At 41.4% G+C, this 72,089-nt stretch overlaps 2 protein-coding genes across 2 annotated transcripts in view; both read right to left on the bottom strand.

Annotated features, from left to right (window-relative positions):
* Positions 1–774, bottom strand: part of LOC141562588 (growth/differentiation factor 15-like) — a 2,409-nt gene extending 1,635 nt beyond the window's left edge. The window contains exon 1 of the mRNA XM_074302595.1: positions 407–774. Coding sequence (XP_074158696.1) covers positions 407–746 — 340 coding nt within the window. The 5' untranslated portion in view covers positions 747–774. The remainder of the gene's footprint in view (positions 1–406) is intronic.
* Positions 775–29,137: 28,363 nt separating this feature from the next.
* On the bottom strand, positions 29,138–61,755 carry PGPEP1 (pyroglutamyl-peptidase I). Its single transcript, XM_074302584.1, has 5 exons — positions 61,606–61,755; positions 57,827–57,879; positions 35,372–35,488; positions 33,405–33,637; positions 29,138–32,367 (listed from the first exon to the last, which is right to left on the bottom strand). Exons 1-5 carry the CDS (start codon positions 61,637–61,639, stop codon positions 32,175–32,177), a joined length of 630 nt encoding a protein of 209 aa, XP_074158685.1. The 5' UTR covers positions 61,640–61,755; the 3' UTR covers positions 29,138–32,174.
* Positions 61,756–72,089: the final 10,334 nt, after the last annotated feature.

The following is a 72,089-nucleotide window of genomic DNA, read 5'->3' as shown; positions in this document are numbered from 1 at the left end:
TGTGGCTTTATTCGGTGAGCCTGGGGTCTCAGAGGCATCTGGGCGGGTAGCATTTATCCGGTCTCTGATCGCTTCTCCTTACTCGGGCCCCGGTGCCCTCGTGCCATTGGCACTCTGAGCTTCCCTATGGTGCCCAGGAGCTGGGAGCAGAGATGCGACGGCACTAACCGCGGAAGTTAGGAGCCCTGGCTTCTAGTGCAGGCTTTGATGCTAACTAGCGGAAGGCGGGCAATCTCCTTCCCTCTTTGTCCTCATAAAAATTAAACAAAGACTACCTGTCATTCAAGGGCTTTAAGCTCTCTCCCAGTGTAGTGCTTCTGCGTTCTACCTCATAAACTCCCGGTTCTACCCTTTCGTGCGCTTTCTAGTCTAGACTCGGTAAGTTCGGGACCGGCAGGTTGCTTACATTTAGGCATCAGGATCCGGACCTTGGGGACTCTAGGGGAACTCGAGCTCCGGCCCGAGCTTGCAGCCTCCAGGCTCTGGTTCGTCCGCAGCTGGCTCAGTGCCTCCTCATATCGGCGCTGCAGCCTCCGGACCTCCGCGGAGCTGAGAAGCTGCGGGCGCACGTCCGGGGGCGCGGAGAGCCGGAGCCGGCTCAGGATGGCGCTGCGGACGGCTTCTAACTGCTCGCTGCCCTCCCGGTCCCCGGGCTCAGCTGCCCCGGACGGAGGCGGCAGCAGCAGCAGCGGGAGCAGCAGAAGCAGCGACAGCAGCCCGCGGGGGCGCAGAGAGAGCCTGAGCATGGCGGAGACCGGACAGCTGCGGGGCAGAATGAATGAACCTGACCCGGCTTGTCCTTATATTGGGCTGGACTTTGACGCCCCCGCGCCCAGGTCAGGTTCTCCGCCCCCGCCTCTGCTGGAGAGTAAACAAAACAGTTTTCCGGCTTTGTCCGGAGAGAAAGGGGGGCGGGGGAGTGGCAAGGAAGCTGGTCTGGGGGAAGACAAAGTGGCCCGAAACGTTCTAGTGACTTCCCTTTGGACTCTTGCCCCCTCCTTACATCTCTCCTCCCACTTACCTGCTCCCTTCCCTTCTCTCCCAGATGTCGCAAGAGGCTGAATCTTGAAGACCGTTAGAACACAGGATGCAAGGACTTGAGCCCCGAGGATCCCATCACCGAGACCTTCTCTTTATGTTACAGTGAAGAGACTTTCCCGAATTAGGCAGTCAGTGGGTTGGTTTCTTTTGGGGAGGAGGGGAGGGAAGCGGGACACAGGCCCTAGGTAGCAGAAAGAAAGGTACACGAGACAGCACAGGGGTCCTTAGAATCACAAATTTAAAGTTGAAGGGAGACCCCAGAGGCCCACTAGGCCAAAGCTTTCATTTTATGGATGAGGAAACTGAGATCCAAGAGATTTGCCCAAAGTCCCACAATTAGTTAAATATAAACCGTTAAATTTGTTTGTAGGATCACAGATTTAGAATTTGAAAAGTTCTCAAAAGTTCTCTGCCCATTCTACAAAAGAGAGAATCGAGGCCCAGGAAGACTGAACAACTCTCCCAGTAGAATGCATCAGAAGCAGGATTTGAATCCAGATTCTCTGACTTCTGGGCCAATGTTCTTTCCACAGCACCACTGGGAACATTCACACTTTGGCCAAGAGAAAACAAATGGTTGGCACAGATCAAGGGGGAAAGGAGGGCTCATGGGCATGTTTTTCTTCCAAGGTCACAGTGGGTCAGAATCTGTAGTCTCTCAGCCCTGCATTCCCTGACCCTTCTCCACTGTTAGTCTCTTTTCCTGCTAAAGGGCAATTTCTCCCAGTTTTATTGGGAAATGACTTGGTGGGTTTTGGATAGGGAACCTCCATCTGGCTTGTTCTGAGAAAGGGTGAAGTGGAGAAAAGGAGTGGAGAAAGAGAGGAAGGAGTAGAGAAAAGAGCAATGTATTTGTGCACATCTGATAAGGGACCTCAGACGCAGAGCATTGGAGCTGGAAGGAAATCTGGAATATGAAATGCTTGAGTAGGAAATAACTTTGTAACATGGAATATTAGAGGAAAGGAGGAACCTTCTCAGAATATATTAATGTCTGAGTTAGAAGAGATCACAGATCACAGCCTGGCAGAGCTGGAAAGAACCCTGAGACACTGAACGTCAAAGCAGGAAGGAACTTTAAAATCTAAATGGGATATCTGAGCTAGAAATGACCTTATTACAAAGATTTAAGGATGTCAGGGCCGAAAGGGACCTTAGAACACAGGATGACAGAGTTGGGAGGATCCTTAGAACATAGGACGTCAAGGTTTGGAAGGGGGTATATAGGATTTCATGTGAGATGAGGAAGGGACCTTAGATCATGGAATGTTAAGACTCAACTTGCCTGGGTAGCTGAGGTACACAGAACAGAGTGCATTTATTGATGCAGTACAGCAACTGTTCTGTTATTTAGATACCTAGAAAATTACCTGTGGGTACTGAGAGGTTAAGTCACTGGGCTAGAGTCACCTAGCCAGGACTAGTTGGAGCCAAACCTTTCTGATTTGGGATAGCCTTCTATGTATAATATTCTGACTTCTTAAACTGTGTTTCACAACCTTATATAAGGTCTCATAATTAAACGTGGGGATTGTGAAATTGTGATTTGTTATCAGTAAATGTTTGATTTGTCTTTCTATTTTATATCCCTATGTACCCAGAGTTGTACAAAAATTTCTTGGGCAAAAAGTGGTCTTGAGTGGAAAAAGTTTAAGAAGCCTTGCATGATACCATATTAAAACTAAAAGAACCCTTCAAACATAGAATCTGGGATGTCAGAGCTGGGAAGGATATTACCATCATAGCTGGGATATTGAATTCTATATGGAACATAGAATTTCAGAATTAGAAAAGCTTAAAACACAAAATTTCAAAGCTAGAAAACCCTATAGTTTAATATTTCAGGACTGCAGAGGCTCTTATAGCATAGAATATCAGAATAGAACATGGAACATGAAATGGCAAGGTGGAAAAGGATTGAATTCTCACAATGCCAGCAGAAAGGAATATTAGAACATGGAATGGCAGCTAGAAGGAATCTTCAAACCTAGAACATCAGACCTAAAAGGGACCAGGTGACCATGAAATTGAAGGCGGTGGGACCAGAATAGAGGTGATCAATGAGAAATCAACTGGCCCAAGATTATGTAGAGTGAGAAATGTAAATGTTTTTGTTGACCCCTCCAGCCCCTTCATGTCAACTTTAGGCACTTTGTCTCTAGAGACTGACAGGTTGGCTTTTGTCTCTATGCCTCATACCAGACATAGTGTCTGGCACATAATAGGTAACTTATAAAAAATCATTGAATTGAATTGAATTCTCTTCCTTGGGTCCCTTCCCGGTGCTGTGCTGCTGCATACTAAGTCAGGACAAATGCTTATTGCTTGATTAAGTTAATTAACCATGAGGGAACATGAGTAAAGCGGAGACCACATGTTTTTGGAGGATAGAAAATGCTGAGTAATACTGACTTTGTGATAATCTAGGCAGCCCTTCCCCCATTTAAAATGGAAGCACCTCAGACTGGTCCTAGACTCCCCCCCCCCTTAATAAAAATAATTATAATAATAATAACTGGCATTTACAATTATAGCCCTTTGAAGGTTATCAAAGCATTTACATGTATATCATATCTCACTTTAAAAAAGTTTCCCTCATTTGGGGCTATGAATAGAGTACCAACCCTGATGGAGAGAACTGAGTTCAAAACTGGCCTCAGATACTTACTAGCACTTAACCTTGTCTGCTTCAGTTGCGCATCTATAAAATGACCCGAAAAATCAATGGCAAATCTCTCCAGTATCTCTTCCCAAAAACTCCATAAAAAGTCAGACATGACTGAAGTGACTGAACAACAATACAATATGCCTCAAATCTGGGCATTTCCAAGATAAAGAATTTACTACAAGGTTGACTTTGATACTTTTTAAAATTCTTGTTGAAAGCATCTGACAATACTGAGGAAAACATGCTAAAAAAAAAAAATGTGGAGTCCATTGGAATCATTCAAACAGAAGGTCTTCAAACAGTTGTCAGGTGATTACTTCAAGCACAAAGTTAGATGCTCTGAAGACTTCTTCAACATTGAAATTCTTCTAGTTCTAGGAAGTGTCTTCTTCTAGAAGATGGCAGGTGTGTAGTGTAAGAAGAGACAGATTTGAGACTGATGAAAATGAAACATAATACAGAGTGCTGTTTTGATTTCAGGCTTATCCTCTATCTCTAAGTCAAACATTTACATTTAATAAAAGCTATAGCCCCAAGGAAAGACAGGAGATTCAGTCAACAGATTAGAGGCTTCTCTATGTTTACTGCTGATCTGAAGGGAAAGTTGAATCAGCACATAATTAGCAACAATGGAACAGAAAAGGAGTGGGCAGCCTTCAGAGACTGGCTGTTATGGCACCAAATTAGTTCATGTGGGCCAGAACATTTGCAAACATTGGGGCTGGTTTGACAAAAATGATGGGGAAATTCAGAAGCTGCTAAATAAAAAATGAGAGCTCCACAAGGCTTACCAGCATGACAATTTGTCCATCTCTAAGAAAGCAGCGTTTAATCCATCAAAAGTAAAGGAAAGATGCAGGATTCTTGGTTCAATAAGAATGCAGATGAGATTCAGTTTTATGCCAAAAACATCAATCCAAAGCACTTATATGATAGCTTGAAGACTATTTATGGGCCAAAAATGTATGGTGTATTTCAACTACTACGGCTGATGGAGCCTTACTGATTATTGATAATGCCGTGATCCTGAAGAGATGGACTGAACACTTCTGCTGTGTTCTCCATAGACCTTCATCAATCAATGCTAAAGCCATTGACTGTTTACCTCAGGTTGAAGTTGTTCACTTTCTAGCTGAACTTCAAACTAAAGAAGAGTCCTGAGTGCCATTAGGCTCATCAGCAAAGTGCTGATTTTATGTCAGGGGAGATCTACAAAGATCTACTGCTCATACAGAAGCCAACTGAAGTCTTCTGAGGTAAAATGGCAAAGAGTTCAAGTTGATAGAGGAAAAGGAATTAGCTGTCCTGGGATAATCATAGGGGCAAGGAGGACAGTCTCTTTCTTAATCATTGCCACCAAGATTCTTGCCACAGTCCTCCTTAATAGGCTGATCCTTTAGCTAAAAGATGGTCATCTTTGTGGGCCTTAAGAAAAGACTAAAATCCTAAGGTCAATATGGTGTTCACTGCTCAACAACTGCAGGAGAAATGCCAGAACACAACAGAGGTCTATATGCAAACATCAAGGTGAATCTTGTGATAAATCATTTATCTCGGAAAGACTATGAGCCAAGACTAAAGTGGAGGGAGAGTTGGTCTGAAATTTTTGTTTGCAGATGATTGTGCATTCAAAATACATCTTCTGAGGTTGAGATGCAATAGAACATGGGTCGATTTTCTGCCACCTGCACTAATTTTGAATTGACAATCAACACCAAGAAAATAAAGGTATTCCACCAGCCAGCACCACAACCATCCAAACATAGTGACAACAAATAGAAAAAATTGTGAATGCTGTGGATAAATTCACTGGTATACTTTCCAGGGATGTACACATTGATAATGAAGTTGACACAAATGTTGCCAGAGCTAGCTCATTTTTGGGGAGGCTCCAAAGGAAAGTGTGGGAGACAGGAGGTGTTAGGCTGCCAGTCAAACTGAAAGTCTACAGAACTGTTATATTGACTTTATTGTTGTATGCTTATGAAACCTAGAAAGTCTATCCAAGGCCATGCCAGAAAACCAAACTGCTTCCACTTGAATTGTTTTTGGAAGATACTGAAGGTCTTTGGCAAAATAAGGTCTTTCTTGAGTTGAGTTGTCAAGCATTCAAACTCTAGTGCAGAGAGCACAATTCAAAGGGGATGGCCACACTGAATGCCAAATATATATTTATCTAAAAGTATGGAGAATTCACATAAGGTAAACACTTACAGGGAGATTAGAAGAAGCGGAAAAAGTACACTCTTAAGGTCTTTCTTTTGGAATCAATTATGAGAGATAGGAAACACTAGCACAGAATCACCCAGCATGACATGCAAGAATAAAAGAAGGTATTGTGCAATGTGAGGAAAACAGGATTGCAGTAGCTCAGAAAAAAGGTAGATGCAGAAATGTAAAGACATCTCCACTCCAAATGTTCATAATCCTAACCCTAACCCTAAGCCTATACTTAACCCTAAGCCTAACCTTAACCCTAAATGTGCTTGACCTGTGGCCTTCCAAGCCTATGCTGGACTGATCAGCCACAGTCTAGCGCACCCCAAAATAATGATGTCATTGATCCTCTTCAAGTATAAAGGATGAATAACAATACTCTGTCAGACATTGTGCTAAGTTCTTTGCAATTATTATCTTATAATATGATATGATATAATATAATAAATATAATATAATAAATATATAATAATATAATATAATATAATATAATATAAATATCTTATTTGATCCTCAAAACAACTCTGGGAGGTAGGTGATATTGTAGTCCCCATTTTACAGATTGGATTGGCAGATTACCATTGTGTAAAATAAATCGAGATGTTGGCTAGACCATAATACAATTAGATGGATTTGGAACTTGCTGACCCAAAGAGCAATTATTAGTCTTGGTGGGATGTCAAACACTCCAGATGATCTAAGCTTCTTAGCACCTTCTACTGATGACTTGAATAGGTAGGGTGATAATTAAATTTTCATCTAACACAAGTAACACACTACCTGTGGCAACTGGGACCCAAAAAGGTCTTGACATGCTAGAACACCAATAAGCTACTGAACGTTCATTGGAAAGGCCATGAAATCATTCTAATCATTCTTTACAAAAATTGGTTGAAATTGTGGGGAATATAGAGAGGACATGAAAGCAATTCTACCACCAATTCCACCACTCCTACTATCACGACTACTACTGCTACTGAAGCAGTCTGAAATATGAAAAATTCACAAAAGGCATTTTCAGAGTCACGAGGGTTCTTAAATATTGTGAAAGATTTCACAGGCAAAATCAAAATGATTAAGCAACTGGCTTCAAGTGAAAGGGGCTTTTTAAAGGTCAGAAGGGGAAGGAAAATAAGGGTAGAGTCTAGAAAGTTATGGAGGAGTTAAAAAGCATTCTAGTTGGGAACAGATTCATATGTGCATTATGAGCACTACATGATGAGATAGTTGAGTTTGCCTTAGATACAGTCACAAGACAGGAATCTGTCCTTCCTTTGCTTGACAATGGAGACAGGATGAACTCAGAGTTCATAAAATTCCTGACAATGAAGAAGGGACGGACTGGATTAGAGTTCACATCATTGCCACCACTGCCTAGCGTTCATAGAGCACTTTATAATTTCCCAACCACTATAATGTTATCTTGTTTGATCTTCACAGTATTATTACCCCCATTTTATAGATGAGGAAACTGAGGGTAAGAGAGTTTAAATGACAAAGTCACAATAAGTGTTTGAGGCAGAATTTGAACTCAGGTCTTTATGCACTTCAAGTTTAGTAGGCAAATCACTGTGGCACCTTAGCTACCACAAGAATTTGACTTTGCTTTGTTTGATAGAACTAGGACCATTGGGTACAGAAAAGGAAGGACATCACAGAGAAGCAGATTTAGGTTAGATGTTAGAAAAAATGTCCTCACAATTAAAGCTGTTCCAAAATAAACTGGTCTGCTCTGGAGGGTGGTGGGCTCTGTTCACTGGAGGTCTTCAATCAAAGGTCAGGTACCTGGGGGTCCCTGTGCAACTAGAGATAGAACTCAGTGAGCTGAGGTTCCCTCTCCTTTTCCCTCTGACACCCAGGCAGAGGCCCCCAACTTAAAAGAAACTTTCCTGTTCTAGCCCAAAAGAAAGAGGAGAGGGAAGAATGAAAGTCTAGCTGGGACGGCCCTTAAAACACAGGATGTCAGATCTAGGAGGGCCTTTAGAATACAAAATGTCAGAATTGTGATGGCCCTTAGAACAACGAATGTTGGGGGTAGGGGGACCCCTGGGACACAAGAAGTCAGAGCTGGGAGGGCCCTCAAAACCCAAGATGTCAGACTGAGAGAGAGAAAGCTTAGAATAGACTTTCAAGAGTTGGGAGGAAGTTTCAAGTGTCAGATTGAGAAGGATCTTAGAAAATAGTATCAGAACTAGAAAAAAAGCAAAAAACTTTAGAACATAAAATACCAGAGATGGAAATGTTGCGGTTCAAAGGGAGACCCCAAAGGGAGACCAGCAAACTGGTGTCATGAGGCTCCAACTCATCTCCAAGTCAAAAGGCAAAATTTATAACAATTGTAATGCCAACTGAAGTAGGCTAAGTTCCAAAAGAATTTAGCAAAGCACTGGAGGCAAGAAGATAAATTTGTAGGAAAAAGTTTGAGAGACTAGAATTTCATGTTACTTATTTGCTAATTTTATGGTTTACCGGTACCTTTGAAGTGGTTTATTCGTTATTGTCTCAGAAACTTTGTTACCACTGAGCAACAGATTGTTTACCTGAGAGTCAGCAATGTTTGCAGGACTCTAATGCTACTAAAGTGGGGGGACATTAGAGGAGTTGACACTCCGAGGCTGGACCTTAGGATTATTGACAAACAGATGGTTTGTCTGACAGTCAGCAATGTTTGTCCTAAGGTCAGGGGAACACAGGGTTATAGTGACATTTCCCTAGACCTAGGAGAAGAAATATATAACTATAGTACAATAGCATCCCTCGGGTCAGAGGACCCCAGAGTTATTGTGACATTTCCCTAGAAGTTGCACGCCATCAAAAAAGACCTCAGAACACATAATGTCAGAGTTGGGAGAGATCTTATTATGGGAAAATGGGGAAATGAGGCGCAGAGAAGTGAAAGTATTTGCCCACAGTCACCCATCAAGTTAGGGATAGAGTTAAAGTCACCCCACTCAAGTGTCTAGTGTTTGTGTGACCCAGAGTGAACACCCCTGGCTTGTTGGGTGTGTGTGTGTGTGTGTGTGTGTGTGTGTGTGTGTGTGTGTGTGAGTGTGAGTATGTTCTGGGAAGGGTCAGTTGCTGGTTTACTTTGGTGGTCTGAGAATTTGGAGGCTTTAGCCCACAGCTTCCCTTCCTAAAACAAGTCTGGGCAAGACTTGCTAACAAGGCTTAATGGAGTCCAAAGTCTCAGCCCGTCCCCCAACACACCCTCCCAAATGTTGGAATTCCAGCAAATATTTTTATTGCCCAGATTAGGAAATCGAGGCCCAGAGAGAAGAAGTAGTTGGACCAAGGTCTCTCAGGTTCACACGAGGGGTCACCTGCAGAACCTCGGTTCTGATCCCAGTCCTTGGCTCCTTAAGGCTGGCTATAGGAAGGTTACCATTGGCCAGCCAGGTTTCTGGGGCTGGGGGCCTTCGGGGGCATCCCAGGCAGAGTCCTGACCCCCTCCTGAGCCCGTCCCCAGGCAGAGTCCCAGCTCACTGGGCTCCCCTTCCCGGTCCTGCTCTGGCTTGAGGCTCCACTTATATTAGCCAGATGATCTCACCCTCCTGGTCTCGTGGCAGTGTTTGCACAACTGCCGGGGCAGGGGTGGCCTGGATGGCGTGTGCAGCAGGAACTGAGGTCATCCCTGTCAGAGCCTTGGTATGCTGCTCTCCCCACTTCTGTTCCCCAACAGCCCATTTCTAGTGATTGCAGGTGGTGAAGGGATCTGGAGAGCCGGGAGGAGTCCCCCTCTCCCCCCCTTTCTGTATTGCTCCTGTTTTTTCTGGTCTTGTCCCTTGCCACAGTTTCACAGAATCTCAGAATATCTCTCAGAGCTGAAGGTCCCTTTCTAAATGGGGGCTTCAGCTTCTGGATTCTACCTGAGGATCTTCAGGAACAGGGGCCTTGCTCCCTGCTGCCACAGCACATTGTACTTTTGGACAATTCTGATTGTTAGCAAATGTTAAAGGAGGGCTGCACTTAGCATTGGGACAGTGGGCGTCAAACATAGTCAGTGTCAAATAGTTCATTAAAACCCCTAGAGTACAGCAGTAGCTGGGTCTATGGCCAGAGATCCAGTTCAAATCCTGCTCCTGAAGCTTGTTTTGTGGGTCACCTTAGACAAACTATTTAACTCTGTGGCCTTTGGGTCAGGAGGTTCAAAAAGGTCTTCCACTGTGCCCAAGGCCATCCTCAGTCATCCTGATCTATATCTGGCCCCTAGAGGAGAGAGTGCACAGGTGACCTGGCACTGAATCCAACTCACTTGCATGTCATGGCATCATCTCCCTGATGTCATGTTTACCTTGGAGAACAAAAGAAAAACTGCAATCTTAGAAGGTTAGGAGGGTTCTTCTGACCCTCTGCTTTTGAAGCTGAATTTCTATGGTTCCATGTGACTAGGGTTCATAACTTGGGGTCCATGATCTTTTTTTGGGGGAGGGGGCATTTGGAATGGCACAGCAGTGTCTGAAACCAGGTTTAAACTCAGGTCCTCCTGAATCAGTGCTTTCTCCCATACACTACATAGCTGCCCCTACATTTATATCCTTACCCTCACACACATACACACTCCCTCCCTCCCGGCTTCAGTCCCATACTCACACATAAACACACTTGCACTTTTACACACTCTCCTCAGAGAACCACTCATACTCAGACTCCTGCTCTAACACACTCTTACTCTTATCTGCACACTCAGGCTCACACTTAGGCTCACACTCATATACCCAAATACCTCTTCAGCTCCAGGTTTTGGAAGGAGAGACCCCCGACCTAAGAGGCTGGGCCATGGTGACCTTGGAGGCAAGATTCTGTGCAGATGTGGCTGCTGGCCCAGTAAGGAAGCCCCAAGAAGCCAGAAGGACCAAAGCTCCCAGCGTGTTTAGACGTGGAACTTGGTGAGACTAATGTGTGTAGGAGCTGGGGTGAACCCTCCCCAGAAGTATAGGGGTATGTGGTGGTGGGGTGTTATGCACTCAGGAGCTGGGGACAATGTGAGTTTGTTCCTGCTAGGCCTTTGAAGCAAATATTCCTTTGACTGATCTTAAGCAAGTTTGATTTTTAGAAATGGATAAAATTGTTGTCCAGTCACATCCTGATGACTCCATTTGGGGTTTTCTTGGCAGAGATACTGAAGTATCCCACTTCTCTAGCTCGTTTGACAGATGAGAAAAGTAAGGCAAAGATAAAGCGTAGCTAAGAAGTATATGAGGTCAGATTTGAATTCAAGAAGGTTGATCTGTTCACTCTATTCACTATGGAATGTAGCTGCCCCTAAATCGGGGGAATGTAATTAGGGGGGGTTGAGCCAGTGACAGAGCCTAGACACATCCCTAATTCTCCTGAGGATCCTGGAGAATACTGAAGGAGGAGTAAAATGCACCATGTTTAGCCCTTAGATAGTAGGGGCCAGAGAATCGTTAATAGATGGACAGTCTAATTTCTCAGCTAGAAAAATGGTCACACAACAAGTCTGTGGAAAAATCTGGCAGAAGAGAAAACCAATGGAGGTCCCATGGACAAGTGGACAAATGTTCACTACTTAAGACAAATGTTCCATGTCTCCTGCTTTAAGAATGTATGCTAATTGGAGATCCTAGATGTTCATTCACTCATCCATTCATTTTTTTTTGCTTTACTCATTTCCTCTTCCATTCATTCATTTATTTATTCCCACTTAATCATTCACTCATTTATTAATTCACTTATTCATTAACTTATTTGTCATTCACTGTCATTTCTATGTTAAATTATTCATTTTTTGGGGGGGGGGACTTTGCTCTCAACAGTCAGGATACAGAGCAGACCCTCTGTGAGCTTTTGATCTGGGGAATCCAGAAAAGCTAACCCACCTGTTGTGGCCTGTATGGGGTAAAGTGTCCTACTGGGAAGTTTCTTCAAGAGCTGGAGAAGAGATTGTCAGGGAGCTTCAAGTTCTGTATTCGATGACCAAATGCAGACAGCTACAGGAGGGGGGTCTGTGGAGAAGCTCTGAGTCTGGAGAGCTGGTGAATTCTGAGTTCCTGCCCTGGACACAATAGTAACCAGAGCCAAGTTGTTCTCCTATCATAGCGCACAAGGCATTGTCTGTCCTGCAACCTTTTGTGATACTTATGTTATTACTGTTCCCATTTTACAGATGGGAAAATTGACTTGCCTAAGGCCACGTAACTAATAAGGAGCATATGAACCCCAATATCCAGAATATGGATATGCTATATTTGAAAGGGAGAGAGAGATGTAGAGAGAGAGACAGAGACAGAGAGAGAGAGACAAAGAGAAAAACAGAGAGACAGAGAGAGGCAGACAGAGACAGAGACAGAAAGAGACAGAGAGACAGAGATAGAAAGAGACAGAGAGACAGAGACAGAGACAAAGAGAGACAGACAGAGAGACAGAGAGAGGCAGACAGAGAGAGAGAGACAGAAACAGAGACACAGAGACAGAAAGAGACAGAGACAGAGAGAGAGAGAGACAGAAACAGAGACACAAAGAGAGAGAGACAGAGAGAGAGACAGAAACCGAGACAGAGAGAGACAGAGACAGAGAGAGGCAGACAGAGAGAGAGAGAGAGAGAGAGAGAGAGAGAGAGAGAGAGAGAGAGAGAGAGAGAGAGAAACAGAGACACAAAGAGACAGAGACAGAGACAGAGAGACAGAGAGAGGCAGACAGAGAGAGAGAAACAGAAACAGAGACACAGAGACAGAAAGAGACAGAGAGACAGAGACAGAGAGAGACAGACAGAGGCAGAGAGAGGCAGACAGAGAGAGAGAGAGACAGAGAGAGAGAGAGATAGAAACAGAGACACAGAGACAGAAAGAGACAGAGACACAGAGAGAGAGAGAAAGAGAGAGACAGAGAGAGACAGAGAGAGGCAGAGAGACACAGAGAGACAGAAAGAGAAAGAAAGAGAGATACAGAAAGAAACAGAGACAGAGAGAGAGAGACAGAACATAGACAGACAGACAGACACACACACACACACACAGATGGAGACAAGACAGGGAAACAGAGATACAGAGACACAGATATATGTACACACACAAACAGAAAGACAGACACAGAGACAGAAAGAGAAGTCCCAGTCCTTTCAGCGGAGATCTTAAATAGGTCATTTCTACTCCCCGGGCCTCAGTTTTTCTTACCTGCAAAAGAAGGAGTTGAATCAGGTGAGCTTTGAAGTTCTAACATTCTAAATCCTTTGACAGGACTTGGATTTAACAGAACTGGGCTTTTGTTGCTGGATTTAGAGATGGAAGACCATAAAGCATTTGTTAAGGACCTCCTCTGTGCCAGGCACTGTGCTTGTCACGGAGGAACAAAATAATAAGAAAGCAATCTCTTAAGGAGCTGACTTTCCATCAGGAAAGATAACATGTAGAGACTCAGTGTAAGCTAGTAAAGGAGGTGAGCATAAACAGCTTTTGGAAGAAGATGGAGCTTAAGTTAAATCTTAAAAGAAAATCAGGTATTCTGCAAGATGGAAGAGAGAAGGGAATATGTTCCCGGTATACAGCACAGCCAACGCAAAGGTATGAAGATGAGAAATGAAGTGCTGTGTATGAGTAATAGCAAGAAAAATAGTTTGGTTGCATCAAAGACTTCAGGAAGGGAAGAAATTTCTAATGAACTTGGGAGGAGAGATTGAGTCAAGCAGTGAAAGACTTTACAAGTTAAATAGAGTTTATAGAATGAAAATAGCATCATGAAAGCCAGAGAAGAGAGTATGGAGGAGTAGAAGGTGGGGAGGTGATGAATGTCAAACATCGCAGGGAGATTAAGAATGTTGAGGATTAAGAAAGAATATCAATTATTTTTAAATACCCCAACTCTATAAATGAGAAAATCAAGGCACTTGCTCCAAAAAGACCCACATTCATGCAAGGTCAAAAAAAGAAGGGTCCTCTGGCTCTGAGCTCATTTCCCACTCTGCTTCCTCTGATAGTACTAGTAGTCTATCTCTTTCCTTGGGTCTCAGTTTCCCACCTCTAACAAGAATACATGACACTTATGCTATTTATCTCATAGGATCATTGTGATCCAAGTATTTGGGCAACTGTAAAACTCTTACATAGAAATGGGAACTGTTTTATTTCTCTCCAGGAATGGGGGAAATTCAGTCCTCCCTTCCCATTCTCTTTATAACACATGTGGATCCTGAGCACCCCATGCAAGGAAGGGATCTAGGAGTCACTGCTTGCCCCCCAAAAAATACCACCTGACACATGCCAAGGTGCCCGACTCGTGCTCCTTCCTTCCAGGCTGATGCTGGGTCACTTCTCCCCCTTTCCTCCTCTTCTCTTCATGGTCTTCCATCTAAACTCTGCAACAAAACCTCAGCCCTGCTGCCTCCAAGGCCAGGGATGCTGTTGCAGGATTTCCAGAGCAGGAGGCAGGGAAGGGTGGAAGGACCCATTCTGCCCTGATCTCTTTTGTTCAGTCAGGGGAAAATCCACAGTAGTCTCCAATGAGAAATATTCCATGAATTTTATCTCCACTGAGGCAATATTGGTAAAGCACTTGGCAGTGTGCAGATAGAAGGTGCTTATTATAGACCTGTTTCTTCTTCCTTCCCCTCCTTTCTGGTCCCATGCTGGGCGCCCCCCAAAAAAAATTTGACAGGGAAACAGAGACAGAAAAAGAACTAGGCAAAGACTTCTCCTGGCAGCCCAGAAAATGTAGTAGGGCATGGGCTGGGGCAGATTGCCCAATCTGGAGCCCCGAGTCTAGGAGTCCTGGCTTCTCTCCAGTCACCCAGAGACCCGGCACAGGGCAGTCTTTGGGGGCTTGGTAAACTTGAATCATACCTGGCTCTGGATAAAGATTAACATCATCTATCCTGGAAGGTCCCAACCTGGGCTGCCGCCAGATTAGCCAGAAGGTGGTTAATGAATTGGGAACTGCTGCTATTTTTGGCTCCCATGTGTTTTACAGTTGAAAAGAGTTCTTCCAGTCAGGATCCCATGACAGTCCTGTGAGACAGGAAGTGGAGGTCTTATTATCCTTCACTTTATAGATGAGGAAACTGAGGCCCAAGGTCAGATAGCCAGTCAGGAGCAGAGCCAGAGACTGGACCTGGCTCTGCTGGCTCAGAAGACTGCTGCCTCTTAAGTGGGAGGTAGAAGATTTGGCTGGAAGCTACAGGGGGAACCCCCCAGGGGATGGTACCAAGCACTCTGGCTGTCAGTCTGTAAAGCTCTGGTGGGCTCTCTGAAAAATACCTTTCTTCCTGAAGAAAAGAGGAGGCTGAGTGTGAGTTCAGATTAAAGAAGGGGAAAACCATTCATTAGGCACCTGAGCTTTACAAATATCTCATTTGATCTCACAATCACTTGGGAGGTAGGTGCTGTGATTACCTCCTTCTGACATAGGAGGAAACTGAGGCAGGCAAAGGTTAAGTGACTTGGCCGGGATCACATGGCTAGGAAGTGTCTGAGGTTGAATTTGAATTCAGGGTTTCCTGACTCCAGGGCCAGAGCTGTGTCCACTTTGCCACCTAAGAGCTGGGTTAGGAAAACTGATCTGGGTAAACTGAGGGAGCTGCCAGACCTGGTGAAGGGAAAGAGACTGAAACTGCTTCGTTTCCCCTTTCCTGCCCTCTCCTTCTCTTCCCTTTCCTCCCATTTGATTCACCAATAATATTTCCAGGGCAAGCCCTACATGGTCACTATTTGACCCATAATTAGCTCAGAATGAATATAAACAATTGTTCCTATTTTGGCCAAAAATCTTAAAGGTCTTCTCATTCCAGATATACATATGTATATGTGTATATACATGCACACATATATACGTACACACATACACACACGTGTGTGTGTATGTGTGAGTGTGTGTTTGTGTGTGTATATATATATATATATATATATATATATATATAGTAATAAGAGGCCATTCTCTATCTCATTTCTAACCACTGAATGAGCGGCTGCCTCAGTCAAACCAAGAAAGACCTTAGCTTAAAAAAAAACAAGGTCTCCCACTACATCTCCAGTCTTCCTGATCTATATCTGGCCATTGGACCCAGATGGCTCTGGAGGAGAAAGTGAGACAGGTGACCTTGCTCAGCCCTCCCTCACTTAAATTCAGCTCACTTGCATGTCAGGGCATCTCCTCCCTGATAACCTGGGCCTCTTTGAGAACAAAGGACAAAAAAAAGTGCCAAGTCCAGTCAACAAGCTTTTATGAAGCACTTACTACCTGCCAGGCAGTGGACCAAGTGCTAGGAATACAAAGAATGATAAAAAAAAGGCAGCATCTCCATTCCTTTTAATACAGAACATGTGAAGTTTTCAGGGAAGATGTCAGGATCATGCTGAGATCATAGACAACAGAATCACAGGATTAAAGCTAGAAGAACCTTGGAGATCTCACTCAATCCCCCCATTTTGCAGATGAGGAAATTGAAACCTAGAGAGCACAAACCATAGGCTAGAAGTGATCAAAGTTAGAGGAAGGAAATCTAAGGATAGTACCTGATTATATTTGCAATACGTTTAAAATAAGTTTTTATTTGGGTCTTTGGTTTCTTTGCATCATTATTCTTTCTCTTCTCTTTCCCTTCTCCTCCAAGAAAACTATCCCATAAAACAAAAAATATTTCTACTCCAATTTGCTAAAAAGGAGAGATGTAATTTAACATGTATTAGACTATCTGCCAGCTAGAGGAGGGGATGGAGGGAAGGAGGGGGAAATTTGGAACAAAAGGTTTTGGGTTTTACAAGGGTCAATGTTGAAAAATTACTCATGCATATGTTTTGTAAATAAAAAGCTATAATTAAAAAAATAAACACAGAGGAGAACTTTCAAATAACTTTCAAAATAACAAAATAACTAACAAAATAACAATTAAAAAAGGAGATGTAGCAAGATGCAAGTTTACGTTAAAAAGATATGGCACAGAGAATCTTTGAGGCCTTCAAATTCAATGGGAGTCAATAGTGTGATATGGTGGACAAATAAGCAGAGGCCATCATGGGCTGAAGCCTCATTTACAGAAGGCCAGTGACCAGACTAAGGAAGGCAGTGCTCTCAGATCACACCCAAACAATTGTGTTCAGTTCCATGGACCACATTCTGGAAGGGACCAGATAAAGAGGAGCATATCTGGAAGGCACCAGGAGGAAAGTGTGAAGGAAGCAGAAATACTTAGCAGTAGAAGAGTGTTCAAGGGTTGCTGTGTGAAACAGGAGAGACTTATTTATTCAATGCTTTTTAAGGAGCAGAACTAGGACTGGGGAGCAAATGTTACAAGAAGGAAGATCTGTGCTTTGGGGAAAGGTTGGATACAAAGCCTCTGAGATCTCTTAGGACTTAAATCTTGGGAATTCCAATAGACTTGGGATGGAAAGTGCCATCTGGCTCCAGAGGGAAAACTATGGAGACTGAATATGGATCAAAACATGGTATTTTCACTTTTTGTTTGTTTGTTTGCTTGGTTTTTTCCTTTCTCACGGTTCCCCTTGTGATTTGATTTTTCTTGTGCAGCATGATGAATACAGAAATATGTTTAGAAGGATTTCTCACATTTAACCAATAGGATTGCTTGCTATTTTGGGAAGGGAGAGTGAGGAGGGAGAGAGAAAAATCTGAAACACAAGGTTTCGCAAAGATGGAGGTTGAAAGCTATCTTTGCATGTATTTGAAAAAATAAAATAGTACTTAACAATGTTTATAAAAAGGAACTTAAATGTTGGGAACAACTGGGAGATGGAGGGGATCTGCTATGGATATGTTCAGGAGAAAAGTTCTCCACGGGGCAGGAGAGAAAACTAGCCTTAAATCCATGAAATCATCAATCATTTATTATTAGTAACTAATAAAGTATTTATTTATGATATTTAAATGTATCTACCTTATTTGTAAATATAACGTGTACTGTAATAATAAAACGAAGGCAGGATGAGTCAAAGGTAAGGAGGTCTGACGGGTGCAGAGAGCAGGGACACACGTCGGACAAAGGAGGGAGGACGGGGCTCAGAAGATGCTGTAGAGAAGCATCCCAAGGAGCATCCACATCTGGTCATCCCAAGACCGGGAGCTCCCGCTCCTAACTTGGCCACGATGGATCTGGCGGCGGGTCAGTCGCTCTCCGCCCGCCCCTCGCTCTCTGTAGTCAACAATAACCCTCGTGCGCTGGCGGCTCCCCGCTCCCGCGGCTCTGCCCATTTTAGAGACTATTAATGAATGGAGGGTGGAAATAGGCTGGATTCTCTCTCGGGTTTCCTCCGCCCCCTGGTGGCTGCACTGAGAACTCCAAGGTCTCCTTACAGAGAGAACAAGATGGGAGGGAATCCTTTACTGGGGGAACGGGACTAAGCGCAGGCTCCTACTGGGCGAGTCAGGGGAGAGAGGGAGGGAACAAGCATCTATCTCGTGCCGCGCTGCGCTGAGCGCTTTACAAATAGTATCTCATTTGTTGTTCACCATAACCCTGGGAAGTGGGTGCTATTATTAATCCCCATTTTACATTTTAAGGAAACTGAGGCAAAAACAAGGTAAGTGACTTCTCCAGGCTCAGTTAGGAAATGTAATAGTAGCCAAGATTTATGTAGCACTGGTTTTGTTTGTTTGTTTGTTTGCTTTGCAGACATTGTCCACACATTTGGGTTTTGGAATTCAGAACCTTACACTTTTTTTATATTTTTTAATGCTTAAAAAATATTTTTCTTTAAAAAAAATTCAACTTTATTTTCAGTTCCAAATTCTCTCTCCCTCCAGCCCTCTCCCCTGCTCCACCAGCTGTACAAATGTCACATCACTCAGGTGATGTGACCGAGATGCTCCAGATACAATTTCACAAAGGTGTGCAATGGTGCCAGGTGACTTGTGCAGGTGACTCGAGGCTCTCCAGGTCTGTGCTAGAATAATAGTTTCTGACACTGAACCACCTAAGAATGCTGATAACTTTGGTGATGAAAACTCTCTTTTCTGGATCTTGGGTGGTTGTAGTGTGTCTCCATGGGGGCTGCTCCCTGGAGGCAGGGGCTGGTCTCCAAATCCTGGTCTTCTTAGCTCCTGTTCCCGGCTGCCTCCGTCAGGGTCTCAGGAAAGATGGTGGCCACGGGGGTGGCCTAGGCTGCGTCCTGCTCCTCAGGGGCCCTCGCTGACTTTCCTCCATCTTTGAGGCACTTCATTGACAGTTGGAGAGGATGGCAGGCTCCTCCCCCAAGGGAGCTGCCTCCCCAGGCTGGACCAGAGCAGTGATCTGCACACAGTGAGCCCTCAAGTAAGGTCTCCACGTCAGAAATTTGGTCATTTTTATTTAAAAAAAAAAAAAAAAGAATCATGAACTAACAGTCTAGTTCAGACACTTGGGACTGGGAAAGAGAGTTGGAAAGAATGAACTGATAATAGAGAGAGAAAGCAAGGGAGAGTGGGAAACACATTGGACTAAGGTGAAAAAATAAAGGGATCCCCAAAGCCTGGCCACTTGGTGATTTGGGGGAACTTCTTATTTTAATTCTCTTATTCTGCTTTTTGCAGACACTATCCACACATTTGAGTTTTAGAATTCAGAACCTTATATTTTTAAATTTTTAAAACTAATTTTCCATGAAACAAATTCTATTTTTATTTATGTTCCAAATTCTTTCTCTCCTGCCACCCCTCCCCCATACCCCATTGAGAAGGCAAAAATACAAAATCTATTACAAATATGAAGTCATGAAAAGCAAATTTCCTCATTAGTGATATTCTGGAGCAGGGATGGAAGCAAATAAAAGAGAGAAAAAAAAGGCAAAAAACTGTTTCAATCAGCATTTTTCAGTCTATCAGTTCTTTAACTGGACATAGGCAGCTTTTTCATCATGAGTCCTTTGGAATTAGGGCAGCTAGGTGGGTCAGTGGTTAGAGTCCTGGGCCTCCAGTTAGAAGGACCTGAGTCCAAATCCAGCTTCAAATTAGCTGTGTGACCCTAGGCAAATCACTCGATCCTGTTTGACTCAGTGTTTCCTCATCTGTAAAATGAGCTGCAAAATGAAATAGCAAAGAAAATTACTAAACAACAAACCACCACCCCCTTTTGTGGTAGCCCGATGAATTAAACAGGATTACTAAGTCTTTCTTCTATTATTCTATATTGCTTTTACCTTGTAGCTCGTTTTGCTAGTTCTGCTCATTTCATTTTATATCCATTCATATTGGTCTTCTCAGGTTTTTCTGAAACCACTCTCCTCATTTGTTATAGTATAGCAGTATTCACAAACTGTGACTTGTTTAGGCATTCCTCACTTGTGGATATTCCCTCAGTTTCTAATTCTTTGCCACCACAAAGAGTTGAAAATTTTAGTCTCTTTCCTTTTTCTTTGATTTCTTTACAAGTATAGACCTAATAGCAGGATTAAAAAGTATGTACAGCTTTATAATCCTTTGGACATAATTCCAAATTGCCATCCATATGGCTGAACTATTTTATAACTCTACCAACAGGGCATAGGTATCCCAGTTTTTTCACATATTCTCCAGCATTTATCATTTTCCTTTTTTGTTATCTTAGTCAATCTGATGGGAGTGAGGCAATACCTCAGAATTGTTTTAATTTGTATTTTGCTATTAGTGATTTAGAGAATTTTTATATGATTATTGAGAGGATTGATTTCTTTTCTCTGAAAGCTACCTCTTCATATTCTTTAACCATATATCAAGTGGAAATGGTGTTTATTCTTTTTTACATACTTTTTAAAAACAATTTTTAACTTTTTAAATAGTATTTTATTTTTCCAAATACTTGCAAAAATAATTTTCAACATTAATAGTGCTTATTCTTATAAATTTGACTCAGTTCTCTATATATTTGAGAAATGAGACCTTTATCAAAGAAACTCATTGAAGAGTCCTCCCACCCTCATACCTGCTTTATTTTTACTTTTGTATTGGTTTTGTTTGTGCAAAAACTGTCAAATTTTATGAAAACAAAATAACTCATTTTACCTGCTGTGAACCTCTCTATCTCTTTTTTGGGAAAGAAATCCTTCTATGCATAAATCTGGCAGGTAATTTCTTCCAAATACTACTAATTAGTGTACGATATCATCTTTTATGTCTGAATCATGCATCTATTTTTAGTTTATCTTGATAGACAATATGAGGTGTTGTTTATGCCTATTTTTGCCAAGCTACTTTCCAGATTTCCCAATGGCTTTTGTCAAATATTGAGTTCTTATCAGAATGGGATCTTTGGGGTTTTTTTAAGTTACTTTGTTCATTTGCTTCTGTATATTGTATATCTATTATCTTCCACTGATCAAGTCTCTTCTTCTTACCAAATACCAAATTGTTCTGATAATTACTGCTTTGAAGTATAGTTTGAGATTTGGTACTGGTAGTTCCCCCTTCTTCTTATTTTTTTCCCATTGATTCATTTAACATTTTTTTACCTCTTCTTCCTCCAGATGAATTTTATTATTATTTTTTTCTGGCTCTGTACAGTAATTCTTTGGTAGTTTGTTATGGCACTGAATAAGTAAATTAATTTTGGAATTGTCATTTTTATTTTGACGGTCTACCCATGACCAATTAATATTTTTCCAATTATTTAGATGTTTTTATTTGTGTAAATAATGTAATTGTGTTCACATAGTTCCTGTATGTGTCTTAGCAGGTACATTACCAAGTATTTCCTACTGTCATTAATTATTTTAAGTGGAATTTTTAGCTTTTCTAGATGGGTTTTGTTAGTAATATATAGAAATGCTGACTATTTGTGTGGGATCTTTGCTGAAGTTATCAGTTATTTGTAGGAAAACTCTACCATGTTAAGAGCTAAAATAAGTCTGCCAATTTTTTCTAACCCAAACTATTTGTCATTTTATAGTAATATCTAGCTTTCATATCATGTTTTAAGATTTGCAAAGTACTTCACATGCTAATTCATGTGCTAATTCACCATCACCCTAGAAAGGAGGTGTTATTATTATAATTTTAATTATTACTACCCCCATTTTACAGATGAGGAAACTGAGGCTGAGAGAAATTAAGTGACTTGCCCAGGGTCACACAACTAGTATTTGATATATGTTTTGAACTCTGCACTTCCTGATCAGTTTTATCTAGTATGACTAAGACCCAGATAGGCAAATGGACTTAAATTACCATCACATAGTCCAATAGTGATAAAGCACAATTTCAATGACTCAATTTCAGGACTCTTGTTGAAGATTTTTATCAGTGAGGAGGAGCCACTCCCTTCCACCCCAAAAATGGAGTTTCAGATCTGAAATGTGCCTTAGAGATGTGGTCCAACTCCCATCCAACCCAAGAATCTCCTCTCCAGGAAGGCAGGAAACAAGCATTTCTTAAGTGCTTATTGTGTGCCAGGCACTGTGTTCAGTAAGCACTGGGGACACAAATACAAGCAAAAGGGACCTTGAGGAGCTTATGTTCTAAAGAAATCATCTGAACATTTCTGAACCTCCAACTTTGGTTCTTGGTTAATGAAAACACTGTGGGCAAATGCTTTTGCTAAAAGGAGCTTAAAAGTGTATGGAGAGGAATAAGGAAAGTGTCTGGAAGTCAGGAACAGGAGAATGAAAGCAGCTTGGCCTGAGTCCTCCCACAAAAGGAGGAAGTCACCACTGGAAGAAAGGGGGTGGGGCCTTGCAAGCTGGTCCAGGCTGGGGTAGGCTGTTCTAGGACAAGAGGATGAGCCTGACCTGACTGAATAACAAAGTAGGAAACAAACAAACAAACTCTAGTTTCAGAGTCAGAGGACTGCCACCTCTTACCTGTGTGACTTTGGATCGTTCACTTTGCTTCTAGATCCCAGTCTTCTTTCAATCTGTAAAAATGAAGACTGGCTTGATCCATTAGTTCCTTTTCTGCTGCTTTCAAACATCCTTAAAAAAGGTTCAATATGGATGTAGATCGAACCATTTTGTTGTTGTTTCTTCTTTTTTTTTCTTGTCCCTCCCCCACTTTTGATCTAGTTTTTCTTGGAGATATGTTCAAAAGGATTGCACATGTTTAACCCATATCAAATTGTTTGTCTTGGAGTAGCAGGGAGGTAAGGGAGGGAGAGAAAAAAATTTGGAACACAAGGTTTTATGAAAATGAATGTCGAAAACTATCTTCACATGTATTGAAAAAAAAAAAGTTCAGTAGGAGCTATCACCCCTTCAAGCTACCATTCTTACTGTCTTAGTGAGACTCCTAGAAAAGGCTGTCTGTCTCCTTTCCCTTTCCTCTGCTTGGTACTGTGGCTTCCAACCTCAACTTCCCACAGAAACTGCCTCCGTCCTCTGGAGCCTCTGTCCTCATTTTTCTTGACTTATCTGCTGCATCTGACACTTAAAAAAAAAAAAAAAGAGGTTGTTGACTTCCCTCTTCTTCTGGATATATGAGGAGCACTAGGTCTACATGTCAATTAAGTGATTCCTGTGTACCCAGCTAAGTGCTAGGAAGATAGCAGATAAAGGTCAAAAATATAGTGCCTGCCTTCAACAAGTTTACATTTAATGTTCTCATTGTTGAGTCATTTCAAACTTGTCTGATTTTCCATGACTCCATTTGGGGTTTTCTTGGCAAAGATACTGGAGATTTGCTATTTTCTTTCCCCCCTCCCCTGACTCCAGCATTTACAGAAGGAAACAGGCAAACAGGAGTAGGTGTTAGAGTCCACGTGGGTAGTAAGTGTCAGATATCAAATTTGAACTCAGATCCTTCTGATTGCAGATTTAGGATTCTATCCACTATTCCACCCTAAGACTCCTTTCTGATCTCTTCTTATTTTTAGCTAGTCTTTCAATTTAATTGAGCAGCACCAGTGTTTCCTTCCTTCCTTTCTCCTTCCCCTTCTTTCCTCCCCTCTCCTTTCTTTTCTTCCTTCTTCCCCTGCCTTCCTTCTTCCCTTTTTCTTCTTCCTACCCCTCTTTCCTTCCTCCTTTCTTGTCTTCTTCCCTTGCTTCTTCCCCTTTCTCTCTCCTTTCCTTCCCTCTCTCCTTTCTTTTATCCTTTCCTCTCTTTCTTCTTCTTGTCTCTTCTCTCCTGTCCACATAGGGAAGCATACACCTCAGGGTTTATGTGCTAGATTTCGTTTTTCTTCTCCCTATCTATTTATTCAAAAAACAAACAACAATCTATGTGGAAAATGAATGTCTAGCCCAAATCTCTCTTCTCTTAGGTAACATCCCACACTGCCAACCGTTAGACATTTCAAATAAGTTATTTCAGAGATAAATCAAACTAGGTATGTCTGCAATAGAACGTATCTTCTCCTCCACCATCATCCGCCAAACAACCAGCCTTCCAAATTTTCCTTTTTCAGTCAAAGGAATTATCATTCTAGCCTCCCAGGTTCACAATCTCAGCTTCGTGCTCAACTTCTTAACTATAGTAGGACAAGTTAGTTTCCAAATTTGGCCTTTCTGTTGAAAACTCACAGTCACCAGCTGGGTTCTGGCTAGGATCACCTCTTACTTGAACTTTCTCAATCACCTCCAATTGGTTTGTCTCAATGTCTTTTCTTCTGATCCATTCTCCCCATAGTTGGGAGAAATTTCCTTAAACCCAGGTCTGATTGTGTCACTCCCCTATTCAATAAACTTTATTCCCTCTAGATTCAAGTATACTCTGGTCCCAAGCCTACCTTCTCAGCTTCATGATACATTATTCCTTCATTCAACAGTTTGATTCAGACAAATTAGCCTTCTCCATGTTCTTCAGCACACAGGCTTTCACTTGTTTCTCTTAATCTTTCCACTGGATTCACTCTTACTTCTGCCTCATGGAATTTCTTTCTTCAAGACTTGGCTCAAATATTGCCTTTTACCCCGACTTATTTGCTTTTATTTTCCCAATTCCTCAGGATGCCTATTTTGTATTTTTCCTATAACTACTTATGTGTATATTGCACAGATGTAAACTGCTTAGATAGTAAGTAACCTCCTTGAGAGTGGGGATTATTTCATTATCTGTAATTTTATTTCCAGATCCTAGGATGTTTTAGATTGTGCTTAGTAAGTGCTTTTGATTGTGAGACCCTTTCCATAACTGGTGTTCTAAAGAACCTCCCTGCTTTGAACTGTTTAAAGAGTCCTTTCCCATTTGGCCTTGAATTTTTTTTTAATAAAATTTTATTGATGTCTTGCTTTTTTATTCTTTGTAATTTTATCAACGTACACTTTTGATTTTTTTTTTTGGTGGTTGTGCCTCCCATTTACATTGTAGACATTGTCTATATTGTTTTCTTGGCTCTCCTTCCTTTTGACTCTGTGTAAGTCCATGTTCATCTTTCCATGTTTCTCTCTAATCATGTTCATTTCTGAAAGCACAGTAATATTCCATTACATTCATGTGCCACAATTTGTTTCATCATTCTCCAACCAATTGACAGCTACTTTGTTTCCAATATTTTAGTATCACAAAGTGCTGCTACCAATAGTTGGTAAATATGGGAACTTTCTTCTTATCAATGATTTCCTTGGGCTTAGTAGTAGAATCTGAATCAAAGGGTATGGATATGGATATTTATTTACATCATTCCAAATTGCTTTCCAAAATGGTAATATTGATTCATAGCTCCACTATCCACATGGTAGTGTGCCTATCTTCCCACAGTCCTCCAGGGTTGACTATTTCTATCATTCATCTTAGCCAACTTAAAACCTCAAGGTTGTTCTGATATCCATTCCTCCTTTGCTTAGGGATCTGTAACATTTTTTCCACAAGGTTGTTAATAGCTTGCTGTTCTTTTGAGAACTCTTTGTTCAAATTCCCGAATGACTTCTGGTGAGAAATATTTGATACAAAGATATTTCTCTTCTTATCATAGGTACATTAATTTTGTTTGTGCAGAAGCTTTTCATTTTCCTGTTCGTATTTTATCTTCTGTAATTGAACCTATCTCTTGGGTTAAGAATATGTCTGTTAACCATAGCTGTGTAAGGTATATGACCTGTTCCTCTTACAATTTTATGATATGATTTTTAATATTAAGGTAACATATCCATTCAGAATGTATGGTGTAATAAAAGTGTTTGGTATTGCTCTAAATCTAATTTTTCTGGCCTCGACTCCTTACAAGTTTGACAATCCACATGCAGTTATTCCTATTGGGGAAGTTTTGGATTTCTCAAAGAAAGCTGCTTCTGGGGCGGCCCCACCTGTCCAATGTGCTGTTCAAGGTAACCTTACAGGAGGCCCTGGCCCAGGCCCCACAGTGGAAGGCCAGCCCCTGGCTGTGACAAGCAAGACCCTGGCAGCAGAACTGAGAACTAGGAAGGGCTCTAAGAACAACACAAACACTGACAAAAGTTCACTCATTTTATTTGCTTTTCCAAGTGTGGTTGCAGGTGTTACAGAGTCTAGTCAGGCAAAGTCTGAAAATGTGAGTCCCTGCTCTGAGTAACACAACATTGGTTTGACAAGGCACTGCAGGGAAATCCACCCCGGAGGGGACAATTCTAGCTGCCCAGTCAGCATCAGGGAGACTGTGAGAGTGAGTGAGTGAGTGAGTGTGTGTGTGTGTGTGTGTGTGTGTGTGTGTGTGTGTGTGCAGAGGTCCTGAGAGTTCTGATCAACATGAGAAAGCCAAGCAAACCCTGAGAATCCTGGGAGGAGAGGCTCCCCTCCCCCTCATTTTTGGCTCCCATCCAGAACACAGCACTCAAGGCTTCACTGTAGAACAGCAGGTCTCCCCAGCTAAAGGCGAGGGCATCAGACCATTGGAGGGGGTCCCAGGGCTTTGGGGTCTGCACCTCCTTCCTTCCAGGGTCTTGGGACCCTTTGGGGAAAGTCTGGTGAAGAGCTTGGGGCAGTCCCCAGGGCCCCATGATAAGTGGATACAAAAGACACTTTCTTCTTCCTCCCCTCCCAGAGTAAAGGCTTATCTTACTCAGGGCTGAGACACTGTGTTCAACAAGGACTAGGCCTGTATGCAGGGGAAGGCACTTCCTTGGGAAAGAAAAGCAAACATTTTTGCTTCAAAAATCATGAGCTGATGTCTCCAACCGGCCTCCAGGGGCAGAAACCCAACCCTCAGGGGAGCCTGGGTGCAGATGGCCACCCCCAGCTCAGCCTTCACAGGAGAGAAGTGTCTCCTGGTTGTCCCCAGGGGACACCGGGGTGACTTCAGAAAAGTTGTGGTGGGTGCTGAGGGAGAGAGCAGGGGCTCAGAGGAGGAAGGAAGAGGAGCCCAGAAGGGGCGGGCTCTAAAGACAGTTGGCTAGGCCCCACCTGCAGCGACTCCATTTGTGAGCAATTGTTTCAGAGCCACGAAAAAGGGGACTTTCACATCTCACTTGACTTTAGGATCCAAATACTTGTGAAGTCACTTCATCCTCATCCAGGGCAGATGGACTACTTGGGGGCAAATTCCCCAACAGCAGAGGCATTTCTATTTCTCCCCTCCCCCACCCCCAAAGCTTCCCCAGGGAATTTGGGCCTATTAAACAATTCTCCACCTCAAAAAAAAAAAAAAATACACATTTCATTCCAAAACACTGGAATCTTTCTGACAATGTGTGATACAGGGGCTACAGATGATACAGAAGTAGAAAATAATTCAGATTATAAAGGCTCTGCTTGGCACAGGGTCCTGAGGAGGGCACTTCACAAGTGATAATCGGCCAGTATTGAGAGTCATTGTATTTCCTTTGGGCCCCCCAAAGGAACTCCTGAGGTTTGTGTATCTATAGGGCTAAGCCTGGACTTAACCCTGGCAGCCAGAGAGAACCGGGATTCCTGAAGAATTCCCTAGAAGAGGCTGCCAGGCAGTGCAGGGATCAGCCCTCGGGAGGGCTCCCACTCTGGGCCCTCCCTCCTCATGATTTATACTTGCTCCCACTGCAGTTCACTCATTTCAGAGAATTACAGGGTGTTGGGAAGGAGGGATGACAGAACAAAAAGAAGGCGTTAGGGGGACCAGCAGTTCTATACAGGTGATCTCAAAAGGAACAAAAAGTCACCTTTTCATTGGGTTTAGAAGTAACACACTCAGCAGGTTATGGTTTGGCCTTAAGGTGGGGTAGAATAGTTTTTTAGCAAAATGTTCATATTTTGTCTCTACCTCTAGGGATTCTCTCTGTATTCTGGGCCAGGAGCCAGAACTGGGTTCTAGGACCTGCTCTGCAAATAACTCATAATATGATCTTGGGCAAATGAATTCCTTGGGCCTCTATTTCCTCAACTGTCAAAAATGGGAAGGTTGTGTTATAGTACCCCTGAGATCCCCTTCTAAATTTGACATGGGAGGATTCTCCAGGCCTTCTGGCTCCTTTCCAGTTTCAGCAATCTTCCTCCTTCCAACCCATCTGGATCTTGCCCTCTGCTCTCTCACTATCTCATACAGGACTGCTCCCTCCTGCCCTTCTATGGACCCTCCAAGGCTCTGAGTTAATGATTCCCAGGCTATACCTGCCAGACATCTTCCTGGAACTGCTAATGTTTCACAACCAGATTTATTTGTTTTGAAGAATGTACCATATGGCATCTTTTGGAGGGAGGAGTAGGGAGGGAGGCGCAGAGATTGTATTCCATAAAGGTTTGAGATGAAATCAAAGAAGCAGGTGTCAAACCTCCATAAAAGGGAGAAATTACAGCATTGGAAGAGGAAGGCCAAAGGATGGAAGCTCAGGTTTCTTAAAGGGGACAACTGTGTCGTGGACTAGGAGAGTCAGAGCTGGACTTTGGAAATTCATCTTCCAGGTTATTACTGAGGCCCAGAGCAGGGAAGGGGACTACTGATGGCAGAGTCAGGATTGGAATCCAGATGTCCCCACAGTCCAGGGCTCTCTCACCATATGCCTTTCATTGAGAAAACATTAAGGTGCCTATTAGCTCAGAAGTGCCATTCGAGGGCCATCCATGGGATTCTAGGACCCACTGCCACGGAGATACTAAAAGAACTGTGATTTAGCTCTCAGTGCCCAAAGCCTGGGAGCAAGACACACACTCTTAACTGAAGCAAAGACTCATGGATTCTCTTCCAAGGATCCAACTCCTCCTCCTTTGATCCAGCTCTATTTGACGCTGTCTTTCCATGCCGGGACACCTGTCTGCTCTATGGAAATCCCCCAGCAAGTCTTTTGGAGACCTCCACAGCTCCCACAGACCTAGGCTAACCCAAACCTCATTCCCCAAGTCAGCCCTGTCCAAAAGAGTCCAGAGGACCGGGAATCTGAAATCAAGGCAAGAGACACAAGTGCTTTGCAAAGAATACCGAGTTGTGGTTCCCAAAATAGAGATGAGCTAGATGAATGGATTTAACCAAAGGAGAAAATGAAAAAGTTGGCAGTGATGAATGAAATGTTTAATTTAAATCAGATTAAATAAAATGAGCTGGATACCACAATTACTGTGATCACTATACAAAATTTACTAAGGACAAGATATGAGACCCTTTTCTACAGATGGGACTCAGCTACTTACTCATCTGCAAAATCAACAATTATAGAATAAGTTATATTTCTAGTAAATAAAATCACACAATGCTTTAAACATGGATTGGAAGTCAAAACCAAAAGATAAAAACAAAAACAAACCCCCCAAATGAGCACGACCTTTGTGAGAGGAAAAGCTTTCTACCCAGAGACAGGTGACTGACACAAATGTGTTGGGACCAGGTGCCCCCACCCAAGGCTTCTGTGGTTCCCAGGCGCCCCAGCCTAACTCATCCTCCTCTCCAGTTGGTTTCTAAGTTCATCTTCAGGAGACATTCCAGAGTATTTATATTGGAAGGTTGATGAGCCATAAACTTCACAGACATCCTGTTTTTAAAAAACTTAAATAAGAGGGTTTACAATAGGAAATTGTCCATGTCCATGTGTACACACCACACACATACACACACACACACACACACACACACACACACACACACACACACACACACACACTCCTCCTCCAAGAGTGGGGGAATATTCAGAACCAAGTTTAACAGACCAAGAACTCAGACCTTGCTCAGAGAGGACTTAGGACTTCAGGAGAGAGTTAAGTGGGAAGAGGTCCGCTTCCTGGGGGAGTATTGTTGATAAATCAGCCACAACAGGTTCTGCAAGACTGCTGAATATTGCTGACTTATATCGGAATGCTGGGCAGTGCAAAGCCTGGGAACTTTAATCTGTGGGTCACTGAGGACCCTTTGCAAGACTTCTTACTCAGCTCAGCCACAAATCTCCCATTCTTTCCCTTTGCTGTTCCCTGGTCAGAGGAAGCCAAGAATTTTTGAAAGGAATTCAAAATGGATCCCCATTTTCAGTATATGCATGTTTTCCAAAGATTCAGTAGCTCTAGAAGTAATAACTAAACATTTCTATAAGAATGCTTTAAATTTTGCAAAGCACTTCACATACATGATCTCTTAGAAGCCTCACAACAGCCCTGTGAGGTAGGTACTATAGGTATTATACTCATTTGATAGAGGAGACTGTGGCCCCTGGGCAGGATGTGAACCCAGGCCTCCCTAAGTGCAAATCCAGCACTTGATATGCTACCATATTGTCTCCAAAGGAAGAGAAAAGAGTAGAAATTGCTCATAGCTTTTAAAAAAAATACCTTGCCATTTTCCTTCATTAGAAAAATGAATTTCAAAAAAAAAAAGAAAATGAATTTCATAAAAAAAGAATTAATGCTGAGATGTGCTGATAGGATGGCTCTTACTGAGTCCTGTTCCAGCAGCTTTCATGTGCACATAGTAAATTCTTATTTATTTTAAAAACAAAAAGGTTTACAAAAGAAATGGTGGATTACTTGAGCAGAGTTTGAGAAGATGCTTATATTACTTATTGGCGATTTAACTGTCTTCAGGACACAGCTCAGCAATGCCTGGTCTCATTTTTGCTCTAAGGGACATTGCCCCCCTATTGCACAACACAATTTCTGGCCACTTTTTCTGGGCTGGGGGCTTGACCTGCTGCTAACTTTTTCAACTTTGGCTGGAAGGTCCAATGCCTGGCTCCCTCCTGGTCCTTCCTATCTGCCTCCCCACATTAAGGCCCACAATGCTCTCATTGCCAAGTTCTGACCCAAAGGATTGAAAACCAAAGTTGTCTTGGAGGGTCTTTCCCTTGTTTGATGGCACTCCCCTCCCTAAGTCCCACTCTTCTGGGTTAAATCTAAGAAGGAGGGAGAAGACTGTACAGTTTTAGTATTGCTTGGAAATGCCCTTTGGAAATGATTATTTAATGAACTCATCACCAGTTCTTAAAATAAAGTCCATACAAGGGAGCTTTCCCTCCTTCACTACAGAGAAGGATAGTACAGAAAAGATAATACAAAATAATGAGTTATTCTCAACGTTAGCTGGGATGCGTTTGTCTCTTACTACCAGGAGGGCAGACAAACAATCCCAAATGGCAGACAGTGGCTGCTGCAATGTTTTTTCATCTCAATGAAAATGTTGTATTGTATTAAAAAAAATACTCTCAAAGCAAAACATCCCACTCACACATACAAAATCAAACAATATTTTTCTCCCAGGCAACACAAAGCCTCTGCTCTGAGCATGGGTGGGAGAGTTGGCAAGGAGGGTGTGCAGCTGGGAATGGGACACCTCCCTCCACACTCCAGACAGCAAGAGAAATGGATCTCAGCCGGGTTCCCTGAGATACTGGAACAATGGTGAGTCTCCTAGATCCACATTTTTGGGCTGAACCTTTGGTGCTGAGGGAAAGAAACTGAAACCCAACTTGAAACAAAACAAATTAAAAAATACTTTGCCTTATCATGTTTGACTTTTAACCAAAAAAAAAAAAAAATTATAACTTAATCTGCATCCCAACTAGTCTTAAAATGGAAACTGTCCCATCCCAGACCTTGCAGGTTTGTCTGTTTTCTGTTACTTCATATAAAGGCCTGGCAAAATCCCTTGCTCGGCCTTGTAGGTGAAGGACCAAGCAGGCACTGTGGGGAGGGGAAGGTCATCATCCAGTTTCCCCCTAACCAAACATTCCAGTTCCAGATGTCAGGCCTGAACATCTGGACCCCAGCATATAGTCAAGTCTGTTGATATCACTTGACTAATGGATAGACTCTGCAGAAAGTTTGGCCACTTCAGGAAACAAAATAAATGGTTGCAGCTGGTTTTCAAAAAAGAGAATGAAAGGAAAGGAGAAGGAGAAAGAGAAACCTTGACTCCTTTCCTTGAATCAATGTCCCCGGCGCAAAGGAAGGGGAAGGGGATGCATCAGAGAAATGGAGCAAAGCCAAGTTTGTGTGCTTGCGTCTTTAGTTCCCTTGCTAGGCAGCAGGGCTGGATGGCGTACCTAGAGTCCAGAGCAGGAGGAGCCTGTTCCCACGTGACTGTGACAATCCGCCAACGTCCTGCTCAGGACTGGGAGCTGTAGTCGATCTGGTCTTCAGACTGCTCCAGCATGTCCAGCATCTCTTCGATGATGGCTTGCAGGGCTCGGCCCAACTGATCTGCATTATAAGGTTTTCCTAGTGGAGGGACGTGCACAAACGCAGATCGGCCGTGGCTCTGGTACAAGGAGGTGTAGTAAGTAAAGTCGCAGAGATACCTAAGGTTTGGGAAGAAGGGAGGAGAAACACGCCGGGGAGCATTCAGTGACCAGAAGTTAGTTACAATGACCTGTGTCAAGCCCAAGCCTTTCAGGATGGAGGAGCCGTCATGGCTGGTCTCAATGGGCAAGAGGGAGAATTTCCTCACTGGGCTGGGATCAAGGTGGTGCTGAGGGACAACAGTCACTGAGACATTTTAACATGTCTGTGGATACCATCAATTGTCAGCCCCCAGGATTACACGCAGGCCTCAAATGGAGAAGACTACTCTAGTCTATACACCTGTAGACTCGAGTCTTGGTTTGCTGTTTGAGAAAGCCTGAAGAAGAGAAGCCTTTGAAATGAGCTCTAGTTCCAGGCTTTTGGATAGGAAGGGAAATGCTTTATAAATATGATCTCACTTGATCCTTATGACAAACCCAGGAAGTAGGGGCTCTCATTCCCACAGATGAAGCGACCAGCCTCACAGAAGCTTGGCCCGCATTACAGAGCTAAGAAGTGTCTGAGGCTGGATTTGAAATCAGGTCCTCCTGACTCCAGGCTCAGTGCCCTGTGCTACTGATTACAGTGGGGAAAAAGAGAAATAAGACTTATTCTAGTTGGCCCCAGAAGGCCAACGTGGAAGTAATGAGTCACAGGGAACTGAGTTTTAGTTCCTCATCCAGAAGTTCCCAAACAGTCATACCTGTCTTACAGTGGAATGGGCTGCTTCAAACAGGTAACAAATTCCCTGTACTAGAGGTCTTGACCACTTTATTAGGAATGTGGATAAGAAGCAGGGTAGGCTGAATAGTTCTTGGGGCCTTTCTAAATCTAAGAGTCTGTGATTCCACCCAAATATGGCTGCTCTAGAGAAGAAATTCAGCCCCAGACCACAGGATGACCCCCAACTGCCCAGAATAAAAAATTATAAAATCGGAGGACTGAGAATTTAAAGTCACCTAGTCATCCCTTCATCCTACAGATGAAGAAAGTGAGAGGAAAATCCAGGAAGCATATCCCATGAGCTCTGAGCCTTGCAAGGGGCCTGTCCTACCTGCCAGCATCCTGGGAGATGGTCACTGTGACATCCAGACCCAGGGTGGTCACTCGCTTGCAGACAGCATCCATGTCAATGATGGAGTCAATACATTCTGGCCCATTCTCTACACAGCAGTGGGAGCCAGGGCAGAAAAGGCAGTTGTCCAGCCCTTTGTATCCGTTGTTGTGGCCACATTTTTCCAAGGTCACTGTTGTTGCCATGCCAGACACCCCTACATGGACTACCAGCTGCAGAGGAATGATGCGCTTAACAGTGGTGGGAACTAGATATCATTAGAGATAATAGTAAATACCTATTCTCTGTTTCAGTCTGAACTTAAGGAAATGATTTGAGTCAGTAGCAGAGCTGGGGCAACTGTGAAATATTTGTGAGACCCAGCACGCATCTACCCTTGCCTTGCTAAGTGGAAGACAGCACAAAATGCATCATGAGTTTTTTGGAAGGCCAGGCAAGGTCTTTCACGTAGGATAATATGGCAATATTATAATATTATTATATATTTCATATATAATGGCCTAGTTGGGAGATTCATGGAAAAGAAGGCAGTTAGTACAAAAAGTCAAACTACACCAGATTCTAGGATTTAAGTTGAGATAGCTTAAGATTTCAGGACTCTATAACCTAGCTCTATCCTTTCTAAATTGTCTGTTAAATACTAACTAAAATTCCAGTCTTTGCCTATAGTACTGGTAGAATCACAAATGGACACCATCTTTTTGAAGAATAATTTGGCAATATGTAAGAGTTATAAAAATACCCATACTCTTTGGTCTATTTTTATGACTAAACTATAAGAACAATATCCAAAACAAAAAGCACCAACTATTCAACAATACACATTATTGATGACTGAGAATGCACCAGAAACAAATTTAATGTCCAACTGAGAAAGTGATTAACAAAAACCTATGCTATATTAAAATAACACAGTATCATGAGACAATGAAGAATAAAAGACATGAAGAAAATAAAGAAATATAATAAGACCTAAAATAGCAGGTGAAGGAAGCAGAACCAGTGACACGTGGGCTACAGCTGTGTGTGAAAAGGCAGACAAGAACAGAGTGAGCAGCCCAGACAAAGGACAGAGTTCTGCCCAAGAGACACCTGACTCTGATAGAGCTAAGCTGGTTAGGGAGAGTGGGAGAGGCCCTCCTCAAGAGTCTGACCTCCTGCTGACAGCCCACTTGTTGGGGCCGATTATGGATTCACATTCAGAATGCTCAGTAGTAACTGGGAGCGCTGGAAGGAGACATCATTCATGGTTCCAGTATAAATCTCAGCACATATTTTACTATTACTCGTGGAAGTAATGGTCTAACCTGATACAGTTTACAACACTTCAGAGATTCATCACTTTCTCAAAGTGGGAACCTTCGTCGTCAATGTCAGACCGCAAGGGTGAATTGGCCATGACCCAAAAATCCATCACCTACCTTACCTAGATAAACCTTCCCCAGTTTAGGTCCTCGAATGGTGGACAGGTGTGCACTACTGCTCTATACACAAAGCTCCAGCTTGGTAGGATCTGCTAAAGTTTATGCTTCCCTGGCATATAGCCTTGGAAAACTCTTAAATGGAGGAACCGGGTCAGGTGCCAGGATTATTAAATTTGGATATCTCAGGCCTTGCCTGGGAGGGAAAAGTATCTTTTGGGACATCTTCCTGCACTCCCCAAGCCCCACCACACAAACAGTTCCACTAGTATTAAGCCTAAGATGGGAATGTGCTGGTAAAGCACATGGTTGTGAGTGCAAAAGGAGGCTCGGTGCTGGCGCAGGAGAGATGAGATGTGCCCAATGGCACGGAGAACACTTTCCCAGCTACTGCAGTGACAATACAAAACCTGACTTCTGGAGAGGGGCTGTTGTGTGCACAAGACTGAGTTACAATTTAGGGAAGCCTCTGTCTGTCATGGGGGAAGGGTGGATGTGGGGAGAAGGGACTGCTTCCTCACTCACTTGAGGACTGTGCTTTTCCCATAGGGCAGGTATGAGCCTCTGGACTGTTTGGTATTCCACAGGAATTTCATACACGTGAAGGTCCACACTGTCTCCTAGTCCCAGCTTCTCCAGCTCCTGAAAAAGAATGGAGACAGTTAAAAGCTAGGGTCACCATTTCCATAAAGAAGGCTTTGAACATGGGAGGGAAAAGATACTTGTCAGTTATGTTCCAAAGGCTACAGAAATGGTTCCCTATTCTCAAAGCTTTCAGAAAGAAAGGCATTGGCAACACTGGACAAAGAGAACCAACATTGGCCTTGGGTTGGTCTAGGCTGCTGCTGATCCATTCCCTGAATGCTGGGATTTGCCAAAGCTAAGCAATCTTCTTGGGCAATGTGAAGCCCTACTGAGAGGAGGGAAGTGAACCCTGAAATTGTGTCCCCTTTAATCTGTAGAAGAAGGGTGATTGGGATCTCATGCTGTCCAGAAAAGCAGACCTCTCCTAGACAATACCCAGTTATCTGGCCAGAGATGTGGTCGCAGCCTCTATTGAGTTGAAGATTAGTCTGGGACCATTCCCAGGAGCTCAGACTCCAAGATAAATACTCTCTTTTCCACTGGAAACCTAGGCCTGGGGCACTAATTGAAGCCCGAGCTCAGACTGCTAATAAAAAACAACTCTTAACTCGAATCTCTGCAGAAGTCCGGAGCAGGATTATGCTCTGCCAAGAAAGCCAAGGAAGTTCTTTGCTTGGCAAGGCTGCCTGACAGGACTCCTGCCCACTGAGAAGACATTCTCTTCTCAGGGTTAACCTTTGTTATTTCCCTGACAGGACCTTACCCATCGAGGAGCCTGTCTTCCTAGCAAAGCTGGCTTTTCATGGCTGATAGAATTCCCTTCTGCCTAAGATTTTCGGGTTTGTTTTGTACTGGTCCTGTGTCTCCGACCAGAGCGGATTTCCCAGTTCTTGCACCTCTTCACTGACAGTAGCCTCATCCCTACTACCCAGAGAGGCAGAGAACTAAGAAGGGTCTGTCTCAAGAAAAACATGCCCCTGATTCTGGGCCCCGTGGACCAGTCAGAAAGGAGAGGATAGTTCTGCCAGCCCAGAAGAGCAGAATGAGGTTCAGCTCATGAGCAAGTCTTTCCTTCTAACTTCCTGATCTGTCCCAGACACCACGGTTCTTTGTGTAGCTGGCTTTCCTGGCCTGCCTATTCCCACCCCCTAGGCCTCCACACCTTTTCCATCCATCTCCATCCTCCTTTCAGCCTCTTTTCCTGCTTCTCCATTCTACCCACAGCTGCCAGACTGATTTTCCTAAGCTTTTAAAGGGGGCATGCTACATTCCTCCTCAAGCAACCCCGGCAGTTTCCTATGGCCTCCAAGAGCACCTAAAGCCCTTAGGAGTTTGGCTCTTGCCTCCCATTCCAGGCTTATTTCCACATTTACCTATTCTCATTTCTGGTCATTTTCCATATATAACATTCCATCTCTAGCTTCCATACCTTTACCCAGACTGTATCCCATGGCTAGAACATACCCCAGCTTCCTTCCATGTTAGCTCAAACTTCATTTCAGGAATGAGACCTCTCATCCTCCACATTTTTACTTCCCTCTCCATGATGTATTTTGTGTATATTTATCTTTATTTGTCTGTAAGCTTGTTGTTTCTCTTCAGGTAGGATAGAAGCTTCTGTTTCTTTTTTTTTTCTTATTATCCTCAATACCTGGTATAGAACATGGAGCACCCACAGTAGGTGTTTTATAGGCTCACAGATGGGTTTGCTCTGGTTAAACTTTCCATCTCAGCACCTGCCATTCCATCCTTCAGCTCTGGGCCTTTTTTCCCCGTGCCAGAATTCTCTCTTTTCATCTCTGGCTCCTTGGAATCCCTAGATTCCTTCAGAGTTCAGCTCAGGACCATCTCTGACATGAAGCCTTCTTCCCTCCCTTCCTCCCTCTTTCTTTCCTTCTTTTCTTTCAAATAATAAATCCTAATAGTTTCTGCTATCAAAAAACTCACATTCTAACGGGGATCACAACACAGAGAGGAGTTTGTAGTTGTAGTTTGGTTATAGATGTCCCATAGTCCTTAGGTATAGCAAAGCAGAAGCTAATATTGCCTCTACTTTAATGTCATCCGAAAAGTCTTTCTTGAACTCCCAGGTGGTTGTTAGCAGTCTTCCCACATCTCCCAAAAGAAAGCAGCACTCGTTGTCAATGTACATATTTTATCTCTCTGATGGAATATAAACTCCTTGAGGGTAGCAACTATTTCTTTCTTTTCTTTTCCTTTCTTTTTTGGACTTTAAAAAATCTCCATCATGCTGTGTTAATAAAGGTGTTTTTGTTTTTGTTTTTTTGCTAATAACATTTTAAAAATAATTTAAATACATATAAATATAGTTATATTGTATATTCTTATATTGCTGAAATTTTTCTCTGTATCTTTTTAATCCCTCCTCCCAGAAAGCCTTCTATTATAAGAAATATTTTTTCCCAAAAGAGGAAAAACCCCCAGTAAAACCAATCAGGAGAAGGAAAGAATGTGCTTTCCTCAGTGATTTTCCACATTTTTAGACCCTCACCTCTACAGAATAGCAGGAAGAAGTGTCTTCTGGTATTTGAAGCCAACCTTGCTCTTTGAAGTTTTGCAACAGTGAATTTCGATTGTTTTGTGATTGTTCTTTCTTTTTTGTCTTTACAGCTGTTTTACATATATTGTTTTTGCAGCTCTGTTCACTTCACTATATTTGTTCATTTAAGTTTAGAGTTCTTATTCATCACGTTTGTAATTTTTTATGGCACAGTAAGAATCCATCATGTTCTTATATCATAATTTGTTTTGTCATCCCCCAATCAATGGCATTTACTTTGTTTTCAGTTTTTGCTGCTACAAAAATATCTAAATTTCTTGGTGTAGAGATGGGGGCTTTCTTTTTTGTCAGTGAACCCCTTCTTGATATACCAAGCAGAGAATGCTTACTGAATTAATTTAAATCAGACCTGTGCAATGCCTTAAGACCTTTCCCAATGTGATTCCAGCTTACATCCCCATCAAAACTAGGTGGTTGGGCCAAAATATGCTAATCTTTCTCTTGGATTTGGCCTACCAACTGAGCTAAACCTTGAAAAAAATCTAGCTATTCCAAGAGGTCAGAGGTAAAAACAGACATCCTGGCATAAGAAAAAGGCCCAGAGCTGAAAGATAGCCTGGTGGATACTGAGTTTTTGTCTGGTTTTGCTGATGTTGTAACCTCCCATATCTGAAATAGACTGCTCACCCTGTCCCCAAGAGCCCAAATCTCTGCTGAACTTCCTTTCTTCCAAGCCCAACTTAGATATCACCTCTTCAGGAAAGCCTTCTTTAAATCATCCACGTGAAAGAAATATCTTCCTTCACACACTCTTCAAATTTCTCATAGCATTTGGCCTATATCTCTCCTCTTTATAATCTCACACAAAATGACATAAAAAGAAAATCTTAAGAACTCATGGAGTCTGAATGTAGATCAAAGCATACTATTTTTTAAGTTATTGTTTTTGTCTGTGTTTTCTTTTACAATACAAATAAATAAATGTTTTGCATGACTGCACATGTGTAACCTATATCAAATTGCTTGCTGTCAGAAGGAGGGAAGAGAGAAGAGAGGAAGAGAATATGGAACTCAAAGTTTTAAAAATTAATTTTAAAAATTGGTTTTTTTTACATATAATTGTTTTAAAAAAAAAGAAAATATTGAAAAAATCCCATCTTACTCTCATGTGTTGTCCACATTTCCTTTTCTCATTAGATAGTAGGTTCTATGAAAGAAGTAACTGCATAAGAGAAGGGATTGCATTATATTACTTTCTATACTCTTATGGTATAACACAATTGTTTGCACATAGTAGGTAGTTAACATATTCATTACACTGAACCAACAAAAGAATGAAGTGTCAGAGTTAATTTTTCTTCACTGCAGTTCTGTAATCACTTGGCAGAGATACTTTGTTGGGATTTCTGTTCCAGCATGGTTGGTTGGACTTCATGGTCTTTAAGGTACTTTCCAATTCTAAAAAGCTCTGATTTTAAGTAATCAGATTAAGGCTTTTTGATATTTTAAAAATATGCTACTATTTACTATCGAGAAGAAAAGTGAACCCACAAGAGGATTTACCTTCCTGTATTATAAAACTTCATTCACTGAAAATTATATGTGGATTGGACTTATTTCATTAGAATCAGTCAGAATTAAAGTGTGAATGGGTTTTCCATATGTGAATGTTTCTGAGAAATCAGTTAGAACTGGGAGTGAGAGCTCCATGCCAGCCATGAGAGGGAGAGGCAGAAGGGGTGGAGGGAGTGGGCAGGCAAGAGAATTGTAAATAACCTCTAGATTTTTGCAAGATACATTTTGGGTTCAGAAAGCATGAGTCGAATACTTGAAAGTATTCCAGACAAAGAAGCCAGAGAGTGCTTTAACTAAAGGAGTCTACCTTAGGGGTGAGCAGCCAGGAAAGAGCCCACTTTGGGAAAAGTCAGAGAACAGAAGCCCATACTTCTCAGTTTTGCATTTAAGGTCTTCCATAATCTGGTCATAAATCAATTTTCCAGCCTTATATTCCACTAACTCAGAAACCCAACTTAAATTCTGTGTTCTTTAGAGCTTCTCCTAATTTACCCCAGTCAGGAAAAAAAAAAAAAAAAAAAAAAAAAAAAAAAAAAAAAAAAAAAAAAGATCTCTTCTATCCCTCTCTGAATGGGCCATCACGTTTCTTGTGCCTTCGGAAGTCCTCATCACATTTATAATTATGGGCGCATATGCTATCCTCCTTGAAGGTTGGGGGTTTTATATTAGCTATTTTCGTCTCTCCCCAGAGCTTAGCAGCAGATCTTGCACGTGGCAGATGGTCAATAAATATTTGTTGAATGAATAAATGAAAGGACAGAGTCCAAGAGAATGACTAAGTGGCTTCTGAGACCAAGGTAAGTCTACTTGACTGAAAGGGTAACCAAGGGAATGAAAGAAAGATAAACTGGCTTCAAATGGAGACATGAGGAAGTGCTGAGGAGGGCAACAGAGTTTAGAGGAAAGAATATCAGAGCAGGAGTTAGGTCAGGCCACAGACCTGATGTGGATGGACTGTGTGACTTTGCTAGGGAACTTGTTTCCTTATCTGAAAAATGGGTTCCAGAGTTTTAAGATTCTGTGTTCTTATACCTCTGATCTTCTGAGATTCAATGTTCTCAGGCCCATTCTAGCTCTGTTATTCTTTGCTGAGAAGCTACATAACGCAGTGGGCAGAATGCTAGACTTGGTACTTGGGTCAGACTCTCCTCTGACACAGAATAGCTGTTGGATCCAAGAGATCTTTTAATCAATATAAATCTCAATTGCTTAACTAGTAAAATAAGAACACTACTATCCAATACCACTTGGGGGGCTATTGGGTAGCTCAAATGTGAAAATAAATGGTTTTGTGAGGAAAACAAATAATAATAGGCAATTGATTTGTTGATTTTTTAAAAAAGAAAACCTTTTTACCAGTATCAAAAATGAAAGGGTGAATTTACCACCAATAAAGGGAAAATAAAAGTAATTAGTAGCTACATACATAAATTTTTTTAAAAATACACCCACTTATAATAGAAGGTATTTTATTAAGTAATCCTTTTCAGCTCTTAGATTCTGCTTTAAGATCCCTCCTACTCTGACAGTTGATGATGCTGAACAACTGCAAAAGCAGGATGAACCTGCCCCAAGTTCAACAGAACAATGTGAAACTATATTCCTGTAACTCCCTTAATGTGTTTCCTGTAGTACCCACCTACAATGGAAAAATAGTCTGTGCATGTTTAACAGCTGAGTTCCGGGTTACAGGGCTAGAGGGGTGGTGAAGAAATAAAGCAAAAAGAAAAAAATATATAATTTCAGGGGAATAGTTTTGATGAGAGAAACTCTGATTCTCTGGGTGCTAGGAATAGAGTCACCCAAGAATGGTAGGAACATCCAGGGGATTTTCTATTTGAGAACTCAAATTTCATCTTAAGAAATACTATAGCAGGGATTCCTTTTAACATATATTAAATCGATATTTCTAGAAGTAGGTTTCAGAGCCATCACGCTGGGCATGTAGTAGAACAGCATCAATAGGACCAATTTATGCTTATGGAGCAAAGCTACTAGCTTTCACTGATTCTCACACCACTTGAGCGGAGTGGGGGGGGGGGGCCTTATAGACATAGAAATGGGAGCAGAAAGGCAAGAGACAATAAAACAGCCAATTTTAGTCCAAAGAAACTTCAAGCTGATGTTGTCCAATCCCTCTCCCGCCTTTCTAGATGGGGAAACAGAGGCCAGCAGAGATGTAGGGAATTGCCCAAGATCACAGAGCTAGCTAAGCGTCATCATCAGAACTCAGGCCTACAAAACATCCCCCTAGCCAAGTCCAATAACTCTTTTCATGACCCTATCCTCTTGCCTGAGAAAGTTCACTTCAACACGTGGGTCTCCATGGCCATGGAAGGGAGGAAAATATGTTCTGAGAACACGTGGCTGCTGCATGCTCTGTGTGACGCCCTTACATGGCAGGCCATGGGAAGATAGGAGATAACAAGCGCCAACAATGTGGTTCTGTTAGGACTCTAATCTCTGTGGAACAGAACAGAAACTGACTGCCACTTTTATCCTTCACGTGGTGATTTAGCAGTAAAACTTAGAAAAATCTTAGCACTCCATCTAAGTCATCTCAACCCTCTGGCCAAAGTTTTTTTTTTTTTTTTATCAGAACATTAGGCAGGCGAATAAATAATTTCTAAGGGCTGTTCCAACTCAGGGTGTAAGAAAGTTCCTGCCTCTGCATAAGAATCTAACTTGGTCTTATAAACTTAAACTACCCTCTCCTGGACTCAATTTCCCCATCTGTAAAAAGGAGTTGTCCTAGGTGGCCTCAAGCTCCCTTTCAGCTCCATGTAGTTTTACCAAGCATAATGCAGGTTGCTCAAGCTTCGAGCCTTGGGCCTTGGCCTGAGCTTGCCAGAAACACTCCCTTTTCTCATCTCTTTATCTCTAATCCCTACCTCCCTTCCAGACTCCTCAGGCTCAGTCACCATCTGCTCTACAAAGTTTCTCCTGCCGCCCCCACCTTCCCCAGCTGTGCCAGCTCTCCACAGTTCCACAGAAAGTACTTTGTGAGTACTTTGTATTCTTTTATCTGTCTACGTGTTATACTCTCAAGGGGAACACCAGGTTCCGGAGCAAAGCTACTAGCTTTCACTGATTCTCACACCACCTGAGCGGAGTGGGGGGGGGGGGGGGGGACTTATAGACCTAAATGCTGGTTAGATTAAGTATCTCCAAAGATATACATGAAATCCACTGTTTAGCAAAAATAATAACCGAAAAAAAAAAGGGAGAAATAATGGATCTAAAGCAGGCTAAATTTAGTGATCAAGAAAGTCAGAAATGGAAGGAACCAGAGACTGACTACATAATATTGGAGATGAGAAGGTCCTTAAACTCTTTACTAGCTTATAAACTTCTCAAATGCCAGGGCTATGCCTAATTGTGATCCTGTAATTCCCCAGATCACAGTGTTTAATCCTACCAGAAGTATTAAAAATAAATGCTGAACCCTTTGATCCAGCAGGGTCTCTACTGGACCTGTATCCCAAAAAGATCATAAAAAAGGGAAAAGGACCCACATGTGAAAAAACATTTGTGGCAGCCCTTTTTGTAGTGGCAAGAAACTGGAAACTGAGCAGATGCCCATCAGTTGGGGAATGGCTGAATAAGTTATGGTGTATGAATGTTATGTAATATTATTGTTCTGTAAGAAATGACCAGCAGGGTTATTGGGCTTATATACCAAAGAAATACTAAAGAGCGGAAAGGGACCTGTATGTGCCAAAATGTTTGTGGCAGCTCTTTTTGTTGTAGCTAGAAACTGAAAGATGAATGGATGTCTAGCAATTGGAGAATGGTTGGGTAAATTGTGGCATATGAAGGTTATGGAATATTATTGCTCTGTAAGAAATGACCAGCAGGAGGAATACAGAGAGGCTTGGAGAGACTTACATCAACTGATGCTGAGTGAAATGAATAGAACCAGAAGATCGCTGTACACTTCAATGCTGTATGAGGATGTATTCTGATGGAAGTGGAAATCTTCAACATAAAGAAGATCCAACTCACTTCCAGTTGATCAATGATGGACAGAAACAACTACACCCAAAGAAGGAACACTGGGAATTGAATGTAAATTGTTAGCACTACTGTCTATCCAGGTTACTTATACCTTTGGAATCTAATACTTAATATGCAATAAGAAAATGGTATTTACACACATATATTGTATCTAGGTTATATTGTAACACATGTAAAATGTATGGGATTGCCTGTCATCGGGGGAGGGAGTGGAGGGAGGGGGTGGGATAATTTGGAAAAAATGAATACAAGGGATATGTTATAAAAAAAATTGCTCATGCATATATACTGTGGAAAAAAAATTCTAAATAAAAAATATATTAAAAAAAAAAAGAAAGAAAGAAATGACCAGCAGGATGAGTACAGAAAGGCCTGGAGAGACTTACATGAATTGATGCAAAGTGAAGCGAGAAGAATTAAGAGAACATTGTACAAGGCAACAACAAGATTATGTGATGATCAACTGTGATGGACATGGCCCTTTTTTAACAATGAGGTGACTCAGGCTAATTACAATAGACTTGGGATGGAGAGAGCCACCTGCATCTAGACAGAAGATATGGGGACTGAATGAGGATCACAACATAGTATGTTCACTTTTTATTGTTGTTTGCTTGCTTTTTTTCTTTCTCAGTTTTTCCCTTTTTGATCTGTTTTTTTTTTTTTTAATTTTGTACAGCATGACAAATGTGGAAACACATATAGAAGAACTGCACATGTTTAACCTATATTGGATTACTTGCTGTCTAGGGGAGGAAAGTGGGGGGAAAGGAAGGAAGAAAAATTTGAAACACAATGTTTTGCAAGGGTGAGTGCTGAAAACTATCTTTGCATGTATTTTGAAAATTAAAAGCTATTATTAAAAATAAAAAAGTGCTAATTTGATAGAACAGAACTGGAATAGAACATAGAACATAGAATGTCAGCACTAAAAGAAATCTTAGACATCATTTAATCCAACTTTCTGATATTACAGATATAAAGACTAAGACCAAAAGGCAAATAACTGTAAACTTTGAAATTAAAGTTCTTAAAACTTTGTTAAGTGATGCAGAAATTAGTTTTATCGGTTAAGAAAACTCTTAGGTTGGCCAAACGGATGTTAGAAAAAAAGACAAGAAAAAATCCTCTAGCAGCTGGCTAAAAAATACCCAGGGGAAGTTCTGTTTTAGACTATCTAAGCCAACAACCTTTTTTTAAAAAATTCTTAAGATGTTGAAAGGGAAAAAAAAAGACTAATTTCCCTAAATTCTAAATTGGTTTATTAAAAACTATGCCTTTATTTAAAAGACTATTTAAGACTTGTTCAGGGAATCTCTCTAATGGATCTAAGAGGAACTATACTTTCCTAAATTCACATCACCTTAAAAGCCTGTGGGCAATTAGTTCTGTAGCAGAAGATTTGAGGGGGGAATTAGGTAAGGAAGGGGATCATAGAAGCCAAATCCTCCCAATTTACTTAATGAAATTACTTTGCCATGGGACTTTGTCAGAAAGGAGGCCTCTTTCATGGATCTCTGCCCCTAATTGAGGAATCTGCAGCATCTTGGGATGGCAAGGCAGCTCCTGATGGATCCCCTCAACAAATGTGGAAGTGAAAGATGATTACCTCCTGCACATCAAGGAGGATAGATTCTTATTGGGGACCCTTCCTGCTATAAATGGCTCTGTTTACTCTCATTGAGCTTCTTCTCTTTCTAGGACTCCCAGAGTTTAACTTCAGGCAGAGAACTCAAGGGAGGATTTTTCTCCTCTTTCCCTGCAAGCAGATGGTACCCAAACAAATGATAATATGATTGCCTGAGGAAGTTTGGTGCTGGCCACTTTTGTTGGCTGAAGTCCTTCCCATCAAGTTGGTGGGACCAGTCAGGTTTGAAGCAAATGTGAAATTTTTGTCTAGTAATCCCACAATTTTTTTTATGTTGTGGGAGAATATGAGTGTAATGGAATTGTGTGTGTGAGTGTGTGTGTATAAAATGGGATCTTTAAAAAGTTTTACATACTTGGGCCACTGTATTTACTATTTTTTAAAATAACAGCTTTTTATTTTCGAAATGTTTGCAAAAATTGTTTTCAACATTCACTCTTGTAAAACCTTGTGTTCCAAATTTTTTCTCCTTTCCTTGCCTCCCCCCAGATAGTAAGTAATCAAATATATGTTCAATATGTGCAGTTCTTCTATACATATTTCCACATTTATCATGCTGCACAAAAAAATCATATCCAAAAGGGAAAAAAATGAGAAAGAAAAAAAATCAAGCAAACAACAATAAAAAAGATGAAAATACTATGCTGTGATCCACATTCAGTCTCCATAGTCCTCTCTCTGGATGTGGATGCCTCTCTCCATCCCAAATCTATTGGAATTGGCCTGAATCACCTCATTGTTGTAAAAAGCCAAGTCCATCACAATTGATCATCACATAATCTTGTTATTGCTGTATACAATGTTCTCTTAGTTCTACTCCTTTCACTGTAAGTCTCTCCAGGCCTTTCTGAAATTATCCTGCTGGTTGTTTCTTACAGAACAATAATATTCCATAACTTCCATATACTATAACTTATTCAGCCATTCTCCAATTGATGGGCATCCACTCAGTTTTCAGTTTCTGGCCACTACACAAAGGGCTGCCACAAACATTTTTACACATGCAAGTCCCTTTCTCTCCTTTAAGATCTCTTTGGTATCAGACCCAGTAGAGACACTGCTGATCAAAGGGTATGCACAGTTTGATAACTATTCAGGCAGAGTTCCAAATTGCTCTCTAGAATGGCTGGATCCATTCTCTGTACTTACTATTAGTCTTTGAGTCTTAAACATTTTCTGTGGTGAAAGAAAGGCATCCTCTATTCCTGTTGTGTACCAAGGACCTTTGAGAAGAGTCAGCACATTTTGAGAAGATTCTAGACACACGCACATCTAAGTCTAGTTTTAGAGAATTCCCTGGAGGCAGAAACATTCTTTCTCATTGTTATTTCAGACAAGATGGAACCTTGTAAACAGACTGACATTTTAAACCTGATTTAGAAGAAGAGAGGAGAAGATCATTGCCTGTACATACATTGGAAAGTGTGTCAGGTGAAAGTCTGAGCAAACTTTGCCATTCTTCGTGGCTCTGTAACAGGGCAGATCTCTATCGAATAAAGAACTCTCTAATAAGCAATAAGTAATAATGGAATAAGTCACCTTCAGGTAGGGAGGAAATTCCTCAAAGTCTCTCAAAGGGCCAGGTGAACATTTGTCAGGAAAGATGTAAGGAAGCCCCATTTTAGGAAAGATCTGACCAGACAGAAAAGCACTAAGGTCTTTCCCAGTCTAAGGAAGATTCTACAATTCCAGAGGTGACACCAACCAGGTTAAGGATCAAGATTAAAACGCCTTAAAGCCATTTTATCATGGAGAGTGTCTCTTGATGATCCAAGTTTTGGGGGTCTCTCCCCAGGGCTGGGACATGATAAAAATTCAGCTTAAGGTCCTAGAAGATAGTGGGAGCCATCTCAGTCAAATGGGGCCAGATACTGGAGCAGCTAAAACATAAGGAACTAGGATAGATTCTTCCTTCAGGACTTGTAAACAGGAGCCATAGCCTGTGATTGGATCTAGCCAGTAGACAAAGCTCAACCTGGAAGGAGTGGGGTCTGGAGTTGTTGACACAGCTGCTGGGGGTAGGCAAAGTCCACTACAGGAAAGGAAAAAAAAAAAAAAAAAAATCAACATGGAATGACAGTATTCAGTTTACAAAAGTCATGGGGGCCGTGAGCAGGAAGGAGGCTCCTTAGGAGAGACTTATGATATCTCATGGGGTAAATCTTTTAAGAATCTGAGAGAAAAGGCCAAAAAGAGTGAAGTCCTTCAAAAACACAGGCAGAGGGCCCAAATGAGAATTCAATTTGGAAAGTGTTAAGTACTTTCTTCACAAGTCCAATGAGAGACACCTTTTTTTGGTTTGTTTGTTTTGTTTTTTGGTTTGTTTGTGTTTAACCATACCCATTCTGCAGATGAGGTAAAAAAGGCTCATTTAAAATGCCTTGAACACGATCATGCTAGAGTCAGATCTAGGATCCAAATCTAAGACCACTAACTCCAGGGCTTGAGAACTCAACTGATCTAACCTTTTCCTTTTACAGATGGAGAAAATGAAGTCCAAAGAAAATTAATGATTAATGATTAATAAATATCCCCCAAATTACAGTTCAAGTTAGTGGCAAAGCCAAGTCCTTCAGGACTCCAAATTCTAATTGTGTATTCATTCCACTATATGAGTCTGCCTCTGAAAAAAAATGTAAGGAGACAAGAAAAATCAGTCATTTAGAAGTTCTGGTTAATTGAAGTTTTATAGTTGTTAGACTTTAATCTCCTCTTATTGTCCTACTGCCAAGAAAAACAGTTTCAGAATTGAGGAATGTGAGTCTAAAGAATTGTCCTTTTAAGGTACTGGGAGATGGTAGGGATTGGGTCAGAAAACTACTCTAAACATCTGTGCCAATTTTTTTTGAGGGGGGAAAGTTATTGAGGAAATGGGTTGATGAGCAAGAAGAGGGAGATTATACACTTATAAGTTAATTGGTGAGAGGGGGAACTGTCAGTGAGAAAAACACCTCTACTGCTACAAATCTGTAATTTATAATCTTAGAAGTTGTCCAAGAATCCTGTGAGATGGTGACTTCTCCATAACACAGATAATATGTGTCAGAGGCCAGATGTGAGCCCTGCCCTCTATCTACTATGCCAGGCTGCCTCTCACCCAATACCACTTTTATGCTAGAAAGAAAAATAGGTAGGACCATAGCTCAATTCAAATCAGAAACTGCAATTTGCAAAACCTCCTTCCAGGCAATCTTTTCCCCATCCTCTGTTGTTTTTATTAGACTGGAATCTTAGAATCTTAGAGACAACCTAGATTAGCTCCTCCCTAAAACAAACAACCCCTCTACAATATATTTGAAAAATGTTCTTCTTCCCTTCTCCAATGTAGCTTATTCCATTCAGGACAGCACTGCTTGAAAGTTTTTCCTAATGCTTCCATTCTGTTCTTGAGAGTCAAAATCAGTTTCATCTGTCAGTCTCAGAATTCTTCCCTTCCCTCACTCTCTCCTTTCCTTCCTTCCTTTTTCTCTTCCTTCCTTCCTTTTTCTCTTTTTTCCTTCCTTCCTTCCTCCCTCTCTCCCTCCCTTGCTTCCTTCCTACTTGTTGGACAGCATTTGGGTATGAGTGACTTGCCCAGGGGCACACAGCTAGAAAGTGTTAAGAGTCTGAGGCTGGATTTGAACTCAGGTCTTCTTGATGCAGGGCTGGTGCCGTCTAGCCACCCCCATCTCAAAATTCTGAACTTGGATGTCAGAAGTGAAAAGATCATTGGATAAGATGTCAAAATTCTGGTAGTTAACCAATGATTCTGGCCAAGTCATTTTTACCAATCTGGGTCTTAAATTTCCTTACTTCCTAGAGGGTTGAACTAGATGCTCTCTCTAAGGTCATTTCTAGCTCAACTTCTGTGTTCCAGCTCCACACACTTCACATCAGAGAGCTGCTTGTAGGCCTGAATGATTTAACTTATCAGAGAGCCCAAAAGGCAGGAGGAAGAGAAGAATATGGGGTTTTGAAGAGAAAAAAACAAACTTGCCAAAGCTCAAAGATGAACAGCCCTCTATGGAAATTGGTGAAAATTGGAGAAATCAAACTCATGATGAATGACACTTAAAAATTTCAAATCCCCACTAGATAGAGTGCCAGACACTTAACACATGATGCTGGGCAAGTTCATTAACCCTAATTGCCTTACAAAAAAAACCTAAAAACAAATGGACAAAAAAAAAAAATTTAAAAGTGCAATGGATAAAAATTTCAAAACCCATAGAAAGGAAGCATTTTCTAAATCTATGAAGGGACCAGAATAAAAGCGTGACCCACCTTGACAGAGACATTTGCCTCCTTTCTGGGTCTGTTTAGTCAGTCACTTGGGAATGAAGGAGATGGACCAGATCTCTACTTCCATTCTCCAGCCTCTCACTTTATGCCCCAGTCTGTGTCTCCTCTTCAAGAACACAACCATCCTCCTCAGTCTCCCAGGCTTTGAGTGACTTGACCAAAGGTTGTAGGCAGGTAGAGTTAAGTCGTCTTCAATTCCTTTCTCACCTCCTAAAGCCAACCAGTTGTCAACTTCTACCTTCCTGTTTCTCTTTTATGATAAAGCCCTTTTTTTTCCTCTTTAATGCTATTAACACCAACTACTATTGTACCCTGTTTACTGCACTGTCCATCCTCCACTCAGCCGTCAATGTGATTTCTAAAACACAGGTTTGACCATACTGTTTGATTAATTCCAGTGGCTCCTGATCAGCAGCAACGTGAAGTCCTTACTTTGGCTGTTAAAGACAATCATAACCTAGACCCTTCCTATCCTCCTGATCTTCGCTGTTGCTCCTTGCACACGACCGCCATCTCCAACCTCTGACCTGGCTGTCCCTCAAGCCTGGAATGTTCTCCCTCCTTATTTCTATCTCCTGGTTTCCCTGGCATCCCTTCAAGTCTCACATAAATTCCAACATCTTTCAAAAACCTTTCTTGATTCCCTCTTAATTCTAGTGCTTTCCTTTTCTTGATTTTTCCTAATTTATCCTTGTTTTTACAGAGGTTCTTGCATATTGGGTTCCCTCATAAGATTGTGAGGTCTATGAAACTAGGGATTGTTGTATACCTTTGTCTATATTCCTAGCACTTAATTCAGTGCGTGGCATACAGCAAGCACTTAATAAATGCAAGTTGACTGATAAAAAGAAAAAGTAATGTAAAGTAAGACATTATTAGGCATTTTGCTTTTCTAAAGCACAGAAAACTATTGATCCCATCTGTACTTGGGAGTATATCTGCCTAAACTTTCTTTGGGATTTTAATTGGACTGACACCTGCAATCATCCAGAACTTCCTGTTTGATGGGCTTGCTTCACTCAGCCTCTGGCCCAAAGAGCACAATGCAACAGGAACAAAACATTAAATTCGGTGTGAAGCATTCCCAGCCTAGCAGTCATACATATCTGAATTATCTTGTGGTTACAGACTGGCTTGCAATTAGATAAAGACTTTTCAAAAATAATCTTCCAATCTTGAACTCAGCATCTGATTTATTCACAGCTAAAAACATAATTCTCATTAATGTCAAAGACCTGCATATAAATATCAGAAGACAAAAATGACAATCATTGAAAAGCTCTTTCCTGGCTTCTTACCTGATAAATGTAAATACTGTTCCCCAGACTTAATACCTGTAGTTCTTTATCTGGCCTTGTGGGCTTTCCAGGGCATAGATGCAAGACTGGTTCATCATAACCACAATAGCATTTGATCACTAAGTACAGGTCAAGTGAAGAAGTCCTCCTAAACAATTAGCACTACTAAAAATTGAATGAGTTGTTCTCCCAGGGAGCAGGCTTCTTGTTATTAACAATCAATCAATCAATAAACATCTATTATCTAATTACTGTGTCAGACACTTAACACTAAAGATATTAAAGTAAAATCGAGGTGACCACTTGTACAAGATATCTAATGGAAGATATATTCAATGGGGAAGGAATTCGACTAATGGTGGTTCTCAAAGTGTGGACCAGAGTGTGGTCCAGAGAACCTTGAGGATCTCTGAAACTCTTGCAGAGGTTCTACAAATTCAAAATTAATTTTTATTTTGAATATAGTAGACATTTATAACCTGCATAAACAAATTTTTGGACAGATCCTCAACAATTCTTAACAGCATAAAGATACTAAGAGCAAAAGTGAGAAGCACTGAACTAAATGACTACTAATGTCCCATCCAATTGTGAGAGTCTCTGTTTTTCTAATTTTCTTGATTCCAATTTTAAATGCTTCTGATAAATATTTACAATTGCTTCTCTAATCCATTTTTTGGATTAGACCTAAAAATTGATGAGAAAAAAAATCATCTCCTTCTAGTTTCTCTTAAACTCTATGCTAACATGGTTAATATGGACATATGTTTTGCATGATTTCACATGTATAATTGATATCATATTGCTTGCCTTGACAATGGGTAGGGGAAAAGAGAGACTTTAAAACTCAATTTTTTTTAAAACATCAAAAACAAAAAAATGTTTTTAAAAATTCTGTGCTACTTGGTATTTCCATAATACTATATCCAAGTTTATTTGTGTACAAAAATAAGTAGTTATTAATAATTATAATTAATAATATTGTGTATATCACATAATATATTTAATATATTGGTTTTTTATATTAATTATTAATATATTATTGATTATATTATTAACATTAATAATTAATAAACATTTACAGAAGTCATAGTAGGAATTCCTCTAAAATTAACATTCCTTTTTTTTTTTTTAAGTAAGTCATTCACTTCATCTTTTTTTTTTTTTTGACAAAAAAGCTAGGATAAATGAAAGGAACTGGGAATGTTTACTCAGTGGTACAACTAGACACACTCACCACAAATTAGAGACTTTCAAAGAGTCACTTGCCCAGGGCCTAAAACCGCTGACAAAGGATATCAGGTCAGGGTAAGGAATGTTGGTTAGCACAGATGTACTGGAATTTACACGATAGATGTGCTCCTACAAAGTTCTGGGTAAATCAAATTACATTTTCCAACTGACTTGCATCAGAATTTCAGATCTTCTTTTTCTTATCTTATAAATAATCTACCACAAAAGGAGGTACTTATCACTATAGCATTTTGAGTTTTGAAAGCAGTTTTTAATTCAATAGAAATACTTCCTAATTACTGAGTTGCCAAAAAAAATGAAATGAACTTCCTTCTGAGCTAGAGAGATCCTTCTTACTGTAAATGGTCAGCTGGAGCCTTGTGATTGCCTCTCTTTGAGAGAGCAGTGTGAAGGAGATTCCTCTAAGGCTCCAGAAGTTGTGCTAAAAGACTCCTGAAGCTTTTGCTGTTGGACTCTATGGATCTAAGTTTCTTTACCTTGTTTCCTAGTGGAAATTGCATATAGGCCACTCTTAAGCATGGAGAGATACAAGGGGAAGGAGGGAGAAAGGAGTAGAGCTCACTACTGAAAAAAAAATCCTTTTGTAAAATTCAGAACTCCATTGGGTCAGACTACAGTTGGAGCAGCATGTTCAGTTTTTAGTACAGAATTTTAGCAGGTACCTTCACAAACTAGGACTATGCAGAGAAGAGAAAGGGTGGCAATGAGGGTCCTAGAGACCCTGCCCCACATACCATATGAGCATCAGTTAAAGTGAATTGGGAATGTTTAGTCTGGAGAAGATGGAGGGGAGGTGGAGGAATCCCAAAATAGCTAGCTTCAAGTATTTCCAGCTCTGTGATGTGGAGGAGGGGTCAGAATTAGATTCATTCTGCTTTGCTCTAGAAGGCAGAACACAGAGCAATAAGTAGAAATTGTAGAATTTTGGTTTGCAAGGAAAAGCTCTTTCCATCAGGGAGCACTGGATGGTTCTGGGAAACAAAGCTCTCTTCCTGAGATTTCTGAGTAGAGCCCAGAAGGTCTATAAGGTCCAATAAGATTCTGAGAATCTATGTTTCTGTAATGGGAGCAATCCCACTTTGGTAAAACTTTCAAATGCTGGATTTTCTTTAATTGGGTGCCAAGAAAGCTGTAAGTCTTACCTCCTGACAACCCTGAGCAGACAATACAATTATGCGTTCAGTTATATAATTTATGGTAGACTTGGATCATCAGACAGAAGTAATATACCCATTTGCTAGGGAGATTACAGGGGGAATTTATGCACTGGGGAGAAGGAGAAACTAAATTGATCTTGGAGATCCCTTCATTTCTATGCTTCTTTGATTCTATACATTCATGTTTGCATTAGGTTACAGTGATAACAACATGAATATGGAAAACATACACACTGACTCCAACTATGTAAATAAATTAAAAATGGCATTAAATGACGATAGACCTCAGGTAAAATACTATCCGGTTTATATCCTCAAAACTGAGCACATAGTAGGTCTTTAATACAAAGGCAAAGTTGATACTTTCTAGTTAGAGTTAAGGCACACAATTTTAAACAAAAACACACTTTTCCAAGTTTTTCTTGAGGGGAATATACTTTTCTTTGGTTTGTATGTTTATGTTAATTTTTTCTTGTTAAAACAAAATTTGGTAAAGCAAAACGATTAGTAATTGACTAAAGCATTTTATATAGGACTGGAGTACTGACCAACAGCCATGATTAATGACTAGCTGGTGCTTTGGGACTGAATTCGCTGATAGTAAAGGCTTGCTCTATTGATTAGTATCTGTAATACCTCAAGATCTACCATTAGAAATAGACTCTTAAGTGCCAGCTCATCTCCTCAATGTGGATCTAGGTCCACCCCCCCATGTTTTTCTACCCTAAAGGGGAGATTTAAAATTTGATACATTACTAGACCATCCTATAAAGAGAATCTGAATGTTCAAAAGAAGCTGATATAGCCAGAATAGATAGCTTTTAAGAATATTCTGTATTCTCCTCAGATAGGAGAGAAAGATTACACTTGGAGTTAAACCAAACTTGAATAAATCCCAAATCTCAGCTCTGCTCCTAACCCACCTTGTGACCTTGGGCAAAACAGTTCCCCAGTCTACAGAATGAGGGAGTTGGACTAATGTATTCTAAGGTCATTTTTTAGCTCTCACATATTACAATTTTAAAATTCCCCTTTCAAAAGCCCTGAGTAGACAGTGATGCCCTTTGCTTTTATACTTCTACTGAGCTCTAATTAAGATCGAATCTCACCATTCTCTTAGCTTATTCTATAAAGTACAATTTTACTAATTCAAAATCAAAATAACATTTTACCAAATAGAGTGCACACGCACTGCTATTCAGGAGTGAAAAGGAGTCCTCTGGCCCCCAGACATCTTATTGTCTCTTGCCTTGTATACCTGACAAATATAGAAAAACGAACATGTTTGACCGATTCCCTGACCCCTCAACAATGGGCCTCTTTGTCAGCCTTTAATATCCTTATCAGGTCTGTCTAGACACCCTGACAGCAATTGTCCCTGGGAATGTCAAAATGCCCTCTGACCTTATCTCCTCATCATCCGGCTCAAGCAGAAACACATCAAGAGGTTGGCCACATGATACAATTAGCTTCACAGTCCACAGGACACACCTGAGTCTACGATGAATTATACATCTTAAGGCAGCATCCACATGCCCACCCCCCCATGTTAGAGAACTATCAGACCTGGTGCAAACAGGAAACTGCCTGCATGAATAATGCAGAAGAGAAGGCCATCACCCTGAAAACAAGAGGGTCACCCCTCAGTGCCCCAAACACCCAACAGCCAAATGGGGCCCGTGGGAAAGAGGGGGGTTTTGCACCACGGCACAAGTTCACTCCACACATGGAGCCGAGTGCTAGCTGAGCACTCAGAAAAAAAAACAAAAACAAAAACACACATTTGTGACAGAAAGGGATTTCACCATCATAGAACATCCTGTGCCTCCTCGGAAGAACTGCTCGAGGCAGACAAGCAGAAATCTTAATATTAAAGGTTAAGCTTGGAACCAGATCAGAGCTCCTGCTCGGTTATAACTAATCACATTAATGTGAGCAAGTTATTTATTTTCTGAGAGTGTGATCATCTACTAGATGACAGGGATTTTATTTATCACATTGATGTCATAAGAGCTGTTGGTATTAAATGAAATAATAGATGTAAAAGTTCTTTACAAATGGTAAAAAGGTATTCAGAAAGAGCAAAGGAAGACCGGAAGTTAGTGGCGGTGGTTTTGCGTTCTGCTGTGTGACAGTGGCCACCTCACAGAGTATTTGGGAACCTCAGTCTCCTCCACTGTAAAATGGGGATGATCCTACTGTAGCCTGCCTCACAGGATTCTCATAAAGAAAGCGCTTTGTAAACATTAAACCCCCTCTAAACAAGGGCTTATATCATATAAACATAGAGGTCACTGCCGTTATGGTCAACAACATGAGCCATATTCCTCAAAGCAGGTGTAGATGACTCTGTGGCTGCTTATCAAAATAACTTTGCACAAACAGAAAGAAAATATGAGCTATCAGTTACAAAATGTTTTTTGGGGGAACGTATTTGGTTAGAAATAAACCATTTGGCTAATGTGTATTCTGTAAACTTAAACACAGAGTGGAAAACTTAGAAAGGGGAGGGCTAAAGAGATGGGGGTTGGGAGAAGAATTTTATCCTCTGGTTGCAGGATAATAAAAGATGCAATAAACCAGAACTAGCTTAGCCCCAAAGCTAGCAAGGGTTTACAAAGATTGTTTAATTGATTTTTCTTCTATTAAGATGCAGATCACACCGTCTGGGATTCAGAAACTCAGACACATGTCTTTGTGTCCGCGCAGCTCCGCGAGTCCCCTGTCTGAAGCTCGCACAATGCCAGGCGTGCACGGGCTCAGAGACATGCTGTTCCTTTTTGTCTAGGGGCTCTTGGGACGGGAACCTAGCTAGGAAAGGCAAATCTCCAACACGCTGTTCGAACCTTTTAGATTTCGGAGTTTGAGAAGCTCCTTACCTGGGCACCCAGCTAACACTGGAGGAAAGAAGGCCATCGCTTGATGGAGAGAAGGGTGACAAAAACCAATGTTTAGACTGGGCAACTTTGATTTTTAATCAGTTACAGATTTGAGATCTCTCCACAGTCAAGGTCCCTACGTGGGACCTGGAAGAATGGAAACCCCTAAGTTAGGAGCAAAATGTTTTTTGGCAGCAAACTCCATGAATATGGTTTGGATAACAAGCAGGAAGATGTTTGCTATCTCCTTCTCTTTTCTCTCTCACTCAAACTTAGAACTGTCTCTCTGGTGCCATCCTACTTAACACTTCTTACCCCAAACTGGGTATTGGCAGCACAGGCTGACCTTGGGCTAAGGACAGCTGGACTAAACCTGCTAGGCAGGAGCCAGTCCACAGTTGTTCTGAGCCAACTAAGCCGGGGTGTATCCTTCCACATTTCAAAGATTCTTCTTCTCCCCAGGCTGGGCTAAGCTTGGAAACTTAAAAGGGAGCTTAAGTGCCCTAAAAGCCCAGGATCAGAGGTGCAAAGTGTTCCAGGGAACAGCCAAAGCTTGACTGTGAAACAGGTAGGTCAGGCATCTTGGGCCTGATCTTTACCATATTTCAACTAAACAAAGATAGGTTGCATCCCCATGAAGAGCTCTGGTATGAGACAGGAAAGAAAGGCCAAATTCCATTGTGAAGAACAGAAAATTCTCCCTTAAGATTTTATTTGTGAAGATAAACATAGAACTTTATATTTATCTAGGATAGCATGGACTGATAGAGGAAGGGAGGATGAGCCGTAGATAAACTCTCTTAATCAGTACTCCATGTTCTAGAGATAATGGCTGGGAAAGAGTTTTAATCAAAGTAAAGTTTTATCCAAAGTCATGATTAATAGGAGGCTAGTGACCAGATCTGTGCTTTATAATACAGAATTCTCAGATGGGGAAATCCTTCTCCCAATGAAGCTCACCCTCTTCTCTGTAATTTCAAGTCTTAAAGAATTGCTCTTTAAATAGTAGGGACAAACATAAATGAGGTCACCAAGGGCCACTAAATGTTGATTTAGAACACCACATATTGGCTTATCTGTGTTTTACTGTATTTTTATGTAATGTTAGATACTTCCTAATTTTATTTTAGGCACCAATTGGACATCCTTTGGGTGAGAATGCTGAGAGATTAAGTAACTTTCTAGGGACAAAAGGGGCACTGTGTGTCAGAGATGGGACTTAAACCCAGATCTTCAACCTCTGAGGCTGGGTCCTCTATCTACTATCCCTCCCTGCCTCCATTATTTATCATTATTAAGCCCACTTTTCAGGCAAGTTGGTTAAAGCACAAAACTGGTTTGGGGAACCATCCTTGTGGAACAAAGATACCTCAAAGTCTCCCACAGAGGCGCTTAAACAAACACTGTGTGTGGCTGCCCATTCCAAGGAATGAACTCTACTCATTTCTGACTGCGAACGTGGCAGGTCGAGAATGTTAGCTTCCTGAAGCTACTGCTTCCTGCCCTTGGCGGCACAGCTTCCTACATGCAGAACACAGGCCAACTTCCAAGAGACAAAACCTGTAGTAAATGCCCCTCCATGTTGCATAAGATTTAATAAGGAAAATCACAAACTGCATGGATAGGATTACAACCCATTCCAGGCTCTCCAAGGAAATTCTTCACTATTTAATGGCAGATCCTCTTAGTCAGGCACGTTTTTCTTTTTTCAGGGTGAAGGGAACATATTTGCATAGATACACCATATGGGAAAGTTTACTATTACCTGAACAGCAATCCAGCTGGCATTAACTGTATGTTCTCCAAACGGGCCAAATCCTGCAAGCAAAGAAGGTGAAGATCATGAGGATGCAATCATTCTCACCCCAAGCAACAGGACACAGGGCACTGTATCTTTGTCTCCCTTAAAAAACCATGGAACACCTTAGCAGGTCAATGACTCTTTCCCAAGAACAGGATCAATGTGTGTCTACCCAAAAAGATGGCAGGAAATAACAGAACAACAAAAGAGGATTTTGGAGAAACAAATCATAATCGGAATAGAATATTAAGGCAGAGGTAATGGAAAGAGCTGAAGACTCAGATCAGCAACCTGGATTCAGATCTTGCCTACCCATCTCACTTATGGCTGGGAGACCACACAGGCAAATCATTTAATCTGATTCCCTAGCAGGCAAATAGTAATAACACTTACTCATGGGGTTCTTGTAGGGAGAGTGAATTAATTGTAAACCCTGAGTGCTATAGAAATGTGAACTATCAGTTTTGGGTCTGTAATTAATGAACTTTGTCTTCTCTCTTTCTGAGCCTTAATTTCCAATCTGTAAAATGAAAGGGGTCATACCCAATGACTGCCAAGATCCCTTTCCACCCTAATTATGGCTCTATTTTAATCAGCTCCCCCAAATGATCAAATTCATCCAAATCAAAAGCAAATGAAATGAGGCTTTCTAAATAGACACTCTCCGAATCATGAAATAGGCTCTGAACTATCTTCCACCATTACTTGTGGCAGAGAAGTCATAAAAAGAGGCATTTTTTTCCTTAGGAGTCCTACTTATCAATTCAACGGGTCGGTATTTCCACAACAAACCCACAAAATAACAATATTCAATCAGGAGTATCACTTTATGATTTGGACAGATTCGTTTCTTCTAACCAATAATGGTCCTTCTGAGGAAGGTAATGCAAGGTTAGTATCCTGAGTCTTGGAGAGAGGATATCACCTGCTCAAAGTCACCTGGCTGTAAGAAGCAGCGTCGAAACTTCGGAGCTTCTTTCTGGGGTTCTTAGTTCGGTACTCTTTGCACAGCACCATACTTCAAAGGAATCAAGAAAGGCAGTGTGGAGGGTTCATGGGAGGGACAAGGAAAGAGCAGTTGAGTCCCTTACAAACAAACTTGAAAATATGAGAAAAAATGGACAGGACGCTGCTGGTGGCTCTCCCAGAAGCTAGAACTATTTGGCAAAAACAGCCCACGTTATGTTCTTTCGCTTTTACAAATAACCAAAAGACAAGTCGCTTTCCAATAGAACTATCCTTCTTTTGATGTCAACACAAATTAAGTTACTTGGATATATTCAAAATGCAGCATGCAGAAGTGCCTAGTGAGCATAAAATAACTATCCAGACATCCAAAAATATTCTAAAGGAAAAGTCCATTTTATAGGACTAGATAGAGATTTACTGTTATTAATATGTGATGAACTGAGGACTTAATTGATCATGAAATTACTTTTAAAATAATTTATGATTAGTATAATCATATATATATAATTAATAATAAATTTTTTAAAAATTATTTTAGAAACTCTCCCAGTACCACCTGCCCCTTGTCACAGCTAGAACCTTCTCTTAAAACAAAGAAACACATCTAAATAACACAAGCTGGTCTCTGACGTCATGTCTGACTTGACTGTAGTTCACCTGCCCCGCCCCACCCCCCATGCCTTCTCATCATCTGATCAAGGCTAGGCCGTGCACTGGAGGTGCAGAATTTAGAATGAGGTAAAAAGCCAGATCTAAAGATAATCCAGTCCAGTCCCCCCCCCCTTACCCGGATATAGAAGCTGAAGCCAAACTGGTCAGTGCCTTTCCTGATTCAAACCCAGCTCCCCTGAGCTTTTTTCACCTGGCTACTCTAACCTTCTAACTAGCTGGACGCTTCAAATGAGGTTCAGAGAGCCTGAGATTTCCTTGGCTTACCCACAGCCAGGTTGTGCGCTCAGCGTTAATTACCCTGACATGGCTACAGGAATAAAAGTGCATATCCCTGGAGAGGGCCCTTATTTTCAGTCGGGGAACATTCATAACTCGGTCTCTTTGTGTGATTTTATCAGTATGTGTCTATGTGGGGGGAGTGTGGAAACACCTAATGAGTAAACTTTGTAAATTTTCTCTTCTGTAAATTAGGCCTAAAAAACCCAGAACAAACAAACAATAATAATAATAATAATAATAATAATAATAATAATAAAAACAGAACTGCCTGGTGTATGGAATGGTTGAGTGACTAATTCACTGCCACACCAACTCCCTATAAAATACGGGAATTTTGAATCTCAGGTTTTATTCCTTATCTCCTGACTTCTTCCCACTAGAGGCTGCTCCTCTGTCACTCTCTCCGTGAGCAGTTGCCTTTGGAAGGGACAAGATAGACACCTGTTACCCAAGCGCTCCCTTAAGAACAGCAGCTACTCTAATGTCACTTTATTTTAGGGAAACCAATTCTTTCTTCAATTTTAAACTTTGGCCCACAAAATACTGTAAGAAAACAAACAAAAAAAGATTTTAACAGTCACAAGAGAAGTGACCTTGGGCCCTGCCGACCAAAAAACTGCATAAAATCCTTGCAGTGAGATAAATGTTTAAAGACAGAAATGCGGTTATTGCCTCGCTGCGGAATTGGCGTTTCTGCCATGGGTGGAACAGTGACATCCCCACAGAAAGCCACGTGGAAGGGGGAAAGTAAGCGAGATTAGAAATCGGAGGATCGGGGCTGGTTTCCTGCCTTTGACTTCCCGTCTCCGGTCAGTTTACTCATTCATAAGTAGCACTCGTGCTGCTTCTCCCGGTGGGGGGGAGTCTGCTGCAGACACGCAGGACCGCTGTCACAGACGGAGAGGATCACTCCCAGTTTGCAGCGCAGAAGGACCAGGGGGTGCGCGAGGGCGGCGGGAGCCGCGTCCCGTCCGAGAGGAACTTTGGGCCCGCACCCCGTCAGTGCCTCGGAGAGCACCGGCATCGCCTCACGCGCCGAGGTTGTGCCATAAAAGCCAGCAGTCTGCCACTGCAACAATAACCCTCCCCGTTCTTTCCTCCGCCCCCCCAGCCCCAGAGAGCGAACCCGAGCATCCTCCTGAGCCGGAGAAAGCGTCCCGACCCCGTTCATTCTGGTTGCAATAGTGAGCTAGAACCAAACCGAAAAAGCCTTTCCGGCCGCCCCGCCCCCGACAGCTGGAGAAGCCCGGGCAGGTGCTGCCCCCGGGGCCCCGGGGCTCCAGGTACGCCAGAGTTCCCGCCCCTCCCACTTTTCTCGCCGGAGTCTCTCGCCTTCAGCCTATAGCCGCACGTCCCCCCGCCCCCCATCCCACGGATCTCACACAGTCTCAACTTGGGCAGCGGGAGGGGGCACGGAGCAATTCTCCGGAGTTCATTTGTCAGCGAGACGCCTCCGTCCCCACAAATCACCCTCCTTTTGTACTCCGGGGACGTGGGGGTGGGGACCGGCGACTTTCGGACAAGTCCCCGGCAGCGGGGCAGGAGCCGGTCACTCAGTCCCAAGGCTGCCCCTCCCCCGTCCGCTCCATCCTGTCACTCAGGGGCCGCCCCCCCGGGGTGAGGTCGCCGCTGACCCCTCCCCACACCGTGTGGTAGGGGGCGATGGGGAGGGGGCAGAGTGCGTTACGCCCCCCTCACAGCTGTGAGAAACAGCCGGCGAAGGCTGGAGAGGAAGGGAGACAGAACTTCGAGCCCGGGGACAGCTATCTGCGGGCGGGTCAGGTGTCCTCAGCGCTGCCCCTTCCCCGGCGGGACCCCCTTACCCGTCACCACCACCGCCTTCTTCGGCTGCTCCATCGCAGACTCTGCTACAGCCTCCAACTCGGCCGCCGCCTGGGACCCCGACCCCGCCACTGCCGCCGCTGCCCGAGCTCCGCCGCGGTCTAGCCTTAAGCCACCCGGCCCGCCCCCGCCCCTGCCCCCGCCCCCGCCCCGGTGTCCCGCCCCCTTTCCTTCTCTCCCCGCCCCAACCCGGAACAGACGCAGGCGTGCGCGCCCCCGACAGAGAACTAGGCGTGCGCGTTCTCACCACTTTCCCCCTTCCCACGCCTTTCTGGCGGAGCTGTGGGGTCTGTCCTTTTTTCTCTGCCCCCACCCTACCCATCCAGGCCGTGCGGGCACCTCTCGGGCCGCGCCCTTACTCTCTCATTTTACAGATGGGAAAATTGAGCCCTGGAGGCTCCTCCCCGGGCTGCGCGGATAGCGGCTAAGTGCAGCCTCGACGCTCACTTTGCCTCCAGAACAGGGGCTCCCTGCACTCCGGAGCGGGAGGCCCTGCCCCTGAGGAGAGAAGAGGCCGCTTGGGGGCAGGCTTGGTCCCAAACCACGCGACACTTGGGGCGCGATTCGGGCGTTCAGTAGATGCGATCAGGAATCCTGCTTAGTCTTTCCTGCCCGGAACCACACTGACCCGCAGAAGGGCCTGCCCTCAGGCCTCAGGGTCGGATCAAACACCATCTCCCCATTTTACAGAAACGGGCGTTGGGGCCTAGGAGAAAACTTGAATTAGGGTCTGACTCCAAATCTACAGACAGTGCAGCTGGAGGGATCAGACACCTTAGACAAAACATGGCTAATGGAAAGGTGCTCCGAAGTGCCGTGTGAGAGTCTGGAAGGGAGAGGCCGGTGGTTAACCGGAAGCATCCCCCATCGGGTTCGCTGCCCAGTTCAAAACATCTTTTAACATTTTCAGTTTAAGCATACAGTGTTACTGTTCTTTAAGCTGTTAACTAATCTGGGCAGTGAAAGCAGGATTGAAGGGGAATGGAGGTGGAAGGCTCACTTAACATCCGGAGACCGAGACTAGTCTTATTGGTAAGAGAGCAAACGTTGTTTGCAGGGGAATATTGGGAGACAGGGCTGGAAAGGGAGAGGAATCAGATTGTGCAAAACCCGAACGTCAATGGTGGCCAAGGAGTGTCCAGACAAGTCGGGATTGCAGCCCAGCCTCAGACACTGCGACTCTAGACAAGTCAGTTGACCCTGTTTGTCTCAGTTTCTTCATCTGTAAGATGATTTGGAGAAGGAAATGGCAAACCAGGATCATGTCCAAGAAAACCCCCAAAAAGGGACACAAAGAGTTGGACGGGACTGAAACGACTAAACAAGTGAAAGCAGGGAAGGCATCATCACAGCACTGTTAAGAGACATTGCCTCCTAATCAGTTATGTCAGCCCCTAGTCCCGAGGTGATCCGGACCTAAGGGGTTAGCCACTTTTCAATGACAGTGCAAGCTTCCTTCTCAGCTAGGGAAGGGCCTGCTTCCAGGTCAAGGCCGGGAGCCGAGCTAAGGCCTCTGGGACTGGTCCAGCTTGAGCAAATCAGTTTCCTTTACTTTTGAATTTCCTGAGGAATGAAGGGAACTTTTCCCTTTCTTCTCCAAAAGCAAGGTTTCACTGCCTGCCCATCTCCATGGGTTCTACATCTATAATCAGAGAGAGGACTGTGAGAAATGAGTGTGGATCACAACATAATAGTCTCACTCTTTTTGTTGTTGTTCACTTGCATTTTGTTTTCTTATTCACTTTCTTTCCTTTTTGATCTGATTTTTCTTGTGCAGCAAGATAATTGTATAAATTACATGTATTAGATTTAACATGGATAACACATATTGGGATTACTTGCCATCTAGGGAAGAGGGTGGGAGGAAGAAGGGAAAGTTTGAAACACAAGTTTATGCAAGGATCAATACTGAAAAAATTATCTGTGCATATGTTTTGAAAGTAAAAAGCTTTAGTAAAAAAGAAATATTTATGATAGATTTCCACTTGTTCTCCCTTTTTCCCATTTCATTCACTCTTAATCCTTGAATTTTACATTGTCCCATTCCTTCTGCAAAGGTCAGAAGAGTCAACACCAACACTTTAAAAGATCTTTTTTTTTTTTCAGAGTTTTCATAGATATCTCCTTAAACAGTCATATCATTGTGAAGGAAAGCCAACAGTGGCTACCATTTCCATTTTACAGATGAAGAAACTGCAGCTTACAATGGAAAAATGACTTGCTGGAGTCATATGGGATCATTAAACATCCTTGAGTTTAATAAATGCTTCTTGGCTGAATGACTTGACATTTTACTTTCCTCCCCTCTCCTCCCACATTTTCATTTGGCACTTTGTGCATAATTTTTATTTACTGATTTTTTTTTTTTTTTTTTTTTTTTTACTATTTTACTAGTTCTATGTCGGGGGCGCGCACGCCTGCGTCTGTTCCGGGTTGGGGCGGGGAGAGGAGAGGGGGCGGGCCATTAAATAATCAAATGAGATAATCTCTCTAGAGTGCCTGGCTCGCAATAGACACTTAAATACTTGTCTTCTTCTCCAATAATGGAAATTCCTTGAGGGCAGACACAAATTTCATTTTTGTCTTAGTATTTCCTCCATCTAAAATGCAATCAAGAGAAGCTAAAGAATCAAATCTAATCTCTGTCCCATGCTAGTTATGCTACAACTATGGTTAAACTGCATAGCTTCTCAGTACTCTAGATAAACTAACTCTGAAATTTATAAAGCAACAAGCTAGGAGCATCAATTAAGTACCTAATATATACCACACTGTGGAAGGTTTTAGGAATGAAAAGACAAGATAATGCAATACTTTGGTCCCCAATGAGGAGGCCTCCTTACATCTGCTCCTTGTAAGTCAGGGCTAGGCTAGAGAGAGAGATAGCAGGGGTCATAGGCTGGTCTTGATGGTAGTTTTTTTTTTTTTTTTTTAATTTCTCCTATATTTTATCAAACTTAGAAGAAATTTTAGAGCCAAAATATATTAGAGATAGAAGAACTTTAGATCATAGAGCATGGAATATTAGTGAAGGGAATGACCTTAGAACATGGACAAGCAGAAATAACTTAATTCAACTTTATTTTTACAGATGAGGTAGCTGAAGTCCATTAGGGAAAAGGCATTCCCTTAAAGTCATATAGTTATGTAGAAGAAGCAAAGGAGAATGCTGGTACCCTATTCCTGGTCCAAATGGCTTTTTTTTTTTTTTTTTTTTAATTCTCTGAAATTGGTTGGTTGGTTATTTATCCTTCATTTTCAAAAAGAACCAAAATGACATTATGTTGGAGACCAACTGTGACTGATCAGACCACTGTGATCTCAGAAAGCTTTACTACAGGTTGGGCACAAATAATCCACATGAACATTTGGAGTGCATCTAAAGTGATCATAATTCTGCTTTGCTCATACAACATGGCCTTCTTTGATGCAGGCACGCCATTCTGGGTGGCCCTTTGCAATGTGCTTCATGTGATGCATTCAATTCCAAAATTCCTCAGACACACCTTAAGAGTGTCCTGTTATCACTTCATCTGACCTCCATGTGAGTGCTTGCCTTGTGTGAGTTCTCCATAATGTTCTAGCATATGCATACTTGACACTGGAACAATTGGCCAGCCCATAGGAATTGTACTTTCTGCAGCAGAGTTTGATGTTTGGTATTTCAACTGAAGAAAGGACCTCAGTATCTAGTTTATCCTGCCAGGTGATCCTCCAAATCTAAGACAATTCAAATGGAAGCAGTTCAGTTTCTTGACATGTCTAGGTTTCACTGGCATTTAGGGCTCTGCAAACTCTCAGTTTGGTAGTCAGTCTAATACTTCTCTCCCAAACTTTTCTCTGGAGCCTCTCAAACACTGACCTTGCTCTAGCAATGCGTGCAATTTCATCCACTACATGGACAGCCTTACAAGTATGCTGCCAGTGTTAAGTAAACTTATCCACAGCATTCAGAATTTCTGTTTGCTGTAATCAATGATTCCACATATGGTATGGTGCTGGCTGGGGGAGAACCTGTGTTTACTTGGTGTTGTTAGGTCAAAATTAGTACAAACAGCAGAGAATTGATCCAAACTTTGTTGCATCTCAGTCTCAGAGGCCGCATCGAGTGCACAATCATGTTTCTTGAACTTTTTTCTTGAAAGAATGAAATAGAGAACGAAAGCTTGTAAAAAGAAATGTTTGCTTCTGTGTACAAAGCTGCACATTTCTGGAGGCTCTGCCTACGAAGAACCACAATAAAAGAAAGCTGTTATCTTCTGCCTCAACTCTATCCCCCAGTGGAAAGATCAGTGTGGCCTTCTGCCTTGGTTCTGAAAAGGTCATCCTAGTGATTTATTGCTTTGATAAGACTTTGGCTCCGACTCTCAACTTTTCTGGGCTAACTGCCTATCCTGCCTCTAAGGACTTTGCTTTTTCCCTGAGAAGGGACTTAAGGTAAACATAGGGTTTGTCTCTTTATGATGCATTCTGTCCAAAGGGGTTAGTGATAGGGAGCTAAAGATTCAGAAAGAAGCCTAGATTCCTGCTTACTCCTTCAAAGGAAGTCCAAACCTCAGAACTTATATGATGACACATCATTTTGAGCTAAGTTGGACTGTCATTTTTACTTTGTTAGCTAATTATTGGCCCATCTAACTAATCATCAGGAATCTGGATAAGATCTAGTACAGAGTTCATTTTTATTCCACTGAATAGTTTATTTGCTTATTCTGGGTCTGGCTTGTGAAAATTCAGAAATACTGGTGGATTTTGATCTATCTTGCTATTCTGCATATAAGTTAGGGAATATGAAAGCAGGCCTAGGGGTTGGCCTTGGGAGTGAAAGCACAAAATGAACCAAAAGAATAACTTGTTCTCTGGAAAATGCCCTCCTGCCCATAGGTCTAACAGCCCATCATGTGCTGGTTAAAGGAGATAGGAGGGGATGGGAAATATCTGTATATCTGAATATTCTCAGAATTGAAACAGAATAACTACTCTGCTTCTCATCCTGAGAAATAAAAATAGACTAAGGGTCAAATCCTGCTGTTTTAAACACCCAACAGAAATAGAATTATTTGGCCATAGCATCCACTTCCCAGAAAAAGGCTGAGATGTATCCAATTTGTATTTCAGATGTTGCTGATGACTCTTTTCTTTGGATGCAAACCTGTTTTTTCATCCATATAGATTAATATAGCAGAAATTATAATAATTCCCATTTCTATAGCATTTAAGAGTTGACAAATACTTTCCTTACAACAACATTATGTGATAAAAAGACAAGGATTTTATCCTTATTTTATAGAGGGGAAATGGAGGCTCTAGAAATCACACGACTGCCAAGGTCATGCAGCTGTTGACAAGAGAACTAGAGTAAAGGTCTTTCAACTTCAAATCTTGGTGTTCTTTCCACTGAACCTCTAGGTTTGGCTTGTGTTTTACCTAAAGAAGCTTGGGGCGGGGATGCTGAAAAAGTCAATTCTTCTGAAGTTTGTTCTCATCTGAAGACTGCTGAAATTTTATACTAGAGTGCCTAGCCAAGGAGGTGGAATTTCTGACTGTTCGGGAGGAAGTAGGGAAGATAGAGAGATGTGTGCTCTAAGGCAGGTTTAGAAACCACTAATTTTACATAGTAAAATCGTGTCTCCAACAAGTTCCTATCATGAAAAATCAACCCACATTTGTAGCAAAAAATGTTTAATCAAATAGGAATGAAATTACCTTTAAGATTATCCTCTTTTTATTAAGTCCCTTTATGAGATTTTTACTGATAGATGATCTTGGAATAAAAATGCCTATGATATTGTAGATCATGCTAAAGTTTATAGGCCCATGGAAGGAATCTTAAAGATTATCTAGTCCAACCTCCTTATTTTACAGATGAAAAAACTGGTACATGGGAAAGTGAAATGACTAGATTAGTTTTGCAGATAAATATCCAAGCCAGAATTCAGACATGGGACTCCCAGCCCTGACTCCATGGCTTTTATCATGACACCATATCCTTCTACCTCATTTTCATTGAGTACTGGTGGGTTTTTTTTTCTGTGCCTCTTTTTTCTCTGCACCTTTACTTTTTCTCAATTATGCATAAAAACAATTTTAAGATTCTTTTTTCAAATTTTAAGTTTAAAATTTCTCCCTCCTTTGCCACGCTCCCATTATGAAGTAATTTGGCATTGCTTGTGTAGTCATATGTATGCATGTATAATTAAGCAAAATCCATTTCCATGTAAGTCATACTGTGAAAAAAAAAAAAAACTTCCCAAGAATAAGAAAGCAAAGAAATATGCATTTATTGCATTGATATGCATTCAGGCTTTACCCATTCTTTGTCTGGACGTGAACAGCACCTTTCATGGTAAGTCCTTCGGAATTGTCTTTGATCATTGTATTGCTGACAATAGCTAAAATATTCTCTATAGATCATCATACAATATTTTTGTTATCGTGCACAATGTTTTCCTGGTTTTGTTTATTTTACTTTGCATCAGTTCATCTAAGTCTTTCCAGGTTTAATTAAGAAATTAATTTTTTTATTAATTGTATAATTATAAATTTTTGACAGTATATATGCATGAGTAATTTTTGTATAACATTATCCCTTGTATTCATTTTTCCAAATTTTCCTCTCCCTCCCTCTACTCCCTCCCCTAGATGACAGGCAATCCCATACATTTTACATATGTTACAGTATAACCTAGATACAACATATGTGTGTAAATCCAATTTTCTTGTTGCACATTAAGTATTGGATTCCGAAGGTATAAGTAACCTGGGTAGATAGACAGTAGTGCTAACAATTTACATTCAATTCCCAGTGCTCCTTCTCTGGGTGTAGTTGTTTCTGTCCATCATTTATCAGCTGGAAGTTGGATCTTCTTTATGTTGAAGATATCCACTTCCATCAGAATACATCTTCATATGAATGGATGTCCATCAATTGGAGAATGGTTGGGTAAATTATGGTATATGAATGTTATGCAATATTATTGTTCTGTAAGAAATGACCAACAGGAGGAATACAGAGAGGCTTGGAGAGACTTACATCAACTGATGCTAAGTGAAACGAGCAGAATCAGAAGATCATTATACACTTCAACAATGATACTGTAACGAGGATGTATTCTGATGGAAGTGGATATCTTCAACATAGAGAAGAACTAATCCAATTCCAATTGATCAAAGATGGACAGAATCAGCTACATTCAGAAAAGGAACACTGGGAAATGAGTGTAAACTGTTATTTTTACCTTCTGAATCCAATTCTTCCTGTGCAACAAGAAATTCGGTTCTACACACATATATCGTATCTAGAATATACTGTAATATATTTAACATGTATAAGACTGCCTGCCATCTGGGGGAGGGGGTTGGGGGAGGAAAGGAAAAAATCTGAACAGAAGTAAGTGCAAGGGATAATGTTGTAAAAAATTACCCATGCATATGTACTGTCAAAAAAAAAGTTATAATTATAAAATAAAAAAAAAGTTTCAAGCACTATTAAAAAAAAAAAGAATACATCTTCATACAGCATTGTTGTTGAAGTGTATAGTGATCTTCTGGTTCTGCTCATTTCACTCAGCATCAGTTCATGCAAGTCTCTCCAAACTTTTCTGAATTCATCCTGCTGGTCATTTCTTACAGAGCAATAATATTCCATAACCTTCATAATACCATAATTTACCCAACCATTTTCCAATTGATGGACATCCATTCATCTTCCAGTTTCTAGCCACCACGAAAAGAGCTGCTACAAACATTTTGGCACACACAGGTCCCTTTCCCCTCTTTAGTATTTCTTTGGGATATAAGCCCAGTAGTAGCACTGCTGAATCAAAGGGTATGCACAGTTTGATAACTTTTTGGGCATAATTCCAGATTGCTCTCCAGAATGGTTGGATTCTTTCACAACTCCACCAACAATGCATCAGTGTCCCAGTTTTCCCACATCCCCTCCAACATTCATCATTATTTGTTCCTGTCATCTTAGCCATTGACAGGTGTGTAATGGTATCTCAAAGTTGTCTTAATTTGCATTTCTCTGATCAGTAGTGATTTAGAACACTCTTTCATATGAGTGGATATAGTTTCAATTTCATCATCTGAGAATTGTCTGTTCATATCCTTTGATCATTTATCAATTGGAGAATGGTTTGATTACTTATAAATTAGGATCAATTCTCTATATTTTTGGAAATGAGACCTTTATCAGAACCTTTAACTGTAAAAATATTTTCCCAATTTGTTACTTCCATTCTAATCTTGTTTGCATTAGTTTTGTTTGTACAAAAGCTTTTTAGTTTGATGTAATCAAAATTTTCTATTTTGTGATCAATAATGATCTCTATTCTCCTCTAGTCATAAATTCCTTCCTCCTCCACAGGTCTGAGAGGTAGACTATCCTCTGTTCCTCTAATCTATTTATGATTTCATTCTTTATTCCTAAATCATGGACCCATTTTGATCTTATCTTGGTATATGGTGTTAAGTGTGGATCAATATCTAATTTCTGCCATACTAATTTCCAGTTTTCCCAACAGTTTTTTCAAATAATGAATTTTTATCCCTAATGTTGCTATCTTTGGGTTTATCAAACACTAGATTGCTATAGTTGTACCCTTTTTTGTCCTTTGTACCTAATCTGTTCCATTGATCAACTGGTCTATTTCTTAGCCAATACCAAATGATTTTGGTGACTGCTGCTATATGATATAGCTTTAGATCAGGTATACCTAGACCACCTTCATCTGACTTTTTTTTCATTAATTCCCTTGAAATTCTCGACCTTTTATTCTTCCATATGAACTTTGTTATTTTTTCTAGGTCACTAAAATAGTTTCTTGGGAGTCTGATTGGTATAGCTCTAAATAAATAGATTAGTTTGGGGAGTATTGTCATCTTTATTATATTCGCTTGGCCTATCCAGGAGCACTGGATGTCTTTCCAATTATTTAAATCTGACTTTATTTTTGTGGCAAGTACCTTGTAATTTTGCTCATATAATTTCTGACTTTTCTTTGGTAGATGGATTCCCAAATATTTTATGCTCTCGACATTTGTTTGGAATGGAATTTCTCTTTGTATCTCTTGCTGTTGCAATTTGTTGGTGATGTATAAAAATGCTGAGGATTTATGTGGATTTATTTTGTACCCAGCAACTTTGCTAAAGGTGTGAATTATTTCTAATAACTTTTTATTAGAATCTCTGGGGTTTTCTAAGTATACCATCATATCATCTGCAAAGAGTGACAGTTTCTCGACTCTTATTGCCAAGGCTAGCATAAGAAATTAATTTCTTAATAGCACATAATATTCCAATAATATTGTGAATAAGTTATTCAGCCACTCTCTAATTGATCATCCCCTTAATTTCTAATTCTTTGCCATCACCATATTTTTTGTACAAAGAAGATATTTTCCTTTTTAAAAAAATCTCTTTGGCATACAGACTTAATAGTGGTATTGCTGGGTCAAAGGGTATGCATGGTTTTATAACCTTTGGACACAGTTCAAATTGCTCTCCATAACGGTTGAATCATTATATAACTTCACCAACATTTCATTAGTGTTTTAATTCCCATATTGCCTACAACATTTGTCATTTTTCTTTTCTGTCATATAGCCAACCTGGTAGGTATGAGGTAGTATCTCAGTGTTTTTAAAAATGTGATCAATAGGGATCAATAAGAATTTAGAACTTTTTTTTTCATTGATTATAACTTTTATTACTTAGTATGAAAACTGCCTATTCACATCCTTTGACCATTTATCATTTGAGTAATGGCAATTATTCCTATAAATTTGACTATTTTCTATATATTTGAGAAATGAGTTCTTTATCAGAGAAACTTGCTATAATTTTTTTCAATAAATTTTCTCACAGTACAATTATATAGATTTCTCTTCATTCTCATTTTATCTTGCTGTCTTTCTCAAAAATGTCTTGCTTCTGGTTTTCACTATCCCAATTTGCCCTCCCTTCTGTCAGCACTGCCCCCCCACTCTTATGCCCTTTCTCTAGTTTTCTGTAAGCTTCCTACATCTGAGTGTATATGTTATTCCTTCTTTAAGCCAATTCTGATGACAGTAAAATTCACTAGTTCTTCTCCAACCTCCCCTCTCCATGGTAAAATATCTTTTGGGCCACTTTTATGTCAGATAATATATCTCTTCTATCTCTTACTTTCCCCTTTTCCCAGTGCATTCTTCTTTATTATCCCTTTTCAATTTTTAACCATTCCATCATGTTCAGGTCACACCTCTGCTTTCTACATATATTCCTTTTAACTGTCCTTATGAGAAAGTTTTCAGGAGTTACAAGTATTTTCTCATGTAGGAATGTAAACAGTTTAATTTTATTGAATCCCTTATGATTTATCTTTTCTGCTTACCTTTTTATGCTTCTCTTGAGTCTTATTTAAAAGTCAAACTTTCTATTCAGCTCTGGTCTTTTCATCAAGAATGCTTGAAAGTCTAT

This window comes from Sminthopsis crassicaudata, chromosome 1 (assembly GCF_048593235.1).
Source record: "Sminthopsis crassicaudata isolate SCR6 chromosome 1, ASM4859323v1, whole genome shotgun sequence".
Taxonomy (NCBI): domain Eukaryota; kingdom Metazoa; phylum Chordata; class Mammalia; order Dasyuromorphia; family Dasyuridae; genus Sminthopsis; species Sminthopsis crassicaudata.
This window is presented reverse-complemented; position numbering and strand designations above follow the sequence as displayed.

What these genes read in the sequence shown, in the direction of transcription:
- PGPEP1 (XM_074302584.1), bottom strand. Translation starts at nt 61,639, where the DNA reads ATGGAGCAGCCGAAGAAGGCGGTGGTGGTGACGG. An exon ending in GGGAAAAGCACAGTCCTCAA is followed by an intron (nt 33,638 to 35,371) that starts GTGAGTGAGGAA and finishes ATTCCTCTGCAG; the next exon opens with CTGGTAGTCCATGTAGGGGT. An exon ending in ATCTCCCAGGATGCTGGCAG is followed by an intron (nt 32,368 to 33,404) that starts GTAGGACAGGCC and finishes CCCAAACCTTAG; the next exon opens with GTATCTCTGCGACTTTACTT.